Raw genomic sequence first — 72,089 nt, forward strand, 5'->3', positions numbered from 1 at the left:
CAAGGCCGACCTCACCCTCAAAGCTGTTTAAGTCCGACAGCAGAATTCCTGTTTTAAAACACAACAATACTGCAAATGTCCCAACATGTTTCCCCCTTTAATATGTATTTATCTGGATTCATCAGGGGTACCTTCATCAAAATATGGAGGGAGATTTATCAAAGCAGTCAACAGTTTGGAGACCACTGATTTAAAGGGGTTATCCAGGAAAAAACTTTTTTTTATATATCAACTGGTTCCAGAAAGTTAAACAGATTTGTAAATTAATTCTATTAAAAAATCTTAATCCTTAATCCTTCTGAAGTTAAGGTTGTTCTTTCTGTCTAAGTGCTCTCTGATGACGTGTCTCCGGAAACGCCCAGTTTAGAAGCAAATCCCCATAGCAAACTTCTTCTAAACTGGGCATTTCCCAAGACAGGTGTCATCAGAGATTACTTAGACAGAAAAGAACAACCTAAACTTCAGAAGCTCATAAGTACTGAAAGGATTAAGATTTTTTAATAGAAGTAATTTACAAATCTGTAAAAAGGAAAAGAATGTGTGCAGCTCACAAATCTACAATCCGAAGATATAGTTGGTTATATGCCGAAACCCCAAACGGCCGGAAATAAATAATATGAAAAGAAAATATATAACCAATCCTTCTAGGATTTTACCCCGAAGGGTACACAATGAATGCAAATATAATATAGAGAAATTTCAATTGATATAGATTTTATTAAACATGTATAAAACAATTGATAAAATTGTATAAAATTAATCTAATCCTGGCACAGATATATAAGGTGAACAATCCACTGGGCCCTAGTGGTTTTGATCACAAAAATGAAAAGACTTGATTCTAACAATCATATATGGTGAAAAAAAGAATATATATAAAAAATATATTAAAAATAATTTAAAAATATATACCGGTCTGAAAAAAGGGGGTATTGAGTCCTTTTTCGGGTGCAGCTGATAAAATATCTTAATGATGAATAGATGGACCAGTAGTGTATACACTTGTACAATTGATTTTATCAGTCTATTGACTAGTACGGGCTTACTGGTCTGTGTTGGATACTGCTGTCACAGTGTATCTCACCCGCTCCTGGCGCTTGTTGTTGTCTCCATCCACCATACGCCGGCTGCGCTGGCACAGGGCTGTCACTCGTGCAAAGTTCGGATTATGCAGGGGTACGTTTGGCACAACATCCCCAGTGGCCTCCGTGCTCCTCCTTTGGTGGTATTGCAGGGCGGGCGCAGCGCTGGCGTCCCTCGTGGTGGATAATGATGGAGAATTATGTTTTCTCAGGGCGGGTGGAGGGTGGATATTTCCCAGCAGATTCAGGTTAGTATGAAGTCATGGTATGGGTCCAGATCGGACTACAGCTGCAATGGTGGATATTTCCAATATGTAGCAAGTCTCTGTGCCAGGTTCACACCAACGATGTGTAACAAGGTGCGGCAATTTAACCTAGACGCGTTTCAGGGTTCTTTTGCTGAATAGCATGACCCTTTCTTCAGTAGGAAAAATACAGAATGTTATGTTGGTGTGAACCTGGCACAGAGACTTGCTACATATTGGAAATATCCACCATTGCAGCTGTAGTCCGATCTGGACCCATACCATGACTTCATACTAACCTGAATCTGCTGGGAAATATCCACCCTCCACCCGCCCTGAGAAAACATCATTCTCCATCATTATCCACCACGAGGGACGCCAGCGCTGCACCCGCCCTGCAATACCATAACAGGAGCAGCACGGAGGCCACTGGGGACGTTGTGCCAAATGTACCCCTACATAATCCACACTCTGCACAAGTGACAGCCCTGTGCCAGCGCAGCCGGCGTATGGTGGACGGAGACCAGTCCAGTAAGCTCATACTAGTCAACAGACTGATAAAATCAATTGTACAAGTGTATACACTACTGGTCCATCTATTCATCATTAAGATATTTTATCAGCTGCACCTGAAAAAGGACTCAATCCCCCCTTTTTTCAGACCGGTATATATTTAATTATTTTTAATATTTTTTATATATATTCTTTTTTTCACCATATATGATTGTTAGAATCAAGTATTTTCATTTTTGTGATCAAAACCACTAGGGCCCAGTGGATTGTTCACCTTATATATCTGTGCCAGGATTAGATTAATTTTATACAATTTTATCAATTGTTTTATACATGTTTAATAAAATCTATATCAATTGAAATTTCTCTATATATAATTTTTTTATATATCAACTGGTTCCAGAAAGTTAAACAGATTTGTAAATTCTATTAAAAAATCTTAATCCATTCATTACTTATGTGTTTCTGAAGTTAAGGTGGTTCTTTTCTGTCTAAGTCCTCTCTGTTGACACGTGTCTCGGGAACTGCCCATTTTAGAAGCAAATCCCCATAGCAAACCTCTTCTAAACTGGGTGGTTCCCGAGACAGGTGTCATCAGAGAGCACTTAGACAGAAAAGAACAACCTTAACTTCAGAAGCTTATAAGTACTGAAAGGATTAAGATTTTTTAATAGAAGCAATTTACAAATCTGTTTAACTTTCTGGAGCCAGTTGATATATATATAAAAATAAAAGGTTTTTCCTGGATAACCTCTTTAAAAGAACATTAGGTTTGTCTAATGGCCCAAGATCCAGACCCCGGGCCTTGTTGTTTTACACTTTACACAATAGATTCCTATGAGAAATGCTGTTGTCAGTCCACACAAGACGAAAATGTGTCTCATCATGGATCCAGATCCTTCCGATCTCTGAACTACGCGGGTCCTGGCGGGGTTTATGGTTCGGCTCCACTGTGTCAGGATGGCATTCCTAGCTCCACTCCATTTGCCAGGACCTGTCAGACGATACTGGTATGGTGTACTCGGGCCGAAGAAGACCTTCAAAGCTACTTTAGGATCTGTGATAAATAGACGTGTGATGTTGGGCCGAACACCAATCTCCACAGCCACTTCATCCATGTAATCAATAAAGTACGACTGTAATGTCTGATTTCTGCCTTTTCCAAAACTATGGAAAGAAATTGGAATATGTTATTTTGGTGGAATGAAATGGTGGCTTTAACATAATTCAATTTATTATGCATGTTTTCCTTAAATTCCAGATAATTTTTCTTTTTTCAGATCAACTGGTGAGAAAACTATACAAATTTGGAACTAACTTCTATTTAAAAAAAAAAACTTTATCCTTCCAGTACTTATCAGCTGCTGTATGCTCCAGAGAAAGTTATTTTCTTTTTGAATTTATTTTCTGTCTGCCCACAGTGCTCTCTACTGACACCTCTGTCCATGTCAGGAACTGTCCGGAGCAGAATCAAACTGAGTAGTAAACATCTCCTGCTCTGGGCAGTTCCTGACATGGACAGAGGTGGCAGCAGAGAGCACTGGGGTGAGACTGGAAAGAACACTACAACTTCCTCTGTAGTATACAGCAGCTGATAAGTACTGGAAGGATTAAGATTTTTAAATAGAAGTAATTTACAAATCTGTTTAACTTTCTGGCACCAGTTTAATCTGAAAACGCTTTTTCCCTCACCCCCTCAATGCAAGCCTATGGGAGGGGGTGTGGCAGTCACCGTACCCCCTCCTATAGACTTGCATTGAGGGGGGTGTGGGGTGACGTCACGATCCCTGCAGCTCGCACCCAGCGTTCAGAACAAAACGTCCAAAATAGCAGCAACTGTTCCTCTGTCCTACAGTAAAATAAAATAAAAAAAACTAAATTCTCGATCTGTTCATCCGATTTCCCTTTTCTAGAACAAACTGCATCTATTATAATAATAAATGTATCAAGAAGAGTCATGTGATTAACTGGAATGTTTCCTATGAAGGGCCGGGACAGGGAGAAGCAGTGCAGCAGCCTGACCCCTGACAAATACAACACCCCCAACCTGATCCACTGACCATGATACTGCGTGGTATACAGAAAACCTGCTGTCCATCCCCTGCACCGCACATACATACAGCCGCCATAGACGACCATATAAAGTGCAACTACAATGTTGTTGCGGTGGCAGGATACAACTTCTGGGAATTCCATAGCCCTATGGATCCTTTGTGGAATTCTGCTACACTGTGTATTCTGCAGAAATTCAACAGTGGAAAATTTTGTCATGAAATTTCAAATTCCGGACTCTGCTCGAAATCCACTCGGACATCAATGGAAACCACGCATGTCTGAGCAGTCTAAGAGCAAACACAATTAGTCAGAGCCTGCTGTGCACAGAATGTCCACCTAGAAGTTATCTGGGCAGACACTCCATGGTGTGAACATACCCTTACAGCTGTGTCCTTACCTTTCCAGTCTGACCACAGTGCACCCTGCTGACACTCTTTTTTATTATAAAAATACAAAACAATTCCAAAAAACAAGAACACAAAACAAGCTTAACCAGCTACAACAGAAATGTAAAATAAAATAAAACCCTGCCTAACCGGCCAGCCCAGCTTTAATAAATTCTAAAATATACCAAACTACAACTCTATAAAAACCTATACACCTAAGCAAACTATGAAATTCACACTCACACACATAACATAAAAAATAAAAATAAATAAAAAATAAATAAATTAGCTCAACTTGGCTAATTAAATGAAAAATAAACCAACATAAAATTCAGCACCACCTGGCTATAACTCAAAATCATCCATACTTGGGAAAATAAATAAATAAATAAATAAATAAATAAATAAATAAATGAATGAATAAATCAAACAACAGAAAACATAACACACGCATAATCTCCAAAACTAACAAACACACACACACACACAAACACATATATTGAGAATGAACATAACAACAGCACAACTTGGCTTATCAAAAAAAAAAAAAAAAGCACACCTCTGCTTTTTAAATAAAAATTATATATACACAGACAAAAAACACCTACATACAATAATAATACTACATAACTACAACTGGTTCGACTGCCCTTTTCTTATGGCTAATGCAACAATATAAAACAAAATACATGACACAATATACCAACAAATAAATAAAATAAAGCAATAATATAAAACAATATACATAGCACAGTATACATACAAATATAATAAATGTGCCTCACAAAAATACCTACAAAAACCCTAAAATAAATCCTACACTAAAACTGTGTCCTCTCCCACACCACCCCTCCTGTACATGGGTCAGTCCATAACCGTTCGTACAGTTCTTAAGTCCAGTCCTTAACTGACCCATGTCAGATCCCTTAAGGGAAAAAAATAAAAATAAAAACACCCACAAATACCCCCTCCCCACCTAGCACTGCAACCAACCAACTAAATACAACCTTACATACAAGACTACAACCCAATTTAGGCCTATGTTCAGTGCCTGTAAGCCCTTCATACCATATCAGCTGAAAACAAAACACTATGGTGCACATGCATTAGCCCACCACCAGGGAGAAGGATGGCAGATCTGATACACTGAAGAAATGTAAACTCTTTCCCTAACTCCCCCTACTATTCTCCCTTATTCTATCCCTTCATTAAAACTGACCCTACTATCACCCTATCTCTATCCCTGTATGCCTGTCCCTAACCAAAATAAAGGCACTCTACCAAAAAGGTCTAGTACCTAGGGCACATGAAAAGAAAACCCTCTCCATAGGAGAGAAGCCCTACTGGTACCAAGACTGCCATACTCCAAAGACCTGATCTTCCCGAGGTCACCGGTGATGTTCCTACAGACCTCCACCTCGGAGAGGACTTTCTGCTGGGTGGACACTAAACACCGTGCATTCCACGTGTGATACTTAACCACTAAGCTAACTAAAAATAAAGTGCCCCGATCTCGGCCACCGAGGGTCCTGAATGCCCCATAAGCCCACTCCGGATAGGTAAGGCCGGCAAGCTGACTCCAGCCAATGGAAGCGCCCACCCGGTTGTAGACCCCTACTTTAAAGGGACAATGAAGCAGGAAGTGGTCCATGCTTTCCAGCGTGTCCACACACTCTTCTCGGGGACACCCCCGGTCATCAGAGTTCCTGTACTTCAGGTTGTCCATTACACCTAGCTTCCCCTGAAAGCAGCACCAGGCCAAGTCCCAAAACTTCTGGGGGATCCTTTTCAAGTTTAAAAGATATAACCCCACCCTCAGATCCCGACCTGGGCAGTCCCTGAATGCCAGAGGCTTCTGGAAGTGGGTCAACAGAACCCGTTTGTCAAGGAACTGCCTTGACTGGGTCCTGATCTCCCACACTCTCAGACCCCACCGACGTATCGCCTTCAGAGTCGGGTAGCGTAAGCCGGAAGATATCCATTGGGCGTATGAAGGTCCTTCACTTGCCCTCCTCTCTCCCATTCCTGGAAGAAAGGCCAAAACCATTCCCTGCAGGAGAGTACCCACGGAGAAGCCCTCTCTTTCCAGAGGTTCGAGATGTTAGCTTTCAAGAAGGTGTTGGTTAAGAACACCACAGGGTTTACCATAGATAAACCCCATAGTCTCCTCGTACGGTACGTAACCTCCCTCTTGACTAGGTTCAACCTGTTCCCCCATAACAGTTGGAAAAACAGGCTGTAGACCCTAGTGTAGTAAGCATCTGGCAAGATACATACACTGCCCAGATAGATAAACAAGGGGAACAGGTATGATTTGATCAGGTGCACCCTTTCCCTGAGGGTCATAGACCAACCCTTCCACTGGTTCACCCTCTGAGTGGCATCATGGAGCTTACCGTCCCAGTTTTTGGTGGGATAATCATCCTGGCCGAATGTGATGCCCAGAATTTTTGCTGAGTCTTGGGGCCCTGGGAGGGTGTCCGGGAGATCAAGCCAGAGACTTTCACACTTTTCCCGGTTGATCTTGGACCCGGATGCCTCCGAGTAGCGCTCCACCTCTGACATCACCACATCGACCTCCTCCGTCGAGGAGACGAAAATAGTGACATCATCAGCGTACGCCCCCACTCTCTGGGTGACATCCAGCTCCTCCAGACTCATTCCGACTCCCGCCAACGGCCCACGATCTACTCTCCGGACGAAGGGATCAATCGAGAACGCGTATAAAAGCGGGCTCAAAGGACAACCCTGACGGACTCCGGACCCCACCTCAAAAGAGTGGCCAGACCACCCGTTCACCAGTGGGAAACTCTCTGCCCCGGCATACAAGATCTTAAGCCAATTCACAAAAGTACTCTGTAAGCCATATCTCAGGAGGACGGACCAGAGGTACTCGTGGTTCACCCGATCAAATGCTTTGGCCTGATCCAAGGACAGTAAGTACCCCTTCCAGAGACCCGCACTACTCCGCTCCACTGCCTCCCTGACACTGAGGACAGCACTTAAGGTGCTTCGGCCTGGAACAGAGCAGTGCTGAGCCCCCGAAAGGAGCCGGGGTGCAAACTTCACCAGCCGATTAAACAGTATCTTGGCCAGAAGCTTCCTGTCCGTATTGAGAAGAGCTATGGGCCTCCAATTCTCAACACAGCTAGGATCTTTAGCTTTTGAGAGAAGAATCAGGGCTGACCTCCTCATTGACTTTGGCAGAGTGCCCAAGGAGAGACACTCCTTGAATACCTTGGTCAAGAGGGGAGCTAAAGACTCTTTAAAGGTCTTATACCACTCGGATGTTAAGCCATCTGGACCTGGCGACTTCTTGGGGGCAAACCCTCAATCGCCAGTCTCCCTTCCTCTTCCCTGATATCTTCTGCCAAAACATCAAGAGAGGGGTCTACCCCGGCTCAGGAATGGTTTCAGCCAGGAAAGCCGACATCCCGTCTCGATCTAGATCCTTCCTCCCCAAGAGGTGCGAGTAGAAGGATCTGACGACCTCCAGGATCCCTGATCTGGACCGATTCAGAGATCCTGTACTATCAACCAGTCCTGAGACTACTTTACTACTCACTGACATCTTGCAGTTCTTGTAAGCGTCGGGCGAGCGGTACTTCCCGTAATCCCTCTCAAAAACCAAAGATGCGTGCCTATCGTACTGACACCTCATCAGCAAGGACTTCACTCTGGAGATATCATCACGACTACCTCCAGTCGAGACAAGAAGCTCGAGTTTCCTCCTCAGACCCTGATACAGGCGATACCTATTCAGGGACCTGAGGCTCGAGAGCTGGCGGAAGAACCCCGCAACCCGCTTCTTGGATATCTCCCACCACTCTGACTTACTACTAAAAAGGCCCAGTAAAGGTACCTGACTGAAGAAAATCCTCAAAGGACTGTCTTATCTCCGCTTCCTCCAGGAGGGACGAATTCAGCTTCCAATAACCTTTACCCATCTGGGGGGTCTCTAAAACATTCAAGGAAAACAAAATCATACAGTGATCAGAGAACTCCACCTCAACCACGGACACTGCTGAAGAGACGGCTTCCTCCTTCAAATAAAACCTGTCTATCCTAGAGCTGCTGCTGCTACCTCGATAATAGGTGAAACCCGCGTGGCCTGAGGGGCTCCGGATGTGGGCATCCTCTAAGCGAGCTTCCCTAACTATATTATTAAGGGCCACACTATCGCAATCCAGCGGACCGTTGGAGCCTCTCCTATCTTGGGACCTTGTGACATTATTGAAGTCCCCTCCAAAGATCACCTGCCGGCTAGTAAAAAGGAAGGGCTTAATCCTCATAAAGAGATTTTTACGGCCCAGCTTTGTTTGTGGGGCATAGATGTTTATGAGCCGGAGCTCTTGTCCCTTCATGAGGACATCTAAGTTCAGGCACCTCCCCATTTCTAACTCAATAACCCGTCTGCATTCAACCGGAGCGGTAAAAAGGACCGCCACCCCACTATACGGCTCAGCCGCAAGAGACCAGTGGGAGGGCCCGTGCCTCCACTCTCTTCTGGCTTTCACCACAGAGGCTAGATCTGACAACCTGGTCTCCTGTAAAAAGAAAATGTCGGCTTCAACACGGCCGAGAAAATCAAAGGCTGCGAATCTAGCCGTATCTGACTTTATACTGGCACAATTAATAGATGCCAGCGTCAGTGGGGTGAGTGCAACCATCATGGGTGATTGAGTTATGACGGCCACACCTTTACTTCTGCTTCCCCTTCTATTTTGCCCCCTCATCCCCTGAAGAAGAGGAAAGGGCAGGACCACTTTTAGACCTTTTCTTAGACTCTGATTGGTCCATGTGGTCCCCGTCTCCGTCCGGCCCCAGTCTAGCCCTGCCCTCCGAGGAAGGTGCCTCCGCAGGACAGGGCCCAGTTCCCCCCAGAGGCTCTCTCACCCTAGGCACCCCGCCCTCACCTTCCCCCTCCAAGGAGGGGGAGGAGATGGTATCGAGGACGAGGTACCGGTTTGACAGGTCAATCAGAGGGGGGGCAGTCAGGCTTCCATTTTGGACCTGGCCCGTAGTACAAGGCTTAACAGAGGGCTCCGACCTCTTCTTTCTCCCTTTCCTTTTGCCCTTGTCTTTCTTTTTTGGCCTCTCTCCACTCTCCTCATCCACACTTTCATAGTGGGAGGAATCAGAAGGGTCGGCCATTTTGCCTTCCTCTCTGCGCAGCCTCCTGATCTCCTCATTCAGCACGTTCTCCCCCAGAGCTTCAGTGGTTACAGGGCCAGCTTCAGGACCAGGGTCCGGAGCTACCCCAGTCACCTGGGCACTCTCCAGCTCCCTACTCCTCCTACGATTTTCCTCCCGCCTTAGTTTGGCGGGGCCCTTTATCCTCGTCACTAGTCCTGTTGCGCCCCCATCCCTGCTCGTACCCTCCCCAGCCGAGGCAACTTCACAGCTCTCCCCGGCTGGAGCAGTCGCAGCACTGGCGAAAGCGCTCGGACAACGGCTGAAAGGGTGCCCGAGGACACCACACAGGTGGCACCTGATCTGCCTACAGGATGCGGCCAGATGACCTACCCCACCACACAAAGCACAGACCTGTACAGTACAGGCTGCGCTAAAATGGGTGGGGCTGCCGCACCTGTGACAGACCTTAGGCTGCCCCTGGTAGAAGACCTGGATCCTGTCTCGTCCAAGGAAGGCGGCTGACGGAATGTGGGCAACTACTACCTGAACGTTTGAGTTTGACGGAAAACGTCCAGGCCCCAGACCAGATCCCGTGCTCATCCAAATTTTTCTTGGGCATGTCCGTCACATCCCCATATCGACCAAGCCAGGTCATGATATCATAACAAGAAAGTGACTCATTACGGGTCAAAACTGTCACTTTCTTGACTGAGTTCTGACGGGAAATCGCCTTTACAGCAAAATCCCACCAGCCAGGCTCGTTCTTCGCCACTTCGTAGTTTGACCAGAAGAGTTCGAGACCCTCCGGCCGAACGAAACTGACGTCAAACTCAGACGAACCGTAGGGGTGGATCAGGGCAAAGATGTCACTCGCCCTGAATTCCATCTGGAGGAGGAGCTCAACCACTTTAGCGCGAGGCGGGCACGCATCCTCGCCCCACCAAATCAGACGGACCACATTCCTACGGTTATTGTCCTGCCCGGGTGTCGGGAGGGACCAGACCACCTCCCCATTCTACTCTCGGAAAGCCCCCAAAATGTGCCTCTCTATCCAGAAAGACAGGTCGACCTCACCCCTTCCCTCTACCTGGATCGACCTGTCGCCACTACGCAGAGCCTCCAGGAGGCGCTGTTGCAAGTAACCCCCGGGGCCGGACGGAGACGGGGACCCCACCGAATCCCCGGCAGCAACACTGGCATAGCTCCTAGGAGCAGTCACTGCCGGGGGGGCAGCCGGACCAGACCCAGACCCAGGAGCACCATTCACACCACAACTCCCATCATCCATACCAGATGTTGCATTCACACCACCACTACTCCAACCATCATTCACTCCACTGACACTCCACCCAATCACAACACTACCACCCCCATCATTCTCACAACCTGCACTCACTTCCTGCCTAACATATACTGGGCTGGCTGGGACCTGTAGTACCGTCGGTTTTAATACAGGTTTTCTTGCTGGCTTAGCTGCCACTGGGGTCAACGCTGATGGCTCCTCCTTCATAGGCGATGTTACCACCTGAGTCTAGGGCTGCCCCACCGGGCGCACCCCAGCTCCTCCCACAATGCCACCACTAGGCTTGCCCGACTGCTCAGGCTCTGCTGATTACAATGATGCCCGGACACTCCCCCCCCCCCCCTCACAGAGGAGTGCCCTGCAGCGTCCGCAGAAACCACAGTACTCGGGGGACCGCCCCCCGAGCACACGGACCGACCTTTCTCTGCTTCCGACGCCCGGACACTCCCCCCCCTCACAGGAGAGTACCCAGTAGCGTCGGTAGTGCCCACAGCACTCGGGGAACCGCCCCCCAAGCATACGCCAGCATAGCTCTTCTCTGGCATTTGGACATGCCCCCCGCTACCCTGGGGCGTCCCAGCAGTGCCAGAGTTGCCCAACATGAGCCCATCCTGCCCTTCCCTACCGGCAGGACGGGTGGGCTTCACATCTATTGCGTCCATAGTCATTTCAGACGCCATTCTATACCCCCCTTGCTGGCCCCGCTCCACCACAGGAACGGTGTCTTGCAGTTTGGGGGGCTCAGCAGCCTGAACCAGCTTTGCAGCTGACCCAGACTGCTGGAAAGGTACGAACATGTACTGCACAGATTGTTGGGTCTTCTGCTTCTTTGCTTTACTCCTGACTTTTCCATCCTCGCACTTATCTTCACCGAAGGTGAAATTCTGGTGGTGAACTGGGGATTCCTGCATGACAATTGCCCTCAATAAACCCCCAGCCTCACTCTCCACATCATCCTCCTCACTGTCAGTCACAGGAAGCGCCACTTGGGCCGGCTCTATGTAGCTGTCCTGGGTGTCACAGGGCATAGGAACAGACACAGCATCCTCCACCACATGCGCTCCTTCCTCTACCTCCTCCTTAACTCCTTCACTGACATCCTCACTATCTTCACCGCCACTACTCTCCCCATCATCCACCTCAACCTCCACCTTACCTGGGGATTTCATGGCGGCAAACCTTTCATCATTTGCCAGCTTCTCTCTTAGGAGACCGCTGCCCTCCAGGATCTCTGCCTTCATCTCCTCCAGCTTGGCAATCTGGGCTTTCAGGGCTGTGATCCTTTTCTTCAGCTCAGGCTTGCTTCTCCTGGACCCAGAGTTTGCCAGACTCTGAGTCCCACGCAGATCTTCTCTTGCAAGCCTGAGCTCTTTACTGCAGCGGTCGTATTCTGCAAAGCGTGCGGCCATGCGGGAGCAGTAGGTCTCACTTGATTCTTTGGGGTCTCTTTCAGCCCACATCTCCAAACTCTTCCTCCTTGTTTTCCTTCCACCACCAGATCTCTGGCTGGCACCCGTTGCCGGAGGAGCAGAGCTTGCATTGCTGCAGACTCTGCTGGATCTTCTGCCTCTGGCTGGAACAATGGCTGTAGCAGTTTTCTCTCCACCCCCCGCCAGCCTTGAAGAACGGGGAATGGAGGCCTGAGGCTCCATGCAGGAAAGCTCTCCCAGGGAGCCTGCCACACCCCTGGGAAAGCCTTGATGTAAAATGCTGCTTCTCTGGAAGTCTGGAGCTCAAAAGAGACACACCCGACAGCTTCTCACACAGAACTCCTCTGGACTACAGGATGTGCTCTCTGCTGACACCTCTGTCCATGTCAGGAACTGTCCGGAGCAGAATAGGTTTGCTATGGGGATTTGCTCATATCTGTTTAACTTTCTGGCACCAGTTGATAAAAAAAAAAAAAAAAAAAAAAAAAAAAAAGGTTTCCACTGGAGTACCCCTTAAAATTTTTAGACACATCTGTATATCATATTTTGTCACTGACCGTATAAATGCAATTATGTGTATATACATACACACATATTATATATAGTTTATCCAGAGTACAGTGAAATATAAACTCACCACTTTATTCTGAGTTCTGTTGTTTTCTTAAAGTGGGCTTCCATTTTAGGCACAGAAGGTAACTGTGCAGTCCCTGTAATGAAAAAAGATGCTGTGAACTGAAAAGAATTTCTTCCCATTTCTACTTGTGCAGTTTATATTGTATTCTGTTCGGAGTCCATTCTAGAGTAAAACGATGGACCCGGACAGTCTGTGGCACAACGGACACCAAGGCACCTGACGGGTTCCATTGACTTTGAATGAGGTCCATCGGTTTTCTGTCAGTTGTTTCACAGAAATGTAACTAATTAAAAATGAATGCTTACAGTATTATTTTCTCCACTTAAAGGGGTACTCCGCCAAAACACATCTTATCTCTTATCCAAAGGATAAGGGATAAGATGTCTGACTGGGGGGGGGGGGGGGGTTGGGTCCAGTTGCTGGTGCCCCCTACAATCTCAGGGCCAGCACCGCGCTGTTCTAAACATGGAAGCACCAAGCTACCGTGTTCGTGACATCACGCCACGCCCCCTCCATTTATGTCTATGGGAGGGGTTGTGACGGCTAGTACATAGCAGTCACCTCTCCTCCCATAGACATGAATGGAGGGGGCGTGATGGCTGTGGGCGTCAGTTGTCGGCACGGAGCAGAGTTCGATTCATGCACTAAATGACTAAGTGCCACACTGGAGATCATGGGGGGTCCCAGCGGCAACCCCACGCGATCAGACATCTTATCCCCTATCCAAAGGGATAAGATGTCTTAAAAAGTACTCCTTTAATTCCCCTAATCTAGACAAACTAAGCATACAGAACTCAATGGTGATTGTGGTAGCGGGGTGTGATGTAGGGCAGATGGAATTACCCTAGGGGCAGATGACATTAACCCCTTGTATTCGTGATGCCAGGGCATGGTTTATCCTCATTACCACCCGAAGGTATACCGCTGGATCCTGGGCTAGGTACAGGGGCAATAATGACTCAGACGCCAAGTTACGGACAACGGCAGTTTTACTGAGTGACAAATGGAACAGTCTATACAGTTCAGCCAGGGCCACAGAGGTGACCAGTGACTTCAGAGACATTAAGGGTTTGCTGGGACTTGCTGTAGATTTGGACAATTTTAGTGCAGGCCACTCTGACTTGACAATAGATGACTGTGACTGACTTGACTTGAGGCTGACAATGCTGTGGTTGTAGCTTACTTGTAGAATTGTGGCTGCTGGACTGACTTAAGGCCTCCTATGGACTCCAGACACACTCTAGGACTTGACTGCACTGCAACTCAGCAAAAACAAAGGCTAGGTTCACACAGCGGAATCCGGGCATAACATTTCTGACCCGGAGATTCTGAGTGCGGATAGCCCTGACTCAATCAGTCGGCGCTAGGGCCGCGCGGACACTGCAGTTTCCAATAGACTGCAATGTGAGCCGCAAGTATTTCCGCCTGTTTGTTCCAAACGCACAGTTTGTTCCAAACGCTGAGCAGCGGAGTACCCCTTTAAGAAAGTTTTCAGACCTTTGCACTTTTTCATGTTTTGTTATGTTATGTTAAAATAAAATATAATAAATATACAAATATATGAAAAAGCCCCCCACATTCTCCAATCAATACCCCATTATGACAAAGCGAAAATAGAATTTTTGAAATGTTTGAAAATTGATTAAAAAAAGAGAAATTTAAATAATTGCATAGACATAAGTATTCATACCCTTTCCTATGACCCTTGATATTTAACTCTGATCTTCCATTTCTCCTAATGGTCTTGGAGATGTTTTAACACCTTGAGGCTAAGTTTCCACTTGGTTTTTTTTCTGGCAGTTTTTGGATATCTGTCACTGCAGTTTTTGAGCCAAAGCCAGAAGTGTATTCAAAAGGAATTGGACAAATAAAGGAAGGACTTACACTTCTCCTCCCTTATGGATCCCCTTCTGACTTTGGCTCAAAAACTGCAGTGGCTGTTTTCCAAAAACTGCCAGAAAAAACAAAAAAAAACAAATGGAAACTTAACCTGATTGGAATGACCTGTGGTAAATTCTGGTGATGTGAAAACATACAGGGGGGTTATCAAAAACTGTGCAGAGGAAGAATGGTGCAGTTGACCTTGGCAACCAGCCAGGTTGCTTCTTTCATTTTTAGAGACCTGTGCCACACTTCCTCTATACAGTTTTTGATAAATCTCCCCCGTGGAGCTCAAAGACAGATTTGTGTGGAGACAGATTTGGATTAGGGGACAAAAATATTTCTGCTGCCCTGAATTCTCCCAAGAGCTTGGTTGCCTCGTTAATTCTTACATAGACGGTGTCTGGAATAACCAGGACTCCTAGAGCTGCCCCTACCAATTTATCTTATCAGGGGAGAAGGACCCTAGAAAGACAGGTGACCAAGAACCCAATTGTCACACTGGCTGAGCTCTAAAGATCCTGTATGCAGACAGGAGAAACTTCTAGAAGGTCTAGAACCATCACTGCAGCCTCCACCAATCTGGGCTTTGTAGCAAAGTGGCCAGAGAGAAGCCTCTCCTCAGTAAAAAAAAAAATAAAAAAAAAAAAAACACGAAAGACATCTGGACACAAAACAATGTAAAAAAGGACTCTCAGACTGTGAAACAAGATTCTCTGATTTAATGAAAAAAAAAATATTAAAACTTTTTGGCCTAAGTTCTGGAGGAAACCAGGCACTACCCATCCCCTGCCCAATACCATCCCTACAGTGATCATGGTGGGGGCAGCATCATGTCTGTGGGAAACCAGGCACTGCCCATCACCTGCCCAATACCATCTCTACAGTGATCATGGGGGCAGCATCATGTCTGGGGGAAACCAGGTACTGCCCATCACCTGCCCAATACCATCCCTACAGTGATCATGGTGGGGGCAGCATCATGTCTGTGGGAAACCAGGCACTGCCCATCACCTGCCCAATACCATCCCTACAGTGATCATGGTGGGGGGCATCATGTCTGGAGGAAACCAGGCACTGCCCATCACCTGCCCAATACCATCCATACAGTGATCATGGTGGGGGCAGCATCATGTCTGGAGGAAACCAGGCACTGCCCATCACCTGCCCAATACCATCCCTACAGTGATCATGGTGGGGGCAGCATCATGTCTGGAGGAAACCAGGCACTGCCCATCACCTGCCCAATACCATCCCTACAGTGATCATGGTGGGGGCAGCATCATGTCTGGAGGAGACCAGGCACTGCCCCTCACCTGCCCAATACCATCCCTACAGTGATCATGGTGGGGGCAGCATCATGTCTGGGGGAAACCAGGCACTGTCCATCACCTGCCCAATACCATCCCAACAGTGATCATGGTGGGGGCAGCATCATGTCTGGAGGAAACCAGGTACTGCCCATCACCTGCCCAATATCATCCCTACAGTGATCATGGTGAGGGCAGCATCATGTCTGGGGGAAACCAGGCACTGCCCATCACCTGCCTAATACCATCCCTACAGTGATCATGGTGGGGGCAGCATCATGTCTAGAGGAAACCAGGTACTGCCCATCACCTGCCCAATACCATCCCTACAGTGATCATGGTGGGGGCAGCATCATGTCTGGAGGAAACCAGGCACTGCCCATCACCTGCCCAATACCATCCCTACAGTGATCATGGTGGGAACAGCATCATGTCTGGAGGAAACCAGGTACTGCCCATCACCTGCCCAATACCATCCCTACCATAGGCGTGCGCACAGGGTGTGCCGGGTGTGCCCAGGCACACCCTAATCACCGCGGCCGTGGAGCAACAGGGGCAGCTGCCCCGGGCCCTGTAATTCCTGGGGGCCCAAAAGCAGCTCGCCCCTTTTGCCCCATGGGCCCGTATTGCGCCGCACGCTAACCTTTTATGTTCGCCGCCGCCCCCGTCACTCATCCCCAGGCAGCCAGTACCGCAATGGCTGTCTGGGAGATGGTCACGTGACGTGACGTACGACGTCACGGGCGGCATCATAGAGAGAAGCGGAGCAGAGAGAGTCTCCCGCTCCTCTCAGTCCCCACACGGCTGCTTCCAGGATCCAGGCCGCATTAGGGGACCCACCGCCGGATATGTGAGTATGTATAATATGTGTGTGTGGGGGGTATTTATTATATAGTGTGTGTGTGTGTGTGTGTGTGTGTGTGTGGTGTGGGGGGATTTATTATATAGTGTGGGGGGGATTTATTATATAATGTCAGGGGGGATTTATTATATAGTGTGGGGTGGGGGGATTTATTATACAATGTGAGGGGGGATTTAATATATAGTGTGGGGGGGGATTTATTATATAATGTGAGGGGGGATTTATTATATAGTGTGGGGGGGGATTTATTATATAATGTGAGGGGGGAATTAATATATAATGTGGGGTGGGGGGGATTTATTATATAATGTGAGGGGGGATTTATTATATAGTGTGGGGTGGGGGGGATTTATTATATAATGTGAGGGGGGATTTAATATATAGTGTGGGGGGGGATTTATTATATAGTGTGGGGTGGGGGGGATTTATTATATAATGTCAGGGGGGATTTAATATATAGTGTGGGGGGGGGATTTATTATATAGTGTGGGGTGGGGGGGATTTATTATATAATGTCAGGGGGGATTTAATATATAGTGTGGGGGGATTTATTATATAATTTGAGGGGGGATTTAATATATAATGTGGGGTGGGGGGATTTATTATATAATGTGAGGGGGGATTTATTATATAGTGTGGGGGGGGGATTTATTATATAGTGTGGGGTGGGGGGGATTTATTATATAATGTGAGGAGGGATTTATTATATAGTGTGGGGTGGGGGGGATTTATTATATAATGTGAGGGGGGATTTAATATATAGTGTGGGGGGGGGATTTATTATATAATGTGAGGGGGGATTTATTATATAGTGTGGGGTGGGGGGGGATTTATTATACAATGTGAGGGGGGATTTAATATATAGTGTGGGGGGGGGATTTATTATATAATGTGAGGGGGGATTTAATATATAATGTGGGGTGGGGGGGATTTATTATATAATGTGAGGGGGGATTTATTATATAGTGTGGGGTGGGGGGATTTATTATACAATGTGAGGGGGGATTTAATATATAGTGTGGGGGGGGATTTATTATATAATGTGAGGGGGGATTTAATATATAATGTGGGGTGGGGGGGATTTATTATATAATGTGAGGGGGGATTTATTATATAGTGTGGGGTGGGGGGATTTATTATATAATGTGAGGGGGGATTTAATATATAGTGTGGGGGGGATTTATTATATAATTTGAGGGGGGATTTAATATATAATGTGGGGTGGGGGGATTTATTATATAATGTGAGGGGGGATTCATTATATAATGTGAGGGGGGATTCATTATATAGTGTGGGGGTGGGGGGGATTTATTATATAATGTGAGGAGGGATTTATTATATAGTGTGGGGTGGGGGGGATTTATTATATAATGTGAGGGGGGATTTAATATATAGTGTGGGGGGGGATTTATTATATAATGTGAGGGGGGATTTATTATATAGTGTGGGGTGGGGGGGATTTATTATATAATGTGAGGGGGGATTTAATATATAGTGTGGGGGGGGATTTAATATATAATGTGGGGTGGGGGGGATTATATAATGTGAGGGGGGATTTATTATATAGTGTGGGGGTGGGGGGGATTTATTATATAATGTAAGGGGGGATTTATTATATAGTGTGGGGTGGGGGGGATTTATTATATAATGTGAGGGGGGATTTATTATATAGTGTGGGGTGGGGGGGATTTATTATATAATGTGAGGGGGGATTTAATATATAGTGTGGGGGGGGGGGATTTATTATATAATGTGAGGGGGGATTTAATATATAATGTGGGGTGGGGGGGATTTATTATATAATGTGAGGGGGGATTTATTATATAGTGTGGGGGTGGGGGGGATTTATTATATAGTGTGGGGTGGGGGGGATTTATTATATAATGTGAGGGGGGATTTATTATATAGTGTGGGGTGGGGGGGATTTATTATATAATGTGAGGGGGGATTTATTATATAGCGTGGGGGGGATTTATTATATAATGTGAGGGGGGATTTATTATATAGTGTGGGGTGGGGGGGAATTTATTATATAATGTGAGGGGGGATTTATTATATAGTGTGGGGGGGATTTATTATATAATGTGAGGGGGGATTTATTATATAGTGTGGGGGGGGGATTTATTATATAATGTGAGGGGGGATTTATTATATAGTGTGGGGGGGGGATTTATTATATAGTGTGGGGGGGATTTATTATATAGTGTGGGGGGGATTTATTATATAATGTGAGTGAGGATTTATTATATAGTGTGGGGGGGATTTATTATATAATGTGAGGGGGGATTTAATATATAGTGTGGGGTGGGGGGGATTTATTATATAATGTGAGGGGGGATTTATTATATAGTGTGGGGGGGGATTTATTATATAGTGTGGGGGGGATTTATTATATAGTGTGGGGGGATTTATTATATAATGTGAGTGAGGATTTATTATATAGTGTGGGGGGATTTATTATATAATGTGAGTGAGGATTTATTATATAGTGTGGGGGGGGATTTATTATATAACGTGAGGGAAGTTTTATTATATAGTGTGGGGGTGGGGGGGATTTATTATATAATGTGAGGGGGGATTTATTATATAATGTGAGGGGGGATTTATTATATAATGTGAGGGGGGATTTATTATATAGTGTGGGGTGGGGGGGGATTTATTAAATAATGTGAGGGGGGATTTAATATATAATGTGAGGGGGGATTTATTATATCGTGTGGGGGGGATTTATTATATAGTGTGGGGGGGATTTATTATATAGTGTGGGGGGGATTTATTATATAATGTGAGGGGGGATTTATTATATAGTGTGGGGGGGGGATTTATTATATAGTGTGGGGGGGATTTATTACATAGTGTGGGGGGGATTTATTATATAATGTGAGGGGGGATTTATTATATAGTGTGAGGGGGGATTTATTATATAATGTGAGGGGGGATTTATTATATAGTGTGAGGGGGATTTATTATATAGTGTGGGGGGGATTTATTATATAGTGTGGGGGGGATTTATTATATAGTGTGGGGGGTGATTTATTATATAATGTGAGGGGGGATTTATTATATAGTGTGGGGGGATTTATTATATAATGTGAGGGGGGATTTATTATATAATGTGGGGGGGGATTTATTATATAATGTGAGGGGGGATTTATTATATAATGTGGGGGGGGGATTTATTATATAGTGTGGGGGTGGGGGGGATTTATTATATAATGTGAGGGGGGATTTATTATATAGTGTAAGGGGGGATTTATTATATAGTGTGGGGGGGGATTTATATAATGTGAAGGGGGATTTATTATATAATGTGGGGGGGATTTATTATATAGTGTGGGGGGGATTTATTATATAGTGTGGGGGGGATTTATTATATAATGTGAGGGGGGATTTATTATATAGTGTGGGGGGGATTTATTATAGAATGTGAGGGGGGATTTATTATATAATGTGAGAAGGGAGGAAATTATACATGTGAGGGGAGGATAATAATGATTATTATAATCCTCCCCTCACATATATGTAACATCTCCCCCTCACATGTATAATCTGATAATCCCCTCCTCACATTGATTATCCCCTCACATATGTAATATTATAATCAGATTATATGTGAGGGGATTATCAATGTGAGGAGGGGATTATCAGATTATACATGTGAGTGGGAGATGTTACATATATGTGAGGGGAGGATTATAATCATTATTATTATCCTCCCCTCACTTGCATAATCTGATAATCCCCTCCCCCGTACGTATCCTGTACTGATCCTGAGTTATATCCTGTATTATACTCCAGAGCTGTACTCACTATTCTGCTGGTGAGGTCACTGTGTACATATATTACATTACTTATCCTGTACTGATCCTGAGTTATATCCTGTATTATTCTAAAGAGCTGTACTCACTATTCTGCTGGTGAGGTCACTGTGTACATACATTACATTACTTATCCTGTACTGATCCTGAGATATATCCTGTATTATACTCCAGAGCTGTACTCACTATTCTGCTGGTGAGGTCACTGTGTACATACATTACTTATCCTGTACTGATCCTGAGTTATATCCTGTATTATACCCCAAAGCTGTACTCACTATTCTGCTGGTGAGGTCACTGTGTACATACATTACATTACTGATCCTGTACTGATCCCGAGTGTGTGTGGGATGGGGGTGGGGGACCAGGGGGACCAAAAAAAATAGCTTGCCCAGGGTCCAATCAAAATTAAAGACGGCCCTGTCCATTATACATCCACTGTACAGCAATCATACCTCCATTATACATACACTGTACAGCAATCATACCTCCATTATACATACACTGTACAGCAATCATACATCCATTATACATACACTGTACAGCAATCATACCTCCATTATACATACACTGTACAGCAATCATACCACCATTATACATACACTGTACAGCAATCATACATTCATTATACATACACTGTACAGCAATCATACCTCCATTATACATACACTGTACAGCAATCATACCTCCATTATACATACACTGTACAGCAATCATACCTCCATTATACATACACTGTACAGCAATCATACCTCCATTATACATACACTGTACAGCAATCATACCTCCATTATACATACACTGTACAGCAATCATACCTCCATTATACATACACTGTACAGCAATCATACCGCCATTATACATACACTGTACAGCAAGCATAACTCCATTATACATACACTGTCTGTGACTGTACAGCAATCATACATCCAATCCATTATTAATGGATTGGATGTATGATTGCTGTACAGTCACGGTGTATGTATAATGGATGTATGATTGCTGTACAGTGTATGTATAATGGCGGTATGATTGCTGTACAGTGTATGTATAATGGAGCCTCCAATCCAAAAAAAAGTTTTAATAAAGTTTTTCATTTTGTTTGTATTGATATTTATGAGTGTAGGTATGTTTATGTATGTGTGCATGCAAGCAAGAGTGTGTGTGTGTGTATATATATCACACACACGCGTGCGCTGCGTGAGTTTGTGCTTTAGGGTGCACACCCTAATGCAATAGGCTGCGCACGCCTATGATCCCAACGGTGATCATGGTGGGGGCAGCATCATGTCTGGAGGAAACCAGGCACTGCCCATCACCTGTCCAATACCATCCCTACAGTGATCATGGTGGGCGCAGCATCATGTCTGGAGGGCACCAGGCACTGCCCATCACCTGCCCAATACCATCCCTACAGTGATCATGGTGGGGGCAGCATCATGTCTGGGGGAAACCAGGCACTGCCCATCACCTGCCTAATACCATCCCTACAGTGATCATGGTGGGGGCAGCATCATGTCTAGAGGAAACCAGGTACTGCCCATCACCTGCCCAATACCATCCCTACAGTGATCATGGTGGGGGCAGCATCATGTCTAGAGGAAACCAGGCACTGCACATCACCTGCCCAATACCATCCCTACAGTGATCATGGTGGGGGCAGCATCATGTCTGGAGGAAACCAGGCACTGCCCATCACCTGCCCAATACCATCCCTACAGTGATCATGGTGGGACAGCATCATGCCTGGGGGAAACCAGGTACTGCCCATCACCTGCCCAATACCATCCCTACCATAGGCGTGCGCACAGGGTGTGCCGGGTGTGCCCAGGCACACCCTAATCACCGCGGCCGTGGAGCAACAGGGGCAGCTGCCCCGGGCCCTGTAATTCCTGGGGGCCCAAAAGCAGCTCGCTTCTTTTGCCCCATGGGCCCGTATTGCGCCGCACGCTAACCTTTTATGTTCGCCGCCGCCCCCGTCACTCATCCCCAGGCAGCCAGTACCGCAATGGCTGTCTGGGAGATGGTCACGTGACGTGACGTACGACGTCACGGGCGGCATCATAGAGAGAAGTGGAGCAGAGAGAGTCTCCCGCTCCTCTCAGTCCCCACACGGCTGCTTCCAGGATCCAGGCCGCATTAGGGGACCCACCGCCGGATATGTGAGTATGTATATGTGTGTGTGTGGGGGGGTATTTATTATATAGTGTGTGTGTGTGTGTGTGTGTGTGTGTGTGTGGTGTGGGGGGATTTATTATATAGTGTGGGGGGGATTTATTATATAATGTCAGAGGGGATTTATTATATAGTGTGGGGTGGGGGGATTTATTATACAATGTGAGGGGGGACTTAATATATAGTGTGGGGGGGGGGATTTATTATATAATGTGAGGGGGGATTTATTATATAGTATGGGGAGGATTTATTATATAATGTGAGGGGGGATTTAATATATAATGTGGGGTGGGGGGGATTTATTATATAATGTGAGGGGGGATTTATTATATAGTGTGGGGTGGGGGGGATTTATTATATAATGTGAGGGGGGATTTAATATATAGTGTGGGGGGGGATTTATTATATAATGTGGGGTGGGGGGATTTATTATATAATGTGAGGGTGGGGGGATTTATTATATAATGTGAGGGGGGATTTATTATATAGTGTGGGGGGGATTTATTATATAGTGTGGGGTGGGGGGGATTTATTATATAATGTGAGGAGGGATTTATTATATAGTGTGGGGTGGGGGGGATTTATTATATAATGTGAGGGGGGATTTAATATATAGTCTGGAGGGGGGATTTATTATATAATGTGAGGGGGGATTTATTATATAGTGTGGGGTGGGGGGGATTTATTATATAATGTGAGGGGGGATTTAATATATAATGTGGGGTGGGGGGGATTTATTATATAATGTGAGGGGGGATTTATTATATAGTGTGGGGTGGGGGGATTTATTATACAATGTGAGGGGGGATTTAATATATAGTGTGGGGGGGGATTTATTATATAATGTGAGGGGGGATTTAATATATAGTGTGGGGTGGGGGGGATTTATTATATAATGTCAGGGGGGATTTAATATATAGTGTGGGGGGATTTATTATATAATTTGAGGGGGGATTTAATATATAATGTGGGGTGGGGGGATTTATTATATAATGTGAGGGGGGATTCATTATATAATGTGAGGAGGGATTTATTATATAGTGTGGGGGTGGGGGGGATTTATTATATAATGTGAGGAGGGATTTATTATATAGTGTGGGGTGGGGGGGATTTATTATATAATGTGAGGGGGGATTTAATATATAGTGTGGGGGGGATTTATTATATAATGTGAGGGGGGATTTATTATATAGTGTGGGGTGGGGGGATTTATTATATAATGTGAGTGGGGATTTAATATATAGTGTGGGGGGGAATTTATTATATAATGTGAGGGGGGATTTAATATATAATGTGGGGTGGGGGGGATTTATTATATAATGTGAGGGGGGATTTATTATATAGTGTGGGGGGGATTTATTATACAATGTGAGGGGGGATTTAATATATAATGTGGGGTGGGGGGATTTATTATATAATGTGAGGGGGGATTTATTATATAGTGTTGGGGTGGGGGGGATTTATTATATAGTGTGGGGTGGGGGGGATTTATTATATAATGTGAGGGGGGATTTATTATATAGTGTGGGGTGGGGGGATTTATTATATAAGGTGAGGGGGGATTTATTATATAGTGTGGGGGGATTTATTATATAATGTGAGGGGGGATTTATTATATAGTGTGGGGTGGGGGGGAATTTATTATATAATGTGAGGGGGGATTTATTATATAGTGTGGGGGGGATTTATTATATAATGTGAGGGGGGATTTATTATATAGTGTGGGGGGGGATTTATTATATAATGTGAGGGGGAATTTATTATATAGTGTGGGGGGATTTATTATATAATGTGAGGGGGGATTTATTATATAGTGTGGGGGTGGGGGGGGATTTATTATATAATGTGAGGGGGGATTTATTATATAGTGTGGGGGGGATTTATTATATAATGTGAGGGAGGATTTATTATATAGTGTGGGGATGGGGGGGATTTATTATATAATGTGAGGGGGGATTTATTATATAATGTAAGGGGGGATTTATTATATAATGTGAGGGGGAATTTATTATATAGTGTGGGGTGGGGGGGGATTTATTATATAATGTGAGGGGAGATTTATTATATAGTGTGGGGGTGGGGGGGATTTATTATATAGTGTGGGGTGGGGGGGATTTATTATATAATGTGAGGGGGGATTTATTATATAGTGTGGGGGGGATTTATTATATAATGTGAGGGGGGATTTATTATATAGTGTGAGGTGGGGGGAATTTATTATATAATGTGAGGGGGGATTTATTATATAGTGTGGGGGGGATTTATTATATAGTGTGGGGGGGATTTATTATATAATGTGAGGGGGGATTTATTATATAGTGTGGGGGGATTTATTATATAGTGTGGGGGGGATTTATTATATAATGTGAGGGAGGATTTATTATATAGTGTGGGGGGTGGGGGGGATTTATTATATAATGTGAGGGGGGATTTATTATATAGTGTGGGGGGGATTTATTATATCATGTGAGGGGGGATTTATTATATAGTGTCGGGGGGATTTATTATATAGTGTGGGGGGGGATTTATTATATAGTTTGAGGGGGGATTTATTATATAATGTGAGGGGGGATTTATTATATAGTGTGGGGGGGATTTATTATATAATGTGAGGGGGGATTTATTATATAGTGTGGGGGGGATTTATTATATAGTGTGGGGGGGATTTATTATATAGTGTGGGGGGTGATTTATTATATAATGTGAGGGGGGATTTATTATATAGTGTGGGGATGGGGGGGATTTATTATATAATGTGAGGGGGGATTTATTATATAATGTAAGGGGGGATTTATTATATAATGTGAGGGGGAATTTATTATATAGTGTGGGGTGGGGGGGGATTTATTATATAATGTGAGGGGAGATTTATTATATAGTGTGGGGGTGGGGGGGATTTATTATATAGTGTGGGGTGGGGGGGATTTATTATATAATGTGAGGGGGGATTTATTATATAGTGTGGGGGGGATTTATTATATAATGTGAGGGGGGATTTATTATATAGTGTGAGGTGGGGGGAATTTATTATATAATGTGAGGGGGGATTTATTATATAGTGTGGGGGGATTTATTATATAGTGTGGGGGGGATTTATTATATAATGTGAGGGGGGATTTATTATATAGTGTGGGGGGGATTTATTATATAGTGTGGGGGGGATTTATTATATAATGTGAGGGAGGATTTATTATATAGTGTGGGGGGTGGGGGGGATTTATTATATAATGTGAGGGGGGATTTATTATATAGTGTGGGGGGGATTTATTATATAATGTGAGGGGGGATTTATTATATAGTGTCGGGGGGATTTATTATATAGTGTGGGGGGGGATTTATTATATAGTTTGAGGGGGGATTTATTATATAATGTGAGGGGGGATTTATTATATAGTGTGGGGGGGATTTATTATATAATGTGAGGGGGGATTTATTATATAGTGTGGGGGGGATTTATTATATAGTGTGGGGGGGATTTATTATATAGTGTGGGGGGTGATTTATTATATAATGTGAGGGGGGATTTATTATATAGTGTGGGGGGATTTATTATATAATGTGAGGGGGGGATTTATTATATAATGTGGGGGGGATTTATTATATAATGTGAGGGGGGATTTATTATATAATGTGGGGGGGATTTATTATATAGTGTGGGGGTGGGGGGGATTTATTATATAATGTGAGGGGGGCTTTATTATATAGTGTGAGGGGGATTTATTATATAGTGTGGGGGGGATTTATTATATAATGTGAAGGGGGATTTATTATATAATGTGGGGGGGATTTATTATATAGTGTGGGGGGGATTTATTATATAATGTGAGGGGGGATTTATTATATAATGTGAGGGGGGATTTATTATATAGTGTGGGGGGGATTTATTATATAATGTGAGAAGGGAGGAAATTATACATGTGAGGGGAGGATAATAATGATTATTATAATCCTCCCCTCACATATATGTAACATCTCCCCCTCACATGTATAATCTGATAATCCCCTCCTCACATTGATTATCCCCTCACATATGTAATATTATAATCAGATTATATTTGAAGGGATAATCAATGTGAGGAGGGGATTATCAGATTATACATGTGAGGGGGAGATGTTACATATATGTGAGGGGAGGATTATAATCATTATTATTATCCTCCCCTCACTTGCATAATCTGATAATCCCCTCCCCCGTACGTATCCTGTACTGATCCTGAGTTATATCCTGTATTATACTCCAGAGCTGTACTCACTATTCTGCTGGTGAGGTCACTGTGTACATATATTACATTACTTATCCTGTACTGATCCTGAGTTATATCCTGTATTATTCTAAAGAGCTGTACTCACTATTCTGCTGGTGAGGTCACTGTGTACATACATTACATTACTTATCCTGTACTGATCCTGAGATATATCCTGTATTATACTCCAGAGCTGTACTCACTATTCTGCTGGTGAGGTCACTGTGTACATACATTACATTACTTATCCTGTACTGATCCTGAGTTATATCCTGTATTATACTCCAGAGCTGTACTCACTATTCTGCTGGTGAGGTCACTGTGTATATACATTACTTATCCTGTACTGATCCTGAGTTATATCCTGTATTATACTCCAGAGCTGTACTCACTATTCTGCTGGTGAGGTCACTGTGTACATACATTACATTACTGATCCTGTACTGATCCCGAGTGTGTGTGGGATGGGGGTGGGGGACCAGGGGGACCAAAAAAAATAGCTTGCCCAGGGTCCAATCAAAATTAAAGACGGCCCTGTCCATTATACATCCACTGTACAGCAATCATACATCCATTATACATACACTGTACAGCAATCATACATCCATTATACATACACTGTACAGCAATCATACCTCCATTATACATACACTGTACAGCAATCATACCTCCATTATACATACACTGTACAGCAATCATACCTCCATTATACATACACTGTACAGCAATCATACCTCCATTATACATACACTGTACAGCAATCATACATCCATTATACATACACTGTACAGCAATCATACCGCCATTATATATACACTGTACAGCAAGCATACATCCATTATACATACACTGTACAGCAATCATACCTCCATTATACATACACTGTACAGCAAGCATACCTCCATTATACATACACTGTACAGCAATCATACCTCCATTATACATACACTGTACAGCAATCATACCTCCATTATACATACACTGTACAGCAATCATACCTCCATTATACATACACTGTACAGCAATCATACCTCCATTATACATACACTGTACAGCAAGCATACCTCCATTATACATACACTGTCTGTGACTGTACAGCAATCATACATCCAATCCATTATTAATGGATTGGATGTATGATTGCTGTACAGTCACGGTGTATGTATAAGGGATGTATGATTGCTGTACAGTGTATGTATAATGGCGGTATGATTGCTGTACAGTGTATGTATAATGGAGCCTCCAATCCAAAAAAAAGTTTTAATAAAGTTTTTCATTTTGTTTGTATTGATATTTATGAGTGTAGGTATGTTTATGTATGTGTGCATGCAAGCAAGAGTGTGTGTGTATATATCACACACACGCGTGCGCTGCGTGAGTTTGTGCTTTAGGGTGCACACCCTAATGCAATAGGCTGCGCACGCCTATGATCCCTACAGTGATCATGGTGGGGGCTGCATCATGTCTGGAGGAAACCCGGCACTGCCCATCACCTGCCCAATACCATCCCTACAGTGATCATGTTGGGGTGCAGCATCATGTCTGGGGGAAATCAGGTACTGCCCGTCACCTGCCCAATACCATCCCTACAGTGATCATGGTGGGGGCAGCATCATGTCTGGGGGAAACCAGGCACTGCCCATCACCTGCCCAATACCATCCCTACAGTGATCATGGTGGGGGCAGCATCATGTCTGGAGGAGACCAGACACTGCATGTATCTTTTAATAGATTGGTTAATAAAATGTTATCAGTGCTCCAGTTCTTTTCTATGTATAAAATGTTTTGTACGGAGCTATACTGTGTGATTACTAGCTAGACCCTCAGCACTTTAAATTTAAAATGAGGTATAAGCACTAGGATATTTCGGTTTTGTGCTGTATATTTTTGTATCTAAGATATATGAAATGTAGAGAGGAAAAATTCTGGGGCATCCATGTTGGCGCTTCTCCAAAGATGAATGCTGATATCCCAATATTGTGGATAAAATTTGCTTTTATTGAAAACATGCAACGCTAAAATACACAAGCGTTTCCAGCCCGGACTGGGCTCTTCATCAGGCATAAAACAAACCGTTAAAACTCGGGTCTTTATACACACAAGGGACTATAGGTTCCGGATCACCGTACACGTTGCTACCAGAACTTTTTTGTAAGGGCACATTCACAATAAACATTAAAACATAATGTGGTATATATTGCTAAAAGTTAGTTATAAGTACAGATAACAGCCTATTCCGAAGTAATGCACTATTAACATTATTACTATGCTCCTTTTGATTTAATTTTGGGTTCACACTACGTTTTTGCCATACAGTTTTCAATCCGTTTTTCTAAAGAAAACCGTATGGCAAAAAAACGGATGGAACAGTATGGAAAAAAGTAAGCCGTATGCATTTTTAAACAGTATAAGGTTTTTAAAAGTGCATACAGTTCCGTCAGTTTTAATAGAAAAAAAAACCATACTTTTTTGAAAATTTTGTCCATTTTTAATGGGAGGGGTCTTGAGTGGGGACTTTAGGATTCAAATGCACATGTGCAAAGTAAAAACGTATAAGTTTTTCCCGTATGGAACCGTATACATGTGCGTTTCCCATTGACGTCCATGTTAAAAAAAAAGTATGTGGTTGCAGTACGGTTTTTTAACCGGAGACAAAATCGTGGTCAACTACGGTTTTGACTCCGGTTTAAAAACCGTACTGCAACCGCAAATGTTTTTTTTTTGTTTTTTTTTAACATGGACGTCAATGGGAAACGCACATATATACGGTTCCATACGGGAAAAACTTATACGTTTTTACTTTGCACATGCGCATCTGAATCCTAACGTCCCCACCCAAGACCCCTCCCATTAAAAATGGACAAAATTTCAAAAACTTATGTTGTTTTTTTTTTTTTTATAAAAACTGACGGAACTGTATGCGCTTTTAAAAACAGTATACTGTTTAAAAACGCATACGGTTTACTTTTTCCATACTGTTCCATCCGTTTGTTTGCCATACGGTTTTCTTTAGAAAAACGGATTGAAAACAGTATGGAAAAAACGTGATGTGAACCATACAGAGCCCATTATGTTTTAATGTTTATTGTGAATGTGTCCTTACAAAAAAAGTTCTGGTGGCAACGTGTACGGTGACCCGGAACTTATAACCCCTTTTGTGTATAAAGACACAAGTTTTAATGGTTTGTTTTATGCCTGATGAAGAGCCCAGTTCGGGCTGGAAACGCTTGTGTATTTTAGCGTTGCATGTTTTCAATAAAAGCTAATTTTATGCACAACATTGGGATATCAGCATTCATCGTTGGAGAAGCGCCGACACAGATGCCCCAGATTGTTTTTTTTTCTCTCTACATTGCAAATATCTAATAACAAAGTGAAAATACAATGTTAGAAATCTTTGTTAATTTATTAAAGGGGTACTCCGGCGCTAAGACATCTTATCCTCCATTCAAAGGATAGGGGATAAGATGCCTGATCACGGGGCTCCCGCCGCTGGGGACCCCCGTGATCTTGCATGTACACGTTGCTGCCAGAACTTTTTTTGTAAGGACACATTCACAATAAACATTAAAACATAATGTGGTGTGTGGATTGCTAAAATTAAAGGGGTACTCTGGCGCTAAGACATCTTATCCCCTATCCAAAGGATGGGGGATAAGATGCCTGATCGCAGGGGTCCTGCCGCTGGGGACCCCTGTGATTCTTCAAGCGGCACCCCGTTACAATCAGTCCCCGGAGCATGTTCACTCCGGGTCTGATTACTGGAGATCACGAGGCCGGAGCATTGTGACGTCACGCTCCGCCCCTTCAATGCAAGCCTGTGGGACAGCTGTCACACCTCCTCCCATAGGCTTGCATTGAGGGGTCCCCCATGTGACATCACACGGGGGCGGAGCCGTGACTTCACAACACTCCGGCCCCGTGATCGCCAGTCATCAGACCCGGAGCGAACATGCTCCGAGGACTGATTGTAACTGGGTGCCGCGTGAAAAATCACAGGGGTCCCCAGCGACAGGACCCTGCGATCAGGCATCTTATCCCCTATCCTTTGGATAGGGGATAAGATGTCTTAGGCTGGGTTCACACCACGTTTTTCAAATACGGTAACCGTATACGGTTTTCCGCAAAAAAACGTATACGACCGTATCCGAAACTGTATGCATAGAGAATGTATTGTAAACCGTATTCCAAATGTTGTGTACGGTTGCATCAGTTTTGCCTCGGATACGGTTTTGACGATTTTTCAACTGTAGGCAAAAACGCTGTCGACCACGTTTTTACCTCCGATTGGAAAACCGTATGCGAACCGTATGCGGTTCTTTTAACATTGTTGTCTATGAGAACCGTACACAGAATTTCAGAATACGGTTGCACACGGTTTTTCTAATCCGTATTTGGAGTTGACACATGCGCAGAAGGAATTTCAATAGAACAATAGTAACTTTATTGAATTGCTGGAAAACTAATTCCAACAAAATAGCAAAACCGTTGGCAAAAACTGATGCAAGCGGATAGAATCGTACGGGGAAAAACCGTATATGTTTTAATTTAGAGTCATATGGTTGTATAAGGTTGCATACGGTTTTTGCCATACGTTTTTTAGTGGAAAACCGTATACGGTAACCGTATTTGAAAAACGTGGTGTGAACCCAGCCTTAGCGCCAGAGTACCCCTTTAATTTTAGCAATACACACCACATTATGTTTTAATGTTTATTGTGAATGTGCCCTTACAAAAAAAAGTTCTGGTAGCAATGTGTACGGTGACCCGGAACCTATAACCCCTTGTGTTTTAACGGTTTGTTTAAGCCTGATGAAGAGCCCAGTCCGTGCTGGAGTCAGCGATACAACCAGTGCTAGAATAGCGTATGTATCTCGATACTCCCCCTATTGAGTATATGTGCCAGACACTTATATGAGGGACCTACAATCGTTGATTTTATCCACAACATTGGGATATCAGCATTTATCTTTGGAGAAGCGCCGACATGGATGCCCCAGAATTTTTTCTCTCTACGTTGCATATATCTTACTACGGTGAAGGTAAAGCTACACCGGAGGGGCCCACAGCTGCTGACCATATCATACATGCCAGCATTGGAGTTGTGCCCTGAGTGCAACCTGATCCGGCAAGAGGCCACCTTATTGGTCCGGAATCTAGTTTTACTGGTATCCTAGCGATTTTCACGAGGTGCACAACTCCTCTTTTCTCTTTCTTTTCTTTTCACTTTGTTATTAAGGGATATTAAGTGCAGAATGATAATAAGGAAATGTTATTTTCTTCATTTTAGCACAACGCCGAAACATAAATTGGGAAAAAAGTGAAAGCGTCTGAAGACTTTCTGAATGCATTGTCTAGGCACTTATATCGCCACCTAGTGGTTGTGAACTGCAGCCTGTCATGGGTTTTACCATGTCATACCATAATGTACTAAATTTGTATTTTTAGATATCAGTATCCTTAGCACAGGTACGGGTGAAACATTTTTTTTTTTTTAATCAACTAGTGCCAGAAAGTTAAACAGATTTGTAAATAACCAAATAGTTGAAAAGAAGACAATGGCACTCACGTACTGAAGTAGATGATCCAGCTTCTTTATCTCAATTCAAGGATAACAGACCATACAAGAGGGAGCGGAATGAATGGAAGTTTCGGAGTTCCCCACTGCTTCTACATGTCCCTGTGCAACAGCCTACATATACGACTTGTAAATTACTTCTATTTAAAAATCTTAATCCTTCCAGTACTTATCAGCTGCTGTATGCTCCAGAGGAAGTTGTGTAGTTCTTTTTTGTCTGACCACAGTGCTCTCTGCTGACACCTCTGTCCATGTCATGAACTGTCCAGAGCAGGAACAAATCACCATAGTAAACCTCTCTTGCTCAATACAGTTCCTGACACGGACAGAGGTGTCAGCAGAGAGCACTGCGGTCAGACTGGAAATAACTAGTGTTGAGCGGCATTGCCCATATTCGAATTTGCGATATTTCACGAATATATAGATGAATATTCGTCTTATATTCGCGAATTTTGCTTATTCGTTATATTCGCATATGTGAATATTCGCGTATTCGAGGAACAAAACAGTGAGTGGGTGGGCAACTTTACTATTGGTTGCTGCTGCTGCCAGGAGTGGACTAGCCGTCATCATACGGCCACCCAGGTCATTTATCCTGCATCAAGGACGGTATCTTAGGGTCTGAGTGAGTGGTCCCTACCGGAACGGACATCTTATTTTTCACACTAACTGGCGGTTTTTTAACACAGCTGCATATCTTTAGTTTAAGTCCTTTCCTACATCTGTATCCCCTGATGAACCCCGCATAGCTCCTACTATCTATTTTGGAGGGGGGGAGGAGACACGTTGGGATTAGTTACTTTGTAATTGTGTATATTGACACAGTTGATATTCTGTAGGAATTTTTGCTTTTCTAAGGGAAGAATTGAGCCTTATAACATTCATCTGAGCTCCTTCTTCACCTACACTTATTGCTATTTTGTTATTTTCACTTTGAGGACCTATTATCTTATACTCAATAATATTAGACGTTAAGTTTTAAGCAAGCCTACTCTTGCCCTTCTGTGATACTTTGTCCGTATAGCTCGATTCAAAATCAAGTTATCTTAAATTACTTTCAGTGAATTCTTAGACTGGAAAGAACCACACAACTTTCTCTGGAGCATAAAGCAGCTGATAAGTACTGGAAGGATTAAGATTTTTAAATAGAAGTAATTTACAAATCTGTATAACTTTCTGGGACCAGTCGATTTAAAAATAAATAAATGTTTTCCACCTTTAAGACTAACTACAAACCTTTGAATATTCTGGTTGCCCAGCGGACCTGGAGCTCAGACGTTGACAGGATAGATCCAAGAGGTTGGACAAGACCAATGAATGCCATGGTGGGCTTCTCATGGTGCGGCGGGAAAACGTTCTTGTACAGTGTGACATTGTTATCATTCACTGTGACGATAGATTCATCAAGAAATGGAAAGGAAACGCTATATCCTGTTGCGAATATAACTTCATCCAATTCGTCCACAATAGATCCATCCTCAAACACCACAGACGACTCCGAAAACCTTCTGATTTGTGGCTTCATCCTTATCGCTCCACATAGGATTTGGCTGGGGAAGTGGTCATTGACCATCGGCTCTTTTAGCTTTGACCTGAAGATTCAATGTATGAAAATTGTTTACATAATAAATTACATAGGTGCATTCAGTATATATAGGTTTACAGATTCCTGGCCTCTTTTGTAGGCAAGGTGTAGCTAGACTACAACTCCCATCATTCCCAAACAGCCTTTGGCTGTCTGGTAAAGTTAAGGGTTGTAATTTAGCAACAGTTGGAGGCTCACTGATGCTAAAACTACAGCTCCCATCATTCCCAGACAGCCAGAGGCTGTCTGGGAATGATGGGAGTTGCAGTTTAGCAACAGCGAGACTCCAGCTTTTACTAAACTACAACTCCCATCATTTGGCTGGATGCTTTTCTTGAAAAATGTATTATTACACGTGATGGTCACTAGATTTGGGAGACAGGGTGTTGATCCAGGGATTAAAGGGGTACTACCGTGGAAAACCTTTTTTTCTAAATCAACTGGTGCCAGAAAGTTAAACAGATTTGTAAATTACTTCTATTAAAAAAAATCTTAATCCTTCCAGTACTTTTTAGGGGCTGTATACTACAGAGGAAATTCTTATCTTTTTAGATTTCTCTGATGTCATGACCACAGTGCTCTCTACTGACCTCTGCTGTCCATTTTAAGAACAGGAGAAAATCCTCATGGCAAACATATGCTGCTCCGGACAGTACCTAAAATAGACAGCAGAGGTCAGCAGAGAGCATATTTGTAGTCAAGAAGGGATTTTCTCTGTCATTGAGCAACTGGCATCAGCCTCATAGGGGATTTTGCCTTCCTCTGGATCAATACAGTAGGGACACAATAGCGATATAGGTTGAACTTGTTGGAAGAAACTCCTCAAAAGCTATCAACTATGTAACAACTTTTAAAAGCGAGAGACCTTTTCAGATTGAGATCACCTAGCTCATCTAAATCCTTATGCACCTCGTTGTCCTACTCATCCGGTGATTAGCTAAGCAGGCTGTCTCTTAGGGTCAGAGTACGCCAAGGAAGTATAAATAACCAGAGCCCCAGAACATAATCCTGTCCTGCTACAGCATCATCTTTGTTCCAGCTGAAGAACAGGCAGGGATAAAGTCCAGGAAGTGAGGGCGAACTAGAACTCCTCTGTGCTCCCTCCTGTCTTATCAGACTGAAGCTTGAAAACAAAGGGGAGGGGGTTACAGAGCAGCTTGCAGCAGACACACCCCTTCCTGAGCAGTGGATGTCAGAATAAGTGAGCAGCAGAGCAGAGGGAATGGTGAGCCAAATACAGAAGCTAGACACATACAAAAACACATGTAAAGCATCTGCGTCAACTAATGAGTAACATATAGAAGCATTTTTTATTTAAAAAAAAAGTTGGTGATATGACAGGTAAGCTTTAACCCCTTAACGACGCAGGACGTATATTTACGTCCTGCGCTGGCTCCCGCGATATGAATTGGGGTCGCGCTGCGACCCCGCATCACATCGAGTCGCTCCCGGCGCTCATCAACGGCCGGGACCCGCGGCTAATACCACACATCACCAATCGCAGCAATGTGCGGTATTAACCCTTTAGAAGCGGCGGTCAAAGCTGACTGCCGCTTCTAAAGTGAAAGTGAAACTATCCCGGCTAGTCAGTTGGGCTGTTCGGGACCGCCTCGGTGAAATCGTCGCGTTCCGAACAGCTTACAGGACACCGGGAGGGCCCTTACCTGCCTCCTCGGTGTCCGATCGACGAATGACTGCTCCGTGCCTGAGATCCATGCAGGAGCAGTCAAGCGCCGATAACACTAATCACAGGCGTTTTAATACACGCCTGTGATCAGCATGAGAGATCAGTGTGTGCAGTGTTATAGGTCCCTATGGGAAATATAACACTGCAAAAAAAAAGGAAAAAAAAAAAAAGGGTTAATAAAGGTCATTTAACCCCTTCCCTAATAAAAGTTTGAAACACCCCCCTTTTCCCATAAAATAAAACAGTGTAAATAAAAATAAAAATCAACATATGTGGTATCGCCGCGTGTGTAAATGTCCGAACTATAAAAATATATCATTAATTAAACCGCACGGTCAATGGTGTACACGTAAAAAAAATTCCAAAGTCCAAAAAAGCGTATTTTGGTCACTTTTTATACCATTAAAAAATGAATAAAAAGTGATCAAAAAGTCTGATCAAAACAAAAATTGTACCGATAAAAACTTCAGATCACGGCACAAAAAATGAGTCCTCATACCGCCCCGTACGTGGAAAAATAAAAAAGTTATAGGGGTCAGAAGATGACATTTTTATACATTTTCCTGCATGTAGTTATGATAAAATCAAACCTATATAAGTAGGGTATCATTTTAACCGTATGGACCTACAGAATAAAGATAAGGTGTTATTTTTACCGAAATATGCACTGCGTAGAAACGGAAGCCCCCAAAAGTTACAAAATGGCGTTTTTTCTTCGATTTTGTCGCACAATGATTTTTTTTCGTTTCCCCGTGAATTTTTGGGTAAAATGACTAATGTCACAGCAAAGTAGAATAGGTGACGCAAAAGATAAGCCATAATATGGATTTTTTGGTGGAAAATTTAAAGGGTTATGATTTTTAAAAGGTAAGGAGGAAAAAACGAAAGTGCAAAAACGGAAAAACCCCGAGTCCTTAAGGGGTTAAAAGGGGAACTCCAGTGGAAAGTAATTTTTTTATTTTTTTAAAACTCAATTGGTGCGAGAAAGTTTAAACCGATTTGTAAATTACTTCTGTTTAAAAATCTTAATCCTTCCAGTACCTATTAGCTGCTGTATGCTCCAGAGGAAGTTGTGTAGTTATTTCCAGTCTGACCACAATGCTCTCTGCTGACACCTCTGTCCGTGTCAGGAACTGTCCAGAGCCGGACAGGTTTGCTATGGGGATTTGCTTCTTCTCTGGATACTTCCTGACATGGACAGAGGTGTCAGCAGAGAGCACTTTGGTCAGACTGGAAAGAACTACACAACTTCCTGTGGAGCATACAGCAGCTGATAAGTACTGGAAGGATTAAGATTTTTAAATAGAAGTAATTTACAAATCGGTTTAAACTTTCTCACACCAATTGATTTAAAAATAAATAAAATAAATTGTTTTCCACTGGATTACCCCTTTTAAAGCTTTTTAAATAAAAGTTAATTTACAAATCTGTTTAATTATCTGGCACCAGTTGATTTAAAAAATAAAATAAATTGGGTTCCACCGGAGTACCCCTTTAAATAAGGCCAATTTAGACACAGCTGTCTACGGACTCTTTAGTATTGTACAAAACTTACACAAAAAGTAAAACACTATAAAATATTGGACATGAATCCAAAATGATCAAACCTATATCCCGAACGTACATGTCTTCAGGTTGTAAGCCATAATTCGCATGGTCAAACCAGCCATTCATCTGCTTTGCGTTCAGTTTGTGTAGAAGTCCAGCAGGTAAAGAACTACTGATCCAGAAGTTGCAGCGTGTGGAGAGAGACATGTCTATGGGTAATCCCTTATGGGAAATGCGGCTTAATACCCATGTCCCCTGTCTGGTACTCACGTATACCTGAAACAGGATCCAAATAAAAGGATTTAAACAAGGTATAACAAATATAATCCAAAAGCTATTTATAGCCATTACTTATATGTTATGAATTCAGGCCAGCCCCCATAGTGGTGACTAATTTGAATCTTCACTCCTCTGTCCTGTGACGTCTGCCCGGAGGGCAGACGTCACAGGACAGAGGAGTGAAGATTTAAAGTTGATTTTGGATGAATAACCCCATTAAATGGCCACTGTCAGATTCCAAAACTTTTTAAATTGTTGTACATTTCCTTTTTATAGAAATGATGGCTTATAAATTAGACCCCTAGGGGTCCCCATACCATCCAGAACATAATCCTGTCTGGCTGCAGCATCATTTTTGTCCTAGCAGAAGCACAGGCAGGGACAACGTCCAAGAAGTGAGTGCGTGGGACTAGCACTTCTCTGTGCTCAATCCTGTCCTATTAGACTGGAGCATGAAAAACAGAGAGGAACGGGTTACAGGGGTTACAGAGCAGCCTGGAGTGATTGGATTAAGAGACCCAGCACAGCACAGCAGACTCAGGGAAGAAGAGGAGTCATGCAGAGTGATGACACGCCCCCTCCAAAGCACAGGATGATAATCCAAGTGAGCAAAAGAAAAAAAGGTATTTGTGAGAGAAATATAGGTCCTAGACATATATAAATTATATGTTCATTATCAGAATTAGGAACTGGGTAACCTAAAACACATGTACAGTATGTGCGATATGAAAGGAACTCTAACTTTTGTGGTTTTAACACTTTAGTAACAGTAGAATTGCACAAGGCGTAATTCTATGTGACAGACAAAACCGCCTCCTACATTTTCTTACGCAGATTTAGATAAAGATGTGAAGGAAATATAAATCCAAATCTACATGTAAGACAGATGGATTTTGTGGTGGATTTGTCATTGAAATCACTTTTGCTCTAAAACCCTTTGCACGCTTGCACGGTGTGCCTAGAGTGTTAGCGCTCATGAGTGGGATTTTAGAGTAAATTACAGCTTCATCAATACAGAGGGATTTTGTGAACGTTTATAAAGGAGCTCCCGGGCCGGCATACCGATTCACTAAAAGAATGTCCCCAGCGCACCAACATGCTCAATTCAGTTTTATTTGAATTATCTGGAAAAAAGAAAAGTACGCTTGTGACCAGGGTCACCGGCGCTAACTGCATACCAGCAGGTTAGTATGGGCTAACCTCTTGATAGATTACCATTAATACACAACTTCCCATTGAATTCTACTCTGGCCAGTTCCTGACACGGACAGAGGTGTCAGCAGTGAGCACTGTGGTCAGGCTGGAAAGAACTACCCAACTTCCTCTGGAGCATACAGCAGCTGATAAGTACTGGAAGGCTTCAGATTTGTAAATAGAAGTAATTTACAAATACGTAGAACTTTCTGGCAACAGTTGATTTCAAAACATTTGTTCTCCACCGGAGTTCCCCTTTAATAGGATTCTGCAGCCAAAGTCCAGAAAAAAAATAAGAACAGACTTATCTATTTACGGAGCCCGGAATGCAGAATTTGAACAGCGGAATTCCACGTGCAGAAGTTCTGCAGAGTGAATGACATTGCAAAATCCCATTAAAGTTAAAGGGGTATTCCGGGCAAAAACATTCCCTATCTAAAGGACGCTGCTGAAACCCCCTGTGATCTCCCTGCAGCACCCGCTTTCTATGCAGTCATGCCCCCTCCCATAGACATGAATGGGGGGGGGGGGGCATGGCATGATGTCACGTCCCCAGTCCCAGAAAGCCGGAGGTTTCCGAAACTGGAGATTCAGCACTCGCATAGAAAGCGGGTGCTGCAGGGAGATTGTGGGGGGTCTCAGCAGCGGGCCCCCGAGATCAGACATCTTATCTTCTATCCTTTGGATAGGGGATAAAATGTTTTTGCCTGGAATACCCCTATAATGTGCAATAAATTAATGTGGAATTCTGCACAGAATTTCCATCATGTAAACGTGTCCTTAGTATTCACTCACTCCAACCCCGCGATTTAGTGTAGCCAAGTGTGATCTTTACCAGTCCAAAGCAGTGAATAGAATAGTAATCCCGAAAGTACAGTACTACTAAGCCATTCCTAAGGGGCACTCAGGCACCTTTGCTCCTGAGATTGTTGAGGGTCTGTCCTGTTACATGTTGGATAAAGCAAATTGTAGGCCGATCCCTTTTACAGAAGAGTTGACTGCATGTAGGATCACTGAGGGAGATTTATCAAAATCTGTCCAGAGGAAAAGTTGCTGAGTTGCCCATAGCAACCAATCAGATCGCTTCTTTCATTTTTGAAAAGGCCTCTGAAAAATGAAAGAAGCGATCTGATTGGTTGAAATGGGAAACTCAGCAACTTTTCTTCCGTACAGGTTTTGATAAATCTCCCATTGTTCTTATATTTCTTGGATCTACAAAATAGGATCCGGATAAAGAAAAGACTCTACCTGCTTAGCTACGCCACTGATTTCCACAGCGATGTCCCCCGCTGAATTTCCAATTCCAACCACCAATACGGTCTTCCCGCGATATTCTTCGTATTTCTTATAATAACGGCTGTGGATGTACCGGCCTTTAAAATCCTGAATACCTGACAACATCATAAGAAAGTCAAGTCCGTTCCAGTCAGTAAATGACGATCTGTAATGTGTAATATAGTAGAGTTCTAACAATATGGCATAGTGGAGACTACAAGGATGCCGGATTATCCAAGATTCCAGACTACATTCTTGGAAAAATGGGTTTATATGATAAAAATATAATAATAATAATATATATTTTTTTATTTTTTTTAAAAATATTTTTACATATTACACCCTTTACTGGCACATCTCAGACCCTTCTTTATTTGTTTCTGTGTCCCTTCATGCACAGTGCTGCTGAAGAGGCCAGAAGTGCAGTGATATAGTAGGTGACTGTCTCTCCTATGTTTGTCCTATGAGATGCAGCTTGATACTGATCTACACTGTAAGAGCAGACTGGGAAAATGTATTTTAAGGAGACAGGATAAAGCTCAAGGTATGTGTCACTGATCTATCAAGTGCTGTACTTGGAAGGGACTTACCGTAGATCAAGTGCATTGGTCAAACTGTCCCCTCTACCTCTGTAAATTCAGAAGCATCATAAGAAAAGTCAGCCATCAGGGAAGAAGGAACCAAGTTGGCAGACAACACATGGCATATTAAGTAAAATAAGTATACACAACTTTATATTATTTTATAATAATGGCCTCTTCTGCTCTACAGCGGTAAGAAAAAAAAAAAACAACAACTCTGTGAGAGCGTTTAGTTAAAGGAGAACTGTGGTGAAGTATAACTTATCCCTTATCCAAAGCTCGGACCCCCGGCGATCTCCTGTCCGGAACCCCGGCTCTCCCCAGGAAGAAAGGGTGTCAACCCCTGAACGAAGCGGCGGCTGACACATCCCCTCCATATATCTCTCCATATGAGAGCCGGAGATACCTGAACACTGTACCTCCGGCTTTCCCACAGAGATACATGGAGGGGCGTGTCAGCCATAGCTCCGTGCGAGGGTTGATACCCTCTCTTCCTAGGGAGAGCCGGGGTGCCGGACAGGAGATCATGCGGGGGTCTGACCAATGGATTAGGGGATACGTTTTACTGGCCCATAGTAGTCCTTTAATGGGATTTACTGTAATTGAGAACAATGGAGGAAAGGACTAATTTACTTTTTATATCATAGGTTTATTATCTATTTATTAAAATTTTCACAGATTTGGTCTCCCTAGCAGAAACAAAGGCCAGTACATCTCTGAAAACTAATACTCAGAGATTAGGTGTATTTTTTGACCCAGGTAAGTGTAAAGGTGCCCACACATATTCAGTCTCTCCTGATTCCCCTATACACACGAATCTACAGCTCAGTCAAACTTTCATGTGTTTTCAATGAAGAGAGGAGGGGGTAAGCCACAGCTGAGGAGAGTCATAAAGGACCCTATACCCATTTGACAGTCGGGATCGGCTAACTTTTCTCCAATGTTTTTGGGGACCTTAAAGGGGTGCTCCAGTGGAAACAATTTTTTTTCTCTCTCTTTAAATCAACTGATGCCAGAAAGTTAGACAGATTTGTAAATTACTTCTATTAAAAAAAAATCTTAATCCTTCCAGTACTTATTAGAGGCTGTATACTACAGAGGAAATTCTTTTAGTTTTGGATTTCTTTTCTGTCACGGCCACAATGCTCTCTACTGACACCTCTGTCCATTTTAGGATCTTTTAGGAGCAGCATATATATGTTTGCTATGGGGATTTGCTCCTACTCTGGACAGTTCCTGACATGGACAGAGGTGTCAGCAGAGAGCACTGTGGTCGCGACAGAAAAGAAATCCAAAAAGAAAAGAATTTCCTCTGTAGTATACAGCCGCTAATAAGTACTGAAAGGATTAAGAATTTCTAAAAGAATTACTAGAAGTTGATTGAAAAAAAATAAAGTTTTCCACCGGAGTACCCCTTTAAATAAGTAAACAGTCTCATTAACATTTCCTAGTTATCACCTGGAAAAGACTCCAAAGGTAGATATGGATCTACATGGTGGCCATTGCAGACCAAAACGGCATCAAAACACTCCTTCTTTACACCACTCTTCTCTGTTGTGACATCCCATTGACCCGTCTTGGAGTAAGCTGGACTCTTTGTCACTTCGCAGACTTCAGTCTTGAACAAATGAGAGTTAGAATTATGAAAAATATTCTTGTCATTTTACAAAATTTCTTCAATAAAACATGTCAAAAATCTTTTATCGGTCAGGGTCTTCGTGGTGAGACCCCACAGTTCAGGTGAATGAGCAGGGCCAAAAGTGTGGTGGCTCTCAGAGATCTTTGTCTCACACCCCATAGACTTATAATGGAGCAGTAAATGGAAGTTTAGCTTCAAGAAAAGTATATCTAGGCCTCTGAATAAGGCCATGAAGTCCACATTGTCTGTAGTGTCCTGGTTTGTACAAAACTGGTCCCTGGTATGGTAGGTGGATCAGACATATTGCTTAGGCCAGGATCTCCCACTGCGGTTGAAGCCACCACCACATGTAGTGACCAGTGGACACTCCGTTTACAATACCTGGTATTATCAGCCAAATCAGGCAGTCATTGGCAACAGCATTCGGTAGTGGTTTTATCCATTAGCAACAAACACAGCATGAGAGCCTGACCTGAGCAAAAACCTATGTCTTAGGCTAGGTTCACACTGCAGAATCTCTGGGCGGAATTTCTGCAGGAGATCCCACAGGCGGTGCTAGGACCAAGTGGACTGCATAGCTGCCGCCCCCATAGACGGCAGTGTATTTCCGGGTGGATCTTTTGGAAGATCTGCTCAGAACTGCATTGCCATCTATGGGGACGTCAATGCATTCAGCGTGGTCCTAGTGCCACCTAGAAATTCTGCCCGGAGATTCCGCAGTGTGAACCCAGCCTTATGGTCTATTCACATGGCAGAATTTCCACTTGCGGAATTCCGCCTCAAATTGAAGCCCATAGGCTTCTATGGGATTCCGCACTCCCATTCACACTTCTGAATTTCCGCTTGCGGAAATTCAGAAGTGTGAATGAGAGTGCGGAATCCCATAGAAGTCTATGGGCTTCAATTTGAGGCAGAATTCCGCAAGCATAAATTCAGAAGTGTGAATGGGAGTGCGGAATCCCATAGAAGTCTATGGGCTTTAATTTGAGGCAGAATTCCGCAAGCATAAATTCAGAAGTGTGAATGGGAGTGCGGAATCCCATAGAAGTCTATGGGCTTTAATTTGAGGCAGAATTCCGCAAGAGTAAATTCAGAAGTGTGAATGGGAGTGCGGAATCCCATAGAAGTCTATGGGCTTTAATTTGAGCCAAAATTCCGAAATTCTGGCGTGTGAATAGACCCTACTATGAACACTCAGGTGGGTCACATATTGGCCAAATTGTAATGTACCAGTCGTTTTTTTTCACTTTGCTCAATTTTTAAAAGATTATTTCCACCTATGGGAAGAATCATGAATGCCTTACCTTAAACTGGATATACTGCAGGAGTCTGAAATGTTCAGCATAAAGTCTTAGGTACTCCAAGACCTTAGAATTGTGAAGGTATGTCGGGAAGTCTTCTGGCATTGGGAAGTCTGTATAACACATCATCTCTTTGGAAGTATTGGTTATCACATGGTTATATAAACTCGCTCTTCTATCCTCCACTGCTTCCTGTAAGTAATTACATAGACAATTACCAGATTGTATTATTTTTTTTATACACCATGGTAAGGATTAATAATAAATATATATATATATATATATATATATATATATATATGTGTATGTAAAATATTATATATATATATATATATATATATATATATATATATATATATAGCTGAGTACCCGGCGTTGCCCGGTTTTTCCTTCCTAATCCTTTTTGGGGAGGAAAATAAACAAAGGAGGAAGCTTTTGACTTCATTTCCCGTCCTCATATATTGTGGTCATATCCCAACCCCATATCCAGTCCTCATATCCCGACCTCATATCCTGTCCTCATATCCCGACCTCATATCCCATCCCCCTACCCTGACCTCCTATCTCGACTTCATATCCCGACATCATATCCCGTCCTCCGATCCAGTCCTCCGATCCCGACCCGTAATATGTCCTATATTTCCCATTGACTTGTATGGGACTTTAAACAAAAACCCCGCCCCTGGCAAATAGGGGTGAGTAAGGGTTAAATTACCTATCCTATGTTTGTTGTTGACATATAAGTAACATGTGACCAAGTTTCATGTTAATATCTTTAGCCATTTGGACGTGATGCTGGAACATACACACATACACACATACACACATATACACACACACACACACACACACACACACTGAGATATATATATATATATATATATATATATATATATATATATATATATATATATATATATATATTATTTTCATATATGGCAAAACAATAAATAAAATTAGGTTCTAAACAATGTAAACTGGAAGTGAGTAAAGCAGCAATAAAAGTGGTTATACAGGACCAAAAACCATAAAAAAGTGATTATAACTTATCCATATCTACAGAACAGATGATAAGTGTCTGATTGTTGGGAGCCCAAATGCTGGGTCACTACTGGTTAAGAGGCCCTGTGCCCCCCATGTGAATGGAGCATTGGAGTATACATGCTGCCACTCCATTCAGTTGCTGTGGGACTAAAGATAGCTGAGTGCAGTGGTCAACTAAGTGTGACGAAGGCCAGTTTAAAGAGGTCCTTCTACCATAGACATTGATGGCATAGATAGGATAGGATGACACATCATTATCTGATCACGGAGTGTAAGATGTCTGGGACCTCGACGGATCCATGCAACAACGCCCTTCTCAGCTTATTTATACCCGAATCAAAGTCAACCTTTCATTTGTGGTGACACGGGGTGGTAAGGTGTAATAGTCAGTTTGTGATGCCAGGGCACCGTTAATCTACACTCTCAGCAGTTTAGATATCTTCTCCTTGGTCAGGCGTGGGGTAACGATTACACCGATGCAAGGTTACGGATCTATTTGCTGGAGATAGCAGATCTCGAAACAATACAGTCTCTGTGCAGAGGAATGGGCAGAGTGGAACCTGGGGAGCCTGTCATCTTGCTGGCAGTTGTAGTTTCTGTTCAATGCAGCTTTAAGATTTTAGCAGCACTTGCGGACTTGAAAGGAGATATACTGCAAAAATGATGTAACTGTTCTTCTATTCCTGTACCCGGGCTGCAAAAAAACAAAACAAAAGAAAACAACACTGACTCACCTTCCTGCGTTCCCCCGTTGCAGAGATATAAGGTCCTGTTCCTCCGCTGCTGCAGGTCTTCTGGCTTCTATAGGCTCAAAACATCACAATGCCATCAGCGTATCGCCGGCCGCAGCAATGCCCCGCCTCGGATGGTGATAGGCTGGGCGCACTGTAATGTAAAGAGCCCGGCTAGAGCTCCTTACAAGACAGTTTGCTCAGTCTATCACCGTCCGTGACGGCTCCATGACGTTTTGAGCCTATAGAAGCCGGAAGACCTGTAGCACCGGAGGAACGGGACCTGATATCTCTGCAACGGGGGAACACAGGACGGTAAATTAAAGTTTTTTTTTTCTTTTAGACACAGGAATAGTTAAATAATTTTCACCACATATCTCCTTTATCTTGACTGACTGAAGTAGAGATTTTCCCCAAGAGCTTTGCTTACCGCCAGGCTTTGATATTTACCTGTGTCTTGGGTTTTTTCTTGAGATCGGTGTGTCTTTGGAATATCATAGATTTTCTTGTCCTTAGGCTTCTCCTCTATTTGCTAGCTGGAGCACAGTCTCCCTCAGACCAGCACTGACTGCTCTCACTCTCTCTCAATTGAACTCTCCTCCCCCCCCCCCTACATTACATAAAGACTAGGTTTAGGGGGTCTCCCATTGGGGCGTCAGGGTTACTGGTCCCTCTGCCACAATCCCTTAAAGCTACAGTGCATGATTTAATACATAATACAACCATAGATCACATTATAACAGGACAGACAATGGAGCAATGGGCCCAACATATAGACAGCAGGGATGCCCGAGGCAATATTTAGCTCACAGGACAGCCTTTGGTACTGGGACACCACACATTCAGAAAAAGTAAGAGAAAGGCTAAATATTTGTCTGGAGACCAGAACTGAAAGCATCATAGCGATACAGTAGCCATCTTTTCCATACAGATTTTGAAGAAAAAAAGTCAGTCAGGGGAAATGGATTTCAATATATTTACATCATGCGCCAAACATGTGCTGAAATTTGCCTATTTTTTTCCAACCTTTTCATTAATGTTTTTCCATTTTGTTTTTTTGTTTTGTTTTCACAACAATAAGTCCTTTATTAAAGGGTACACTGCCCCTAGACATCTTATCCCCTATCCAAAGGATAGGGGATAAGATGTCAGATGGCCGGGGTCCCGCCACTGGGGACCCCCGCAATATAGCAAGCAGCACCCACCTGTAACTGCTTCCGGAAACTCTGGAGGCTCTTAGGCTAATTCCTCCCGACCACGGAAGATCATGACGTCACGACTCCGCACCCATGTGATGTCATGCCCCGCCCCTTCAATGCAAGTCTATGGGAGGGGGCGTGACAGGTGGGTGCTGCTTGCTATATTGCGGGGTCCCCGGCGATCTGACATCTTATCCCCTATCCTTTGGATAGGGGATAAGATGTCTAGGGGCGGAGTACCCCTTTAAACATTTTTTACCATGCTTTTGCCACTTTTCAGGTATTTTTCACTTTCAACACAGAGGTTAAAGACTTTGGTGCAATTTTTAGCATTTCTGATGAGCCACAGTAGGGTACATTCAAAAAAATTTAAAATCAACTGAAGTTAAACATATTTGTGAATTACTTCTATTTAAAAATCTTAATCCTTCCAGTACTTATGAGCTGCTGTATGCTCCAGAGGAAGTCCTTTTCTTTTTTAAATTTCCTTTCTGTCTGACCACAGTGCTCTCTGCTGACACCTCTGTCCTTGTCAGGAACCGTCCAGTGCAGCATAGGTTTGCTAAGGGGATTTGCTCCAACTCTGGACAGTTCCTGACATGGACAGAGGTGTCAGCAGAGAGCACTGTGGTCAGACAGTAAAGAAATTAAAAAAGAAAAGAACATCCTGTAGAGCATACAGAAGCTGATAAGTACTGGAAGGATTAAGATTTTTAAATAGAAGTAAATTTACAAATCTGTTTAACTTTTTGGCACCAGCTGATTAAAAAAAAAAATTTAGTTCACCGCAGTATTCCTTTAAATACATGTGAAACCCCATTCATGCCTATGATGAAAAATGAATTAAAGGTCACAATGAACACAATAATTGCTTTGTTCATTGATCCGTCCTATAGACCACTTTCATGTCTACGTGAGTGATCACACCGGGCTGGATTGTGCCAGATCAGTTAGACTTCCAAGGTTCACCTGCTGAAATTGGCAACTTTTTATTTAACCTTTTGTTTACTCCGGTTAATCTCATTGAAATCTTGATAAAAATTGAACTTTCATATTTTCTTTCTAAGCAAAATCATCTGGTATAGAAATGTCACGTTTCTCAGTGTCCTACTTACCGTGTACCTCCATAGTCCACCAAGGTCATCACTTTTCTCAAAGCACGTGGGGCTCAGACCTTCATCCAGGCAACACTTGACGGCTGTGAGTCCACTGCAACCTGCACCGATTATAGCCACTCTCTTAGCCATAGTGTGCTAAAAGCAAAGAAATAGTCAGTAAGACATATGCCACTTGGAAATGTGCAAACAGAGGTGGAATTTTCTTTTTAATTATCGGAGTATATTACAAAACAAAACAGATATGAAATTAGGACAAAAATTTGGAAGGTCTCCTTAAAGGGGTTATCCAGGAAAACACTTTTTATATATATATATATATATATATATATATATATATATATATCTCAACTGGCTCCAGAAAGTTAAACAGATTTGTAAATTACTTCTATTAAAAAATCTTAATCCTTTCAGTAATTATGAGCTTCTGAAGTTAAGGTTCTTCTTTTCTGTCTAAGTCCTCTCTGATGACACGTGTCTCGGGAACCGCCCAGTTTAGAAGAGGTTTGCTATGGGGATTTGCATCTAAACTGGGCGGTTCCCGAGACAGGTGTCATAAGAGAGCACTTAGACAGAAAAGAACAACTCAACTTCAGAAGCTCATAAGTACTGAAAGGATTAATATTTTTTAATAGAAGTAATTTACAAATCTGTTTAACTTTCTGGAGCCAGTTGATATATATATATAAAAAAAAGTTTTTTCCTGGATAACCCCTTTAATATGTACAGTAAAGAAAATACTTAGTGTGATTTGAAGATTTAAAATGATCATATATCCACTGGAATTCCAAAAGATTATTTATGTGTGAATGGACCCTTAAAGGGGTACTCCCGTGCCCCAATGTTCTGAACATTTTGTTCAGAATGTTTGAAGCGGGTGGCCGTGATTGTGACATCACACCCCTGTAAAGTCACGTCAAATCACACCCCCTCCATTCATGTCTATGGGAGGGGGCATGTTAGCCGTCACACCCCCTCCCATAGACATAAATGGAGTTGGCGTGGCCATGATATCACGATCACGGCCGCTGGAACCCGGCGTTTGTTTTGAGGGGCCTCAGCACCAGGACCCCTGCGATTAGTCATCTTATCCCCTATGCTTTGGATAGGGGGGATAAGATGTCTAGCAGCGGAGTACCCCTTTAAAGTCATATGTCATTTTCCCCCCAATGTTTTTCCAGTACACAACCTCACATTTATTGGTGTTCAATTAACCACAACATATTAATTAAATGTGAACATACCCTTAGTATCAATCCAATAAACTAAAAAGGCTACACTTTTGAGTACCCCTAAAAATATTAACTTTTGGGAACCCTCACTTAGTTCCAGAGACAGAAAAAAAAAAACATTATAGGTGTCAGAATATAGCATCATAATGCTTTATTTTTAAAACGTTTTTATTTTTTTGTCCTTCAGATTAAATGCATATGTCCTGGGGAGTAAAGAGATTGAACATACTAATTTTTGTACAGAAAGTTATAATCTTTTAGTAGTAAAATAAAACAAAACCTATATAAATTGGGTATCGTAATTGTATGGACCTACAGAATAAGGAGAATTGGCCTCATTTACTACATTAGTAAAATTTGTAGGCTTCTTTCTAAAATGTAGTTTTTGTTTTGGGGGAGACACGCCACTTTTTCCTGATGGCCGCACTCCTTTTGTAGGGAGTTTCTGAGTAAGGGTGTGTTCCCACCTGGCGTATACGCAGCTTATTTCACGCTGCAAAAAATTTATGGCAGCAGCGGGAAATACGTTGCGTATTCCTTGCTCACTATACACACAGGGCTTTCTGGCGGCAGCCCTATGTGTGTAGTGAGTTTTGGAGGCGGAGCCTTGTGCCGGTGTGACTGACGCGTGGCTCCGCCTACAAAACTCACTGCACACATAGGGCTGCTGCCGGAAAGCCCTGTGTGTATAGTGAGCAAGGAATACACAGCGTATTTCCCGCTGCTGCCGTAAATTTTGTGCAGCGTGAAATATGCTGCGTATACGCCAGATGGGAACGCACCCTAAAGTAGAGAGTTGGGTGTTGGATTTTTTTTTTTTTTTTATTCTGGTGCATGCACCCAACAAAATTTGTACGGAAAAGTCTTAGTAAATAAGGCCCAATGTGTCAATTCTACTGTAATGCGCACTACATAGATATGTAAACTCCCATAAATTGCTAAAGTATTTTTTTTTTTATTTTTATTTCCACCACAAATAAACATTTTTGTCTTTGCCATAGATTTTGTTGTAAAATAAGAGATGTAGAACGTACAATTGGTCCTGCATAAAAGAAGCCCTTGTATGTCCCTGTTGAAAAATATAAAAACTTATGGCTTATTAAACAAAACAAAAAATTGTACACATTACCACTCATGTTTCCTTTGCATGCGGGTGGGGATGAGTTGGGTGGCCGCAAGGCCCTTGCCAGTGTAAGGCCTTAGGCGGTCACCTAACTTGCCTAATGGTAGAGCCACCTCTGTGTACATGAACCATTAGAGCAGTGTTTCCCAAACTTTTTCATCTCAGGGCATATCACGCAGTAAAAAGTTTACCCTGGAGCAGGGCCAGCCCTACCATTGGACTCGGTGGGACCATTTTTCCCAGGCGGCACTTTGCTAAACCCCCATCCCTCCTTTTTTTTTTTTTGTGCCACCTCGATCGCCGCTCACTCTTCTAAAGCGGCTGTGGCGCCGGCGCAGCCCAAGCAGCATAACTGTGCAGCGACCACTTTAGACAGTGAGCCGGCCAGCCCGGGTCTGACGAGGGACGTCACGCAAGTCACTCGTCAGGCCGCCGCCGGAGAGAAGCACTGTGCAGGCCAGGTGAGTTCGTCTGTATGTGCGTGTGTTTGAAGTATGCTACCAAATGTGGGCAAACTATGCTGCCTGTCTAATGTGGGGAACCTATGCTACCTAATGTGGGGAAACCATGCTACCTAATGTGGGGAACCCATGCTACCTACCTAATGCTGCAGATTTATGTTGCATGCTCTTGAATAAGCAGTACAGTTTTATGGCATAGTACATTTTTTTTTTTTTTTGGGGGGGGGGGGGGGCAGGGGGCAGGCAGTCTTGGGCTGGCCCTGCCCTGGAGGATGGAGCATATTGATACCTTCCCACATATGCAGTTTGCCCCTTGTGGAGGTTTTACCCCTAGATGTAAGACCCCTGTAGCTAGTTTGCACCTATGTTATAACCTATAGTCATGGCCATAAATGTTGGCACCCCAGAAATTTTTCAAGAAAATGAAGTATTTCTCACAGAAAAGGATTGCAGTAACACATGTTTTGCTATACACATGTTTATTCCCTTTGTGTGTATTGGAACTAAACCAAAAAAGGGAGGAAAAAGAGCAAATTGGACATAATGTCACCAAACTCCAAAAATGGTCTGGGCAAAATTATTGTCACCCTTTCAAAATTGTGGAAAAATAAGATTCTTTCAGGCATGTGATGCTCCTTTAAACTCACCTGTGCAAGTAACCGGTGTGGTCAATATAAAAATCACACCTGAAAGCAGACAAAAAAGGAGAGAAGTTCACTTTGTCTTTTTATTGTATTTTATTTTGTATTGTATTTTATTTATAGAACTGGAGAACCAAAATTGTGGAAAAATATCAACAATCTCAAGGTTACAAGTCCATCTCCAGAGATCTAGATTTGCCTTTGTCCACAGTGCGCAACATTATCAAGAAGTTTGCAACCCATGGCACTGTAACTAATGTCCCTGGACATGGATAGTAGAGAAAAATGTATGAAAGGTGTCAACGCAGGATAATCCGGATGGTGGATAAGTAGCTCCAAACAAGTTCCAAAGATATTCAAGCTGTCCTGCTCGTCCAGGGAGCATCAGTGTCAGCGTGAACTATCCATCAACATTTAAAGGGGTTCTCCGGTGCTTAGACATCTTATCTCCTATTCAAAGGATAGGGGATATGATGCCTGATCGCGGGAGTCCCACCGCTGGGGACCCCGTGATCTTGCATGCGGCACCCCGTTTGTAATCAGTCCCCGGAGCGTGTTCGCTCCGGGTCTGATTACTGTCGATCACGGGGCGGCGGCGTGTGACGTCACGCCTACGCCCCCGTGTGACCTCACGCTCCGCCTCTCAATGCAAGTCTATGGGAGGGGGCGTGACAGCTATCACGCCCCCTCCTCTAGGCTTGCATTGAGGAGAGGAGTGTGACAGCTGTAGGCACCCTGATTGAAAACCACAGGTCTTTTGAATGGATGCAGCTCATTTATGTTTCAATGGGTGGGGTGGTTGATGTGTGGGAGGGAGGAAAATGGAATTGTGGGATTTGTAGACAAAAAAAGAAAAGTCAAACCGGAAATACCAGTTCCCAAAAAGCTAGCCACAGTGTGATGGCAATCTCACAACATAGCCATTTAGCCCCAAGACAAGGGCAGATCCTTCCTAAGCATGTCCATTACTGCCTGCCAGGTACGTACTAAAATCACCTTATGGTGTATAACCCCTTTGAGGGTATGTTCACACAGGCGGATTTATTTGCGGGTTTCCCGCTGCGTACTTGAAAGGGTGTGGGATCTTCTCGGCTGTCCACAACAGATTTTCCGCGGCGGAATTTATGCTACGGAAAATCCTCTGCAAGTCCCATTGAAGTCAATAGGGTCTGCGGCAGATTTTCCGCAGCGTAAATTCCGCTGCGGACAGCCGAGAAGATGCCACACCCTTTCAAATATGCAGCGGGAAACCCGCAAATAAATTCGCCCATGTGAATAGACCCTAAAATTGCAGTTTGCTTTGTTTGGACTGGCACCCAGTTTGCACCTTTATGCAGGACCCCCCTGCAGGTAGTTTCCCCCTGGATGTAGAACCCCCCTGTAGGTAGTTTTCCTCAGGATGTAAGACCATTCTGTAAGTAGATTTCCCCCTTGATGTAGCATCCCCCTGTAGGTAATTTTCCCCCGGATGTACGACCCCCTGTAGTAATTTTCCCCCTGGATATAGGACCCCCTGTAGATAGTTTTCCCCCTACATGTTAGACACCCTGTGGTTGGGTTTTTGGTTTTTGCTCCCATAGTCTTCTATGGGAGAGAAACGCCAAAATCTTGTAAAGAAAAAAATCCAAAACCCTGTAGTCTCAACATGCTGCCATTTTGGAAAACCACCACTGAGCCCAAAACTGCAAAGAAATGTTAAAGATGAGAAAAAAAAAAATCCCAAAAAGGAAAAAACACCAAGCGGGTTTGTTGTTTTAGCAATCGCTATTGAACTTCAGCTAACTTTTTTTTATTTCACCAAAAATAAAACGCAGTGCAGCGTTTATTTATTTTTTTTTTTTTTTTGGGGGGGGGGGGAAGAGATAAAGGTTCAGATAAAAACAAAAACAAGATCATTCTTCCCTTTTACGAGCTTTAGGTCACTGTTTCTAAAGCAGGGTGCCTCCAGCTGTTGCAAAAACTACCACTCCCAGCATGCCAGGAGAGCTGAAGGCTGTCCAGGCATGCTGGGAGTTGCAGTTTTGCAACAACTGGAGGCATACTGGGTGAGAAACACTTCTTTAGGTGCTCAGTCTTGACAGGTCCTACTTTGTAGCAAGTGTTAATGCTATTAACAAATAATCATTGCAAATATTAGCGCTGCCTGTAGGATCATACGTGGTTAATAACTTACTAAAGCAAATGCAGACAGTAGAGATGAGTGAACTTACAGTAAATTCGATTCGTCAAGAACTTCTCGGCTCAGCAGTTGATGAGTTATCCTGCGTAAATTAGTTCAGCTTTCAGGTGCTCCCGTGGGCTGGAAAAGGTGGATACAGTCCTAGGAGACTCTTTCCTAGGAATGTATCCACCTTTTCCAGCCCACCGGAGCACCTGAAGGCTGAACTAATTTACGCAGGATAACTCATCAACTGCCGAGCCGAGAAGTTCGTGACGAATCAAATTTACTGTAAATTCGCTCATCTCTAGCAGACAGGTTAGACAAGACGCTTCCTTACCTTACTTGCCGACTTGTTTTCGGCTGGTCTGTCCACCCTTCCTCCTTGAGTTGTAAGAACACATTACAGCATACGGTTCTCATGTAGGAGCTCTCTTGCACCATCTGCTGGATACATAGTGAAACTTCTCATCTCGTTGAGCACTGACAGTAAGGCCGTGTTCACACGGCAGAATGTCCGTGCGGAATTCCGCTTGAATAATTCCGCACGGACATTTCTCAGCAACAGAGTCACATTGATTTCCATAGGATTCTGCTGCTCTGTTCACACGGCAGAATTTAGGCGGTAGCAACATCTGCCACAGAAATCCTGATTCCGGTTCAAAGTTTTTGTGGCTTCCGCATGGAAATGCATTGCCCACACGGCACATTTCCGAGCGGACGTAGCGCTGGGATGTTCGGCCTGCGCTCCGCTGTCTGTGGAAGGTCCGCATGGTAATTTTCCGTGCGGACATTCCACCGTGTGAACATAGCCTAAGAAAAAGAAAAAAACACATTTGGAAGCCCGGCAGCTGTTCCTGTTCCATAAAGGGATTATCCAGGGATAGAAAATTAGAGCTAATTTCTTCCAAAAACAGCACCACCTCGGTCCTCAGGTTGTGTGCAGTATTATAACTTGGCTCCCTTTACATTAGTGCAGTATTTCTCAATTCCAGTCCTCAGGGCCCCCTAACAGGTCATGTTTTCAGGATTTCCTTAGTCTTTCACTGGTGATATAATTGTGGTGATGCCTGATTCACTGACCATAATTATGTCACCTGTGAAAGACTAAGGAAATCCTGAAAACAGGACCTGTTAGGGGGCCCTGAGGACTGAAATTGAGAAACACTGCATTAGTGGAACTAAACAGCAATACCACACCCAGCATCTTTTTTTTCCCTCACTTGTCGAAAAATAAAAAATGAAATTAATTGATTAAACAATTTTTCATATTTTTCCCTGTTGACCAGCAGAGGGAGCTAACATTGAGAATGTGGAGAAGGCAAGCAACTTGTAAGTTGACTGCTGCAAATTTGGCCTGGCCCCTCTCCCTGCTGGTGACACCATCATGCTGGTGACCTGACACCTCCCTTCGTTTTGTGTCTGTCTGCAAAAGGGAGGGTGGGGGTTAATTTATTTTCATTTTTTTTAATCATTATGCAGTTCCATTTTGTTGGTGTCTGGACAGTGGTACAGTGCAGAAGTACAGTAATTTCACCTTCCAAGACCCATAACATGTTTATTTACATGTATGAGTACTTGCTTCTTTGAAATGAGGAAAGCTTTAAAAAAATTCAATCATGTAGTACAACTGACAAAGTTTAATACAATTCCAACGATAAATTTGTATACGGTTTTATTTTATTATAATAAAAATAAATAAAAATCTGTACATCACCATAACTTTATTTTGCTTCTGCCGATTTGTTGGTACATTTTATGTGACTTGATCTGTATGTGGCACAGTTTATGTGACTTGTTTTTGTTGGTACCACTTTTGCATAAATCAATTTTTTTTCTGGTTTAACATGTGACCAAAAATCTGCAATTTTAACTTTCAGTATTTTTGGCTTTCTGCAGTATATATGGTATGATGTGTACTTGTACCGGTGATTATTTTACATAAAGTTTAGTTTTTTTGTCCCACAGGAACTGCAGGGTCATACGTTATCCGTGTATTTAAGGCCATGTCCACATGTGCCGGATTCCGCATTGGAATCTGGCACGGAGAGTCCGCTGCAGCAGACTCCCATTAAGTCAGGAGCATGTGTTGTCTCAGTAGACAGCGTGTGCTCCATTTATTCCTATGGGAGCGCCGATGATTCCCAAGAGCTGTACTCTGGTCTTTTCCGCACTCCCATAGGAATGAATGGTGAGCGTGCCAACTGCTGCATGCGCTCCCTACTGAGTGCCGGGTCCCGTCCCGGTGATCACGGGGGCCCCAGTGGTCAGACCCCCCCCTTGATCAGCTACTTATCCCCAATCTCCTTTAAAGGGGTTATCCAGGAAAAAACTTTAATATATATATCAACTGGCTCCAGAAAGTTAAACAGATTTGTAATTTACTTCTTCAGTACTTATGAGCTTCTGAAGTTGAGTTGTTCTTGTATGTCTAAGCGCTCTCTGATGACACGTGTCTCGGGAACCGCCCAGTTTAGAAGCAAATCCCCATAGAAAACCTCTTCTACTCTGTGCAGTTCCCAAGACAAGCAGAGATGTCAGCAGAGAGCACTGTTGCCAGAAAGAAAACAACAAATCAACTTCAGCAGCTGATAATTATTGAAAGGATTAAGATTTTTTAATAGAAGTAATTTACAAATCTGGTTAACTTTCTGGAGCCAGGTGATATAAAATTACCCCTTTTATGACCATCCATGGTTTGCTACTTATTGAAGGGACATAGCAGTACCTGGCTTCCAGGGGTCATTTTTTTCCCCTCTTACTACCACAATGCTCAGCACAGGTCAGGTCGCCCCTATCTTTTGACCTCCGGGTTCAGCAGCTACAACCTAACCAAATTCACTCCCTTTTAAGAGTCATAGACTCCTTTTGCATGTAAAAATATCCACAACAATTTGCTAAAAAATATATCTTTATTAAATACCAAAATGACAAAAAAGTCCACAAAATTATTAAAAACCAGCTATCCATTTAGGTATGGAGTCTCTAATGTTAGAATACTCCAATGGGTTAAAGGGGTATTCCAGGAAAAAACTTTTTTTATATATATCAACTGGCTCCAGAAAGTTAAACAGATTTGTGAATTACTTCTATAAAAAAAATCTTAATCCTTTCAGTACTTATGAGCTTCTGAAGTTAAAGTTGTTCTTTTCTGTCTATGTCCTCTCTGAGGAGACGTGTCTCGGGAACCGCCCAGTTTAGAAGCAAATTCCCATAGCAAACCTCTACTAAACTGGGTGGTTCCCGAGACACGTGTCATCAGAGATTACTTAGACAGAAAAGAACAACCTACACTTCAGAAGCTCATAAGTACTGAAAGGATTAAGATTTTTTAATAGAAGTAATTTACAAATCTGTTTAACTTTCTGGAGCCAGTTGATATATATAAAAAAGTGTTTTCCTGGATAACCCCTTTAAGGAGACGTTCCAAATTTTTGTCCTAATTTCATATCTGTTTTGTTTTGTAATATACTCCGATAATTAAAAAGAAAATTCCACCTCTGTTTGCACATTTCCAAGTGGCATATGTCTTTTTTCCTGGATAACCCCTTTAATCCCCAATGGGGATTGACCCACTGGAGTATTCCAACATTAGAGACTCCATACCTGAATGGATAGCTGTTTTTTAATAATTTTGTGGACTTTTTTGTAATTTTGGTATTTAATAAATATATATATTTTTAGCAAATTTTTGTGGATATTTTTGGTAAAGTCTAGCTAAAGTGGACGTGGTAGTCCATATTCTGTCAGTGATTGGTCATTTTGCATGTACTCCAGGTGAGCAGCCATCCCTTACCCAGACCATATTTCTTATGCATTCTTTGAGAAGAACATTTCCACAAGATTTTGGGTGCTAGTCTTAAAGGGGTATTCCGGGCAAAAGCATCTTATCCCCTATCCAAAGGATGTTTGAATGCGGGGGGGTTCGCTGCTGAGAACCCCTGCGATCTCCCTGAGGAACCCGCATAGAATGGTGGTGCTGAATCTCCATTTTCGGAAACCTCCGGGTTTCCGGGAGTGGGGACGTGACGTGACGTCAAGCCCCCTCCATGCATGTCTATGGGAGGGGGCGTGACGGCCGTCACGCCCCCTCACATAGACATGAATGGAGGGGGCGTGGTGGGACGTCATGTCCCCAGTCCCGGAAACCTGGAGGTTTTCGAAACTGGAGATTCAGCACCACCATTCTATGCGGGTTCTGCAGGGAGATCGCGGAGGGTCTCAGCAGCGGACCCCCCCGCATTCAAACATCCTTTGGATAGGGGATACGATGCTTTTGCCCTGAATACCCCTTTAAAGAGGCTTCACCGTAATCCGTCTTCATTAATATGTAACTATTTCTGCAGTAAACCAGCTATAAACCCCAAAGCTGTGGTCACATAAACTATACATTATAAACTATACATTACTTTTTTAGTTTCAAGTCAAATGATGAAAAAAGACTCAAGAAAATTAATCATTTACCTAGAGAAACATTTTACAAGGGAATGGTTCTATTCTTACTAGGTCTCAGCTCCGGGGTTGGTTTACACATTGTGAAATTACATGAAAAATACGGCTGTAAAATCGCCATTAAAAAAAAAGTTTATATTTTTAAAGGTAATGTGTCCTATAAAAGTGCTGAATACTGTAATTTAAATGTGTTACAGTATGGTCGTTCTTTTGAAAAACTGTCAGTCAGCACCTCTGACTGACCTGAGGAATCTGCTGAAAATAAGGTCTTTTATTAGGCTATGTACACAGAAGAATTGCAGCAGAATTGCTGTTTTTTTAGAACACAAAATTCTGCAGAAATTCAAGCCCCATTGACTTGAATGGGATTCTGTCGCGGAATTCCGCAAAATATAAAAGACTGGTCTAATATTTTTTGCGGAATGCGCAAAGCAGAATGGGACTGTGGAATCCTGAAATCAGCAGTAAATTTCGGTAGAATTCTTTAGCGGAATTCAGCACCGAAATTCTGCTGTGTGAACATAGTCTTATGGTGTATTTAAAAAAATGCTCTAAAACAAAAATTTAAAATATGAGCTGTGAACTTCGGCATGTATTCCTATTTAAAAAAAAATTGCTCATGTTTTTCAACATGTATTTTTGGCACATAACACATTCCATAGTACCTTAAAGGGGTACTCTACTGGGATTTTATTATTATTATTATTATTATTATTATTATTATTATTATTTTTTTTTTTTATCAACTGTGCCAGAAAGTTATACAGATTTGTAAATGACTTCTATTTAAAAATCTTAACCCTTCCAGTACTTAGCTGCTGTATGTTCCACAGGAAGTTATTTTCTTTTTGAATTTCCTTTCTGTCTGACCACAGTGCTCCCTGCTGACACCTCTGTCCATTTTAGGAACTGTCCAGAGTGAGAGCAAATCCCCATAGAAAACTTATCCTGCTCTGGACAGTCCCTGACATGGACAGAGGTGTCAGCAGAGAGCACTGTGGTCAGACAGAAAGGAAATTCAAATATAAAAGAACATCCTGAGGAGCAAACAGCAGCTGATAAGCACTGGAAGGGTTAAGATTTTTAAATAGAAGTCATTTACAAATCTGTATAACTTTCTGGCACTGGTTGATTTAAAGAAAAAAAGTTTTTTCCCCGGGAGGTACCCCTTTTACTCCTTAACCCCTTAAGGACCAAGGACGTACCGGTACGTCCTTGGTCCTGCTCTTCTGATATAACGCGGGGTTACACAGTAACCCCGCGTCATATCATGGCGGGCCCGGCGTCATAGTGAAGCCGGGACCCGCCTCTAATAGCGTGCAGCGCCGATCGCGGCGCCGCGCGCTATTAACCCTTTAGCCGCGCGCTCAAAGCTGAGCCGCGCGGCTAAAAGTGAAAGTGAAAGTTCCCGGCTAGCTCAGTCGGGCTGTTCGGGATAGCCGCGGCTAATCGCGGCATCCCGAACAGCTGACAGGACAGCGGGAGGGCCCCTTCCTCGCTGTCCGATCGCCGAATGACTGCTCAGTGCCTGAGATCCAGGCATGAGCAGTCATGCGGCAGAATCGTTGATCACTGGTTTCTTATGAGAAACCAGTGATCAACATAGAAGATCAGTGTGTGCAGTGTTATAGGTCCCTATGGGACCTATAACAGTGCAAAAAAAAAGTGAATAAAGATCATTTAACTCCTCCCCTATTAAAAGTTTGAATCACCCCCCTTTTCCAATAAAAAAAAAAACACAGTGTAAATAAAAATAAAAATAAACATATGTGGTATCACCGCGTGCGGAAATGTCCGAATTATAAAAATATATCATTAATTAAACCGCTCGGTCAATGGCGTGCGCGCAAAAAAATTCCAAAGTCCAAAATAGTGCATTTTTGGTCACTTTTTATATCATTTAAAAATGAATAAAAAGTGATCAATAAGTCCTATCAATGCAAAAATGGTACCGTTAAAAACTTCAGATCACGGCGCAAAAAATGAGCGGTCATACCGCCCCATACACGGAAAAATAAAAAAGTTATAGGGGTCAGAAGATGACAATTTTAAACGTATTAATTTTCCTGCATGTAGTTATGATTTTTTCCAGAAGTCCGACAAAATCAAACCTATATAAGTAGGGGATCATTTTAATCGTATGGACCTACAGAATACATATCAGGTGTCATTTTTACCGAAAAATGTACTACGTAGAAACGGAAGCCCCCAAAAGTTACAAAACAGCGTTTTTTTTTTTCAATTTTGTCGCACAATGATTTTTTTTCCCGCTTCACCATAGATTTTTGGGCAAAATGACTGACGTCATTACAAAGTAGAATTGGTGGCGCAAAAAATAAGCCATCATATGGATTTTTAGGTGTAAATTTGAAAGAGTTATGATTTTTTAAAGGCAAGGAGCAAAAAACGAAAATGCAAAAACGGAAAAACCTCCGGTCCTTAAGGGGTTAAGGATGAGGCCCATTTTGGCCTTAAAGGGGTACTCCCACCCTCCCACTCCCACCCTCCCATAGACTTGCATTGAATGGACGGACCTGACGTCACACAGGGGCGGAGTCCTGACGTCAAGGACTTCCGCTCCCGGAGTTGCGACTCAGACCCTCCAGCCGTTCCGGTGAAAAAACTGGTGGGTGCCGCATGCAATAATGCGGGGGTCCCAAGCGGCGGGACCCCCGTGATCACACATCTTATCCCCTATCCTTTGGATAGGGGATAAGATGTCTAGGGTGGGAGTACCCCTTTAAGGACCAGAACAATTTTATTTTTGCATTTTCATTTTTTCCTCCTTGCATTCTAAAAATCATAACTCTTTTATATTTCCATCCACAGACCCATATGAGGGCTTGTTTTTCGCGTCACAAATTGTACTTTGTAATTACATCACTTATTTAACCATAAAATGTACGGTGCAACCAAGCAAATATTATTTATGTGGGAAAATTGAAAAGAAAACCGCAATGACATGTTTTCTTTATTCTGTGGGTCAATACGATTAAATTGATACCCATGTTATATGCTTTTCTATTATTGTACCGCTTAAAAAAAATCTCAAACCATTTTAACAAAATTAGCATGTTTGACATTGCCCTATTTTGACCACCTATAACTTTCTCATTTTTCCGTATATGGGGTGAGGGCTCATTTTTTGCGCCATGATCTGTAGTTGTTATCAGTACCACATTTGCTTAGGTTTTAATTTTTACAAATTTTTAATAAATTTTTTTGGGAATAAAATGTGACAAAAAAGCAGCAATTTTGGACTTTTTTTTTTAACGTTTACGCCATTCACCGTACAGGATAATTAACAATATATTTTTATAGCTCAGACTTTTACGCATGCGGCGATACCAAATATGTGTGTTAATAATTTTTTCTACGCTTTTTTGGGGGTAAAATGGGAAAAACGGACGTTTTACTTTTTTTATTGGGGGAGGGGATTTTTCTAATTTTTTTTAACTTTTTTATTTAACATTTTTTTTTAACTTTTTTTAAAACACTTTTTATGTCCCCATAGGGGACTATTCATAGCAATCAGTTTTGGATAGGGGATAAGATATCTAGGGGGGGGGGGGAGTACCCTTTTAAGGTGAAAATGGGCTTAAAGGAGTACTCTAGTGCAGTGTATTCCTGCTCTGTCCTGCCCGGGCTGCAAAATTAATGAGAATGAACCATCACTCCCTGGATTCCCGCGGAGCGCCACTACAGCTGATCGGTCCTCCGGTCCATCTCCTTCATACTTCCGGGTGTAACGAAGCGTCACATGGTGCTCAGCCTATTGCCCGCCAAGGCAAAACGTTGTGGCGGCTGAGTGCCATGTGACGCTTCGTTATACCCTGAAGTATGAAGGAGATGGACCGGAGGACCAATCAGCTGTAGTGGTGCTCCGCGGGAACCCAGGGAGGTGAGTGATGGTTCATTTTCATTTATTTTGCAGCCCGGGCAGGACGGAGCAGGAATACTCTGCACTAGAGAACTCCTTTAAGGGGTTAAACTCGCAGTGGGAAATACGCTGTGATCATGCAATAAAATCTTGTTACATGTTACATTTGGGCCTTTGAGGTCTATGGGCATGTTGGTGTATGCATCGGCACAGGGCCGGCCAAAGACATTGTGCTGGCAGGGTCCATAGCAACCAATTAGGTGGCTTCTTTTATTTTTCAAAAGTATTTTCAAAAATCAAAGAAGCGATCTGATTGGTAATTATGGACAACTGCACTACGCTTCCTCTACACAGATTTTGATAAATTTCCCCCAATGTTATTCCCTGCCTCTGGAATTATCTGGCAAAAGTTCTTTGCTTTAAGAAGCCTTAATGGGTTTATCCTGAGGAGTGGGGGAAAAAAACGAGAGTAGTCTCTACTGTTTCATATGCCTCAACTGGTGGCATTTCAACCACACCAAAACAAACCGATCCCTCGCTCCCCTGAGATATCACTGCTGTGAGGCAGATAGACCAAGAAACACCTAGTAGTGATATATCATAGGAGCGGGGCACCGGCTTGTTTCTGCACGGTTGAGATTTTCTAAGGGCATATGAAACAGTGGAGTACTTTTTTTTTTCCTCCTCAAGTTTTACACCATAAGGCTAGGTTCACACTGCGGAATCTCTGGGCAGAAAATTTCCGCCCGGAGATTTCGAGTGCGGCCGCGTCGGCGCTAGGACAGCATGGACACTGCAGTCTCCAATAGACTGCAATGTGTTCCGTGAGTATTCCCGCCTGAAGAATGGCGTTGCTTATTCTTCAGGGGAAATACTTCCAGAACACATTGCAGTCTATTTCCAAGCGGATTTTCCGTTCACAAATTCCGAAGTGTGAATTTGTGAACGGAAACCCATGCATTGAGACATGCATTGAGGGCGCCGGGCAGGTGAATTTTCCAGCCTTTAGTCCTGCTTCGGGCAAGCAGGGTCGGACCTGACAAGCTCGGCAGCACAATACTATACATTTTAGCAAGCAGAATTTCTGTCTGCAATTTCAAAGCGGAATTGCAGGCGGAAATTCCGTAGTGTGAACCGAGCCTAAGGTTTCTAAAGCAGAGAACTTTTTCCAGAGGCAGGGAACAACATTTACCTAGGTCACTTAACCTATAGTGTATGTATGGCTATGACACAGTAAGGCCGGGTTCACACTATGGAATTTTCGACCGGAATTCCGCTGTTGAATTTTGGTCGGAAATTTCGCTACCTGAGGATAAAATACAAGTGAATGGGTTTTCCGTTAACCCATTCAAACTGTGCAATTTTCAGGGTGTCAGAAAATTCACATAAAAAAATTCAGCCAGAACATTGAACTTCATGATCTGGGCGTGTCCCTGATATTTTAACAAAAACCCAACATATTTACTAAGATTTCCACAGAAAATGTGGTGTATTTATGCTGAAGAAAACACCACAGATCAGAGCATGTGTTAAAATGTATATATATATATATATATATATATATATATATATATATAATATATATATATATATAAAATTTATAGGTAAAAGTGCAAAATGTAGGAAAATCTTAGTAGATAAGGTGGAAAAAAATTGTAGGGAATTAAAACCCACAAAGAAAACAACACTCCACTCTTAGTAAATCGGGGCCATTATGTTTGTGCCTTGGTTAATACTTTTTCTTTTGGTATATTTTCGGTAGGTGGCTGTTTTGGGTTCCACCTTAGTACCTCAGCTTTTTCTTATGATGCACAGATAAAAATATTCAACCAAAAATCTTAAAGAACACTTATGAGCATAGCCTGCTACATCCCTTCCACACGCACTCACTGTGTCTTGATCAGAAGCTGTCATTTCACTCCATCTCTGCTCCTTGCAGATGCTCCCTACTAGGCCCAGTCAGGAGAGCTTGATCCTGCACAACCCCTCTGGAAGGAGGACTACAAGTTTCAGCCAGGTTTCCCTTAGTAACTTCCCAGCAAGTCTACTCAGCACACTTCTCTATTCTCAGCCACTATATAGTGAGGTCACATATGGGTGACTCCAAAGCCATTCCAACAGAGGGAGCTTGGCCACAGCAGGTGGGCTCCATGGGGACATTCATCATTGGTTTTACACCACTTCATTGTTCTAAATGTCCCTGAAAATTTTGCGCAATTGTATTTTTTTGCACAATTTTCAGTAGAACATCTTTCAAAGTTGTCTACTGTTGGTGCACCATACCCCACTTTATGCAGTTGAGCTGTATTTATTATTTGCGCAAATTAAGTTTAGAAGTTTTTTTTGCACAAAGCCTACTTTTTTTGAGCAAATATACACCATCTAATAGGACACGTACAAAAAGGTCTATGTCAGAGCACAAAGCTTAAAGAGGTACTCCACTGCCCCAGCGTCCAAAACATTTTGTTCCGAACGCTGGGTGTGGGCTACAAGGGTTGTAATGTCATGGCCATACCCCCTAGTGACGCTATGCCACATCCCCTCAATGCAAGTCTAGCCCGCACCCAACGTTCGGAACAAAATGTTCCAGACACTGGGGCAGTGGAGTACCTCTTTAAACCAAACTCTGCAGTTCACTGGTTTCTATACTTGAGCAAAATGTATTAAGTCCTGTGCACCTTTTTAGTAAATTTTGAGCAACTGTTTAAACAAGACACCAAGGAAGCAGGGGTAAAATCTATTCTACCTTACATCAACATTGATCAATGTCCCCCATGTGTGAGAAGTGAAGGAGGAACATATTGCTCAGAGATGTGGAATTTCTATCGCCCGACGCCCGGGGACATGCATTGAGGGCGCCGGGCAGGTGAATTTTCCAGCCTTTAGTCCTGCTTCGGGCAAGCAGGGTCGGACCTGACAAGCTCGGCAGCACTCAGCAGTCTGTATGGAGTTGGCTCCCGACTCATGCCGCTCTGTAATCTGCAGCCTCCAATAGCCAGAATATGAGAATATGTTATTGAAAAATTAAAAGGTATCATTATAGTAGTTATGGCTATTATAGGGCGAGGAGGAAAAAATGAGAGCAGAAAAACGAAAATTGGTCTGTACAATTGGATCATCATGAGGGACAAGTAGATTTTGCTCTGTTTTAGTCCCGCGGACAAGTAGTTTTTTTAATTAAATTTCCACACCCCTGTTGCTGCTGGGGAGTGTATAGATCGTCTTCTGCTTCTTTACTGCATTCCTTGGGTGGCACATGAGAAGAAAAAAAAAAATAGGCAGCAAAGTGCCACCTGGGTCAAATCGTCCAAAAATCAGTGATTAAATACAACATAAACTACAAAGCCGGACTTTATTGTCATTGGAGGCGAGGAAATTTATACTCGTTACCAGGGTCCTTCAACTGAGCAGAACAAGGGATGAAACACATTGGGATTTATTCACTACAAATAGGCAAACACAACACACAAAATACAGGCAGAAAAGAACACTTACTTTTGGGCCTTGTGCAAAACTAGCCTCCCTAAGTACAGTCCTCTGGTTGTAAATGGTCCAATTGGAGGATGGAGACTCCAACTACAACTCCAACAACCCATCTTTTCCCATGTCCATAGTTTTAAAAGACTGCTCACACCATGTTGCCAGCCCACAACCCCCCACCCCTTAGAAATGACCCTAGTAACCAATGATATCACATCTCTTAGAGGGTCTTACCTGCTGTCAGAGGTCACAACTACCCAGTCTGAGGCAGGAGACCCTCTTTTGTTCAGACAATGCCATAAATGGCATTAGTTTATGGAGTCCTTCAAATGTAAACTGTGCCTAACAAATATCCAGAAATCGATTGCCTGCCTAGTTTAATCAGGTGGGCTTGACCTTTTTTTTTAACCCTTTCAGGACTCAGGATTTTTCCATTTTTGCACTTTCGTTTTTTTCCTCCTCACCTTCTAAAAATCATAAGGCTAGGTTAACACTACGGAATTTCCGCCTGCAATTCCACTCACACTTCAGAATTTGTGAAGCGGAATTTGTGAACGGAAAATCCGCTTGCAAATTTCCGCCTGAAGTATGGCGTTGCTCATTCTTCAGGCAGAAATACTTGCGGAACACATTGCAGTCTATTGGAGACTGCAGTGTCCGCACGGTACTGAATCAGTCGGCGCTGGTCGCACTCAGAATCTCCGGGCAGAAATTTTCTGCCCGGAGATTCCATAGTGTGAACCTCTTGCAAAGAGGGGGAAGATAGTGTAGATAGAGAGGGGGGACTTAATAATGTACCTGGGGGTGGAGTGGAGGGAGGGGTTAGAATAGTTAATAGAAATAGGCTTCATGGGAAAATAACACCCTTGAATTACACCCTTGAATCCCATTAACCCCAATAACATAAAGGATGGAAATGTAAAGTGTATGTTCACAAATGCCAGAAGCCTAGCAAATAAAATGGGGGAGCTTGAGGCCTTGATACTGGAGGAACATATTGATATAGTTGGGGTCACTGAGACATGGCTGGACTCCTCGCATGACTGGGCTGTCAATCTGCAGGGGTTTACATTGTTTCGCAAGGATAGGGTGAACAGGAAAGGTGGTGGAGTCTGTCTGTATGTAAGAAGTGGTATGAAAGTCAGTGTGAACGATGCCATAGTGTGTGATGATTCTGAGGAGGTGGAATCACTGTGGGTAGAATTACAAAAGGAGGGAAATACTGAAAAAATAATATTTGGTGTAATTTACAGACCCCCTAATATCACTGAAGAGATAGAAGGTCGGCTGTATAAACAAATAGAGAGGGCCGCCCGGGCAGGTACAGTGGTAATAATGGGAGATTTTAACTATCCAGATATAGATTGGGGTCGGGGGCTGGCTAAAACTACAAAGGGGCGACAATTCCTAAATTTATTGCAGGATAATTTTATGGGCCAGTTTGTGGAGGACCCAACAAGAAGTGATGCCTTGTTGGATCTGATCATTTCCAACAACGCAGAGCTGGTTGGTAATGTAACTGTGCGGGAAAACCTTGGTAATAGCGACCACAATATAGTTACTTTTGACTTAAAATGTAGAAAACAAAGACAGGCGGGGAAGGTAAAAACATATAACTTTAAAAAGGCAAATTTCCCTGGGCTGAGGGCTGCACTACAGGACATAGACTGGGGGGATCTTTAAATCAACTCTAAATAACTATACAGCTAAATATATACCAAAGGGGAACAAATATAAATGATTAAAACTAAATCCTACATGGCTGACAAATGATGTTAAAAGAGCAATAAACAACAAAAAAAATAGCTTTCAAAAATACAAATCTGATGGGTCAGCTATAACATTTAAACAGTACAAGGAGCTTAATAAAATCTGTAAAAATTTTATAAAAACAGCAAAAATTCAAAATGAGAGACAGGTGGCGAAAGAAAGCAAAACTAACCCTAAATATATATATTTTTTAGATATATAAATGCAAAAAAAACAAGGACAGAGCATGTAGGACCCCTTAATAATGATAATGGGGAGGTTGTCACAGGCGATAAAGAGAAGGCGGAGCTACTGAATGGGTTCTTTAGTTCTGTATATACTATGGAAGAAGGAGCTGACATTGGCCAGGTCAGTGCTGGTAACACATCATATAATGCACTGAACTGGCTTAATGTAGAGATGGTACAAGGTAAGTTAAAGGGTACCTCTCATCAAATAAACTTTTGATATATTTTAGATTAATGAATGTTGAATAACTTTCCAATAGCATGTTAATGAAAAATATGCTTCTTTCTATTGTATTTTTCCCGATCAGTCCTGTCAGCAAGCATTTCTGACTCATGCTGGAGTCCTAAACACTCAGAGCTGCCAGCCTGCTTTGTTCACAGCCAAACAGGCTGTGAACAAAGCAGGCTGGCAGCTCTGAGTGTTCTCCTTTGTGAACAAAAAACAGACTTGAAGCTCGTAGTGTTTAGGACTCCAGCATGAGTCTGAAATGCTTGCTGCCAGGACTGGTAGGGAGACCCCTAGTGGTCATTTCTTCAAAGTGGAAAATTAAATAGAAAGAAGCATTTTTTTTTTTAATAACATGCAATTGTAAAGTTATTCTGCATGCATTAATCTATAATATATCAAAAGTTTTTTTGATGAGAGGTACCCTTTAAGTAATATAAATGTAAGCAAATCTCCAGGGCCAGATGGATTGCACCCAAGAGTTCTTAGAGAACTAAGTTAAGTAATATCTGTACCCCTGTTCATGATATTTAGAGATTCACTGGTGTCTGGAAATGTGCCAAGGGACTGGCGCAAGGCGAATGTGGTGCCAATCTTCAAAAAGGACTCTAGGTCTTCCCCAGGAAACTATAGACCGGTAAGTCTAACATTCATTGTGGGTAAATAGTTTGAAGGACTTACATACAGGAATACAAAGGGGATAATTGTATTATAAGTGATAGCCAGCATGGGTTTACTAAGGATAGAAGTTGTCAAACCAATCTAATTTGCTTTTATGAAGAAGTGAGTAGAAGCCTTGACAGAGGAATGGCTGTGGGTATAGTGTTTCTGGATTTTGCTAAAGCGTTTGATACTGTCCCTCATAGACGTTGTTACGCCGAGCGCTCCGGGTCCCTGCTCCTCCCCAGAGAGCTTGCAGCGTTCTTCTGTGTGCAGTGCCCCGGTCAGACCCGCTGACCGGGAGCGCTGCACTGTTATCGCCGGCGGGTATGCGATCCGCGTAGCCCGCGGGTCACATCCCAATCGTCTCATCTGTCCCGTTTCCCCTGCTGTTATGTCCGGGCACGCGCGGCCCCGCTCTCTAGGGCGCGCGGGCGCCGGCTCTCTGAAATTTAAAGGGCCAGGGCACCACTAATTGGTGCCTGGCCCAATCAGTGGTAATCACTCCATACATATATAAATCCACTTCCCCTTCCTGTCCTTGCCGGATCTTGTTGCCCTAGTGCCCTGAGAAAGCGTTTTGTGTATCCCAAGCCTGTGTATCCAGACCCTTGCCATTGCTCCTGACTACGAACCATTGCTGCCTGCCCAGACCTTCTGCTACGTCCGACGTTGCTCTTGCCTTGTCCCTGTGTACTGCGCCTGACTCAGCTGTCAGTGAGGTTGAGTCGCTATCGGGTGGAACGACCTGGGGGTTACCTGCCGCTGCAAGTCCATCCCGCTTTGGGGCGGGCTCTGGTGAAAACCAGTAACCCCTTAGATTCCGTTCCCCTGGTACGGCCCACGTCATCACCTCACTGAAACAGAGGATCCACCACCTGTGTCCTCTCCGCATATCAGTCTGGATCCTGACAGTAGATCCGGCCATGGATCCCGCTGAGGTCCCGCTGCCTATTGTTGCTGACCTAACCATCGTGGTCGCCCAGCAATCACAGCAGATCGCACAACAAGGACAGCAGCTGACTCAACTGACCGTTATGCTGCAACTGGAGGGGCAAGCTGTGCATAACTAGCTTGCCCCCTGACTGGTGAGCAGTTAAGGGGTTAAGAAATATACAGGCAAGGTTTTTAGCCCCCTCCCCCGTCTGTAAAAACTTGTTGGTAACTATAGTGGTATGTCCCATGGGTGGGGGGGAAGGAGTGCACCAATCAGGGGTCTAATAGTTTCCCGGGCTTTCAGGGGCCCTCCCCTGGGTATTTATAGCTGTGGTGCCTCCCTTCCCCCTCAATCTGCCCAGGACCCGGAGTTTTGACTGCTGGCTGGTATGTGTCTTCCTTTTATTTGTGGCCTGGATGGAGCAGGAGGGTGAGGGCTGGCATGCTCCCTTGTGGCTGAGCTGGCCTCCCCTCCTGTTGCACCCGAGGCGGGTTCGGGAGGCTGGCGGACCTCTCACAGTCCCGCTCTCCTACCCACTATGGCCCCTGTGAGCCCTGTCCCGCCCGTTCCTTTTGCCCTCTTCCCTGCCCGGGGCCGAAGCCCTCTCCCCTGCCTGTGCCTGTATCCCTCCCTATGGGCATGCTCCTTATGAGCATGCTCTGCTGTTTTCCTTGTCCCCCCCCCCCCCCTGTCCCCCTCCGTCTCTTTTTCATCTTTGCGGTCCCCTCCTTCCCCCCCCCCCCTGTTCCCCTCCGTCTCCCCCCCTCCCCCCCCCCTGGCTCTGGAGGCAGCGGCCCCTGGGGGGCTGCTGCTGTTTTAACTCCCTATGTGCAAATGGACGCTTATTAACATCCATTTGCGCTCCTTCAGATATAATGCGCGCTCACAAGGTGAGCGCGCGTTATATCCGTGGGGTCCCGGTTGCTCTTAGCAACCAGGACCCATGCTACGCCGGACATCGCCGATCGGGCAGATGTCCGGCATTACATCTTTAGACGCGGCGATCTAAGTTCATCACCGCGTCTGAAGATGTACTTTCAAGCATCCCGGCTGCTCAGTCGGGCTGACCGGGACAATCGCGATCTAATCGCGTTGTCCCGATCAGCTGGGAAGCAGCAGGAGGGTCACTTACCTGCCTCCTGCGCGCCCGCTCGTTGATTGATTGCTCCAAGCCTGAAATTCAGGCTTGAGCAATCAATCGTTGATGGCACCGATCATTGCCATGTTAATACATGGCAAGTGATCAGTGTTAGGAGCAGCGTGTGCAGGGTTATGGCTCCTATGGAGCTATAACATTGCAAAAAAAAAAAAAAAAAGAATTAAGTCAGTAAAGGTCATTTAACCCTTCAATAATAAAAGTTTGGTTTGCCCCGTTTTCCCCATCCCCCCAAAAAATTTAAAAATAAAAAAATAAATAATACAAAAAATAAATAAATATATATATATATATATATATATATATATATATGAAAATAATAATAAAAAAATAAAAAAATCGATAAATAAATAAAAGTGTATATATGTATGTATATATAGGTATAACTAAAAAAATAAATAAATAAATAAAAAAATAAAATAAAAATCTGTGTGTTGCAGACATGCATGTATGTGGTATCTCCTCATGCGTGCATGTCTGGGGTATAACAATATGTCGTCGTTTGAAGTGTTCCGTCTATGGCGTGCACGCAAATATAAATAAATGAATAATTCAAATAAAATAATTTTAAATTAAAATAAATAAATAAATATTACATTTCATTATACACGTGATATACATAATAAATAATATTGGTCATTTAATATACATATTGCATTTCTGTTTAGCATATTCGGTCAATTTTTCTACTGTATGTATTAATAAACGGCGTTCACAAAAAATAAATAAAATAAAAAAAAACAATCCCAGAAAATGGCAAGGGTACCGCGGGCTCTTTCGGATTACGGCGCAAACTATTTGAGCTCTCCTATCGTTCCCTCTCATTTACCCAGCTTCTCACTCCGCCCACGCTGGCACCTCTCCCCTTACCACACCCCCCCTGCCCACTGCATCTGCCCCCCCCCATCACCTCTCCGCCCCGTGTTCCCAGATCTCCCCCCCCCCCCCTTCTTCCTCCTGCCTCTCCAATGCCCCCCGTGGAGGGGTAGTGAGTGTGGTGGCGGAGTGCCCGCGACCCGGCGGTCTCCGACTTGCCTTGTCCCACGCCTGCGGCGGTGGTGAAGTGATTCTTCCAGCTGTTGGCTTCTCCATCTTCTGGAATTGGTGAGTGTTCTGATGCGGGGCTTGGCCCCTTCCCCGGTTAGTGTGCTTATGGCTGCGTTCTGTGCAGTGTTCGTCCTTTTGATTCTGTGTGTATGTTGAGTTTGGTCTCTGGTTGGGAGTTGAGTATGTCTCTTCTTGGGTTCTGGCTGTAGGTCAGTGGTCTGAGCAGCCATCAGTTGAATGTGTATTGTGTGGGAGACCAGCGTTCTAATCCTGCTTTCCTCCTCTATTTCAGGGTGCTTTGGTAGGGTATCATAAAAAAGTAAAAAAAATAAATAAATAAAAAATGTTTTCTGCGGTGAGTGCTCTTTTGGCCTTACGCTCTGGGTGGCCGGGGTTTGGCAGACTTGGCTCCTGCGGCTTGTTCCTTTTCCTGATTCGGTGGGTGCCGCCCAGTTACGGTTTTGTTTCTTTTGGTTTTCTCCCCCTTTTGTTTGGTTAATCTCTCTGTATTTTCCCAATCTCTGGTAGGCATGAGACTTCTGTATGTCGTTTTGGGTGCTTTAGCTGATGTGTTCGGTGGGTAGGTTTCGCTTGAGTCTCTGGGGGTAGGTTCGCTTGAGTCTCTGTTTGCCTTGCCTTGTGAGTTTTTCTGTTCGTGGTGGTATTCCGGAGGGCGATTCTCCTGTGCTCTGCGCTTGTGGGGGTGTGGTTTGTTGTTGCAAGGCTGACATGCAAATTGTGAAGCGTTCCATATTTGGTGCTCGCTTCGGCAGCACATATGTTAAAATTGGAACAATACTGAGTAG

At 43.3% G+C, this 72,089-nt stretch overlaps 1 protein-coding gene across 7 annotated transcripts; it reads right to left on the bottom strand.

Moving 5' to 3' along the window:
- Window positions 1-2,564: 2,564 nt before the first annotated feature.
- On the bottom strand, window positions 2,565-53,870 carry LOC130277368 (dimethylaniline monooxygenase [N-oxide-forming] 2-like). 7 transcript variants are annotated; one of them, XM_056528015.1, is made up of 10 exons: window positions 53,789-53,870; window positions 51,297-51,335; window positions 47,834-47,971; window positions 43,748-43,936; window positions 42,263-42,422; window positions 40,197-40,339; window positions 37,552-37,751; window positions 33,892-34,247; window positions 12,788-12,860; window positions 2,565-3,007 (listed from the first exon to the last, which is right to left on the bottom strand). In XM_056528015.1, exons 3-10 carry the CDS (start codon window positions 47,963-47,965, stop codon window positions 2,617-2,619), a joined length of 1,644 nt encoding a protein of 547 aa, XP_056383990.1. In that variant the 5' UTR covers window positions 47,966-47,971; window positions 51,297-51,335; window positions 53,789-53,870; the 3' UTR covers window positions 2,565-2,616. The 7 variants fall into 7 exon arrangements, with proteins under 7 accessions (XP_056383990.1, XP_056383991.1, XP_056383992.1 ...); XM_056528018.1 differs by having other exon boundaries at window positions 2,870-3,007; window positions 33,920-34,247; XM_056528016.1 differs by lacking the exon at window positions 51,297-51,335 and having other exon boundaries at window positions 53,789-53,823.
- Window positions 53,871-72,089: the final 18,219 nt, after the last annotated feature.

This window comes from Hyla sarda, chromosome 6 (assembly GCF_029499605.1).
Source record: "Hyla sarda isolate aHylSar1 chromosome 6, aHylSar1.hap1, whole genome shotgun sequence".
Classification (NCBI taxonomy): Eukaryota; Metazoa; Chordata; class Amphibia; order Anura; family Hylidae; genus Hyla; species Hyla sarda.

Excerpts from the sequence above, each read along its gene's own strand:
- LOC130277368 (XM_056528015.1), bottom strand. The coding sequence starts at position 47,965 with ATGGCTAAGAGAGTGGCTATAATCGGTGCAGGTTGCAGTGGACTCACA. Across the intron at positions 43,937-47,833 it reads GTGGACTATGGAGGTACACG|GAAGCAGTGGAGGATAGAAG; the intron begins GTAAGTAGGACA and ends AATTACTTACAG. Across the intron at positions 34,248-37,551 it reads GGCTTACAACCTGAAGACAT|GTCAAAGCTAAAAGAGCCGA; the intron begins GTACGTTCGGGA and ends TTGAATCTTCAG.